This window comes from Lolium rigidum, chromosome 6, assembly GCF_022539505.1.
Source record: "Lolium rigidum isolate FL_2022 chromosome 6, APGP_CSIRO_Lrig_0.1, whole genome shotgun sequence".
In the NCBI taxonomy this organism is placed as follows: Eukaryota; Viridiplantae; Streptophyta; class Magnoliopsida; order Poales; family Poaceae; genus Lolium; species Lolium rigidum.
In genome coordinates this window covers 115,377,317-115,449,405 of record NC_061513.1, presented here as the reverse complement: position 1 = coordinate 115,449,405, position 72,089 = coordinate 115,377,317, and the positions used below count along the sequence as shown (strand labels likewise).

Genomic DNA, 72,089 nt, shown 5'->3' with positions numbered 1-72,089 from the left:
CGATACGAAAAACCACGATACGGAAAACCTTCCGGAGCCGCCGCCATCGCGAAGCCAAGATCTCGGGGACAGGAGTCTCTGTTCCGGCACCCTGCCGGAGCGGGGAAGTGCCCCCGGAAGGCTTCTCCATCGACACCGCTGCCATCTCCACCGCCATCTTCATCACCGCTGCTGCTCCCATGAGGAGGGAGTAGTTCTCCATCGAGGCTTGGGGCTGTACCGGTAGCTATGTGGTTCATCTCTCTCCTATGTGCTTCAATACAATAATCTCATGAGTTGCCTTACATGATTGAGATTCATATGATGATGCTTGTAATCTAGATGTCATTATGCTAGTCAAGTGAGTTTTACTTATGTGATCTCCGGAGACTCCTTGTCCCACGTGTGTAAAGGTGACGAGTGTGTGCACCGTGTGGGTCTCTTAGGCTATATTTCACGGAATACTTATTCACTTGTTGAATGGCATAGTGAGGTGCTTATTTATATGTCTTTATGATTGCAATGTGTTTGTATCACAATTTATCTATGTGCTACTCTAGCAATGTTATTAAAGTAGTTTTATTCCTCCTGCACGTGTGCAAAGGTGACGAGTGTGTGCACCGTGTTAGTACTTGGTTTATGCTATGATCATGATCTCTTGTAGATTGCGAAGTTAACTATTGCTATGATAATATTGATGTGATCTATTCCTCCTACATATGCATGAAGGTGACGAGTGTGCATGCTATGTTAGTACTTGGTTTAGTCTTTTGATCTATCTTACACTAAAGGTTACTAAAATATGAGCATTATTGTGGAGCTTGTTAACTCCGGCATTGAGGGTTCGTGTAATCCTACGCAATGTGTTCATCATCCAACAAGAGTGTAGAGTATGCATTTATACTGTTCTGTTATGTGATCAAAGTTGAGAGTGTCCACTAGTGAAAGTCTAATCCCTAGGCCTTGTTCCTAAATACGCTATCATCTGCTTGTTTACTTGTTTCTATTGCGTTACTACTGCTGCATTACTACCGCTTGTTTCATCGTCCTGGGCAAAGCACTTTTCCGGTGCCGTTGCTACTACTTATTCATACCACCTGTATTTCACTATCTCTTTGCCGAACTAGTGCACCTATTAGGTGTGTTGGGGACACAAGAGACTTCTTGCTTTGTGGTTGCGGGGTTGCATGAGAGGGATATCTTTGACCTCTTCCTCCCCGAGTTCGATAAACCTTGGGTAATCCACTTAAGGGAAACTTGCTGCTCGTTCTACAAACTTCTGCTCTTGGAGGCCCAACACTTGTCTACAAGAATAGAAGCTCCCATAGACATCAAGCACTTTTACTGGCGCCGTTGCCGGGGAGGAAAGGTAAAAGGCTCTCATACTCCGGTCCCGAGTAACAGTACTTTTCCGGCGCCATTGTGTTTGTGCTCGAAGCTATTTCCTTTAGATCCTGCAATTGCATCTTTTTGTTTCTTGTTTACACTAGTTTGGCATAATGGACAACAATGAGCTTCTTATTCTATTTCCTGATTTAAAACATGGATTGTTTGATGCGAAAATTAAAAAACCTATGAAATCTTATTTGCATGCTTGGTAGTAATATTAGTATGAACGCTTTGAACACCATTGTTGATAATAATATAGAAAGTTCTAAGCTTGGGGAAGCTGGTTTTCATGATCTTTTTAGTCCCCCAAGCATTGAGGAGAAAATTTTCTTTGATGATACTTTGCCTCCTATTTCTGATGATTATAATGATAGTGGTCTTTTGGTGCCACTTACTGCGGAGAGTAAATTTTGTTGTGATTATACTATGTCTCCTACACTTGATGAGAATAATAATGATAGCTACTTCGTTGAATTTGCTCCCACTATTACTAATAAAATTGACTATGCCTATGTGGAGAGTAATAATTTTATGCATGAGACTCACGATAAGAATGCTTTATGTGATAGTTATATTGTTGAGTTTGCTCATGTTGCTACTGAAAGTTATTATGAGAGAGGAAAATATGGTTGTAGAAATTTTCATGTTACTAAAATGCCTCTCTATGTGCTGAAATTTTTGAAGCTACACTTGTTTTATCTTCCTATGCTTGTCACTTTGCTCTTCATAAACTTGTTTATTTACAAGATTCCTATGTATAGGAAGCATGTTAGACTTAAATGTGTTTTGTATTTGCCTCTTGATGCTCTCTTTTGCTTCACATACTATCTTTTGCGAGTGCATCATTAAAACTGCTGAGCCCATCTTAATGGCTAAAAAGAAAGAACTTCTTGGGAGATAACCCATGTGTTATTTTGCTATAGTACTTTGTTTTATATTTGTGTCTTGGAAGTTGTTTACTACTGTAGCAACCTATCCTTATCTTAGTTTTGAGTTTTGTTGTGCCAAGTAAAGTCTTTGATAGTAAAGTAAATACTAGATTTGGATTACTGCGCAGTTCCAGATTTCTTTGCTGTCACGAATCTGGGTCTAATTCTCTGTAGGTAACTCATAAAATTATGCCAATTTACGTGAATGATCCTCAGATATGTACGCAACTTTCATTCAATTTGAGCATTTTCATTTGAGCAAGTCTGGTGGCCTAATAAAATCCATCTTTACGGACTGTTCTGTTTTGACAGATTCTGTCTTTTATTTCGCATTGCCTCTTTCGCTATGTTGGATGAATTTCTTTGATCCATTAATGTCCAAGTAGCTTTATGCAATGTCCAGAAGTGTTAAGAATGATTATGTCACCTCTGAACATGTTAATTTTTATTGTCCACTAACCCTCTAATGAGTTGTTTCGAGTTTGGTGTGGAGGAAGTTTTCAAGGGTCAAGAGAGGAGGATGATATACTATGATCAAGGAGAGTGAAAGCTCTAAGCTTGGGGATGCCCCGGTGGTTCACCCCTGCATATTCTAAGAAGACTCAAGCGTCTAATCTTGGGGATGCCCACGGCATCCCCTTCTTCATCGACAAATTATCAGGTTCCTTCTCTTGAAACTATATTTTTATTCGGCCACATCTTATGTACTTTACTTGGAGCGTCTGTGTGCTTTTGTTTTTGTTTTTGTTTGAATAAATGCTTGTGTGGGAGAGAGACACGCTCCGCCGGTTCATATGAACACATATGTTCTTCGTTTTATCTTTTAGTGTTCATGGCAAAGGTTAAAACTGCTTCGTTCATTTTTATATGGTTGGAAACGGAAAATGCTACATGTAGTAATTGGTAGAATGTCTTGAATAATTTGATACTTGGCAATTTTTGTGCTCATGTTTAAACTCTTGCATCATATACTTTGCACCTATTAATAAAGAAATACATAGAGCTTGCTAAAATTTGGTTTGCATAATTGGTCTCTCTAAAGTCTAGATAATTTCTAGTATTGAGTTTGAACAACAAGGAAGACGGTGTAGAGTCTTATAATGTTTACAATATGTCTTTTATGTGAGTTTTGTTGCACCGGTTCATCCTTGTGTTTGTTTCAAATAACCTTGCTAGCCTAAACCTTGTATCGAGAGGGAATACTTCTCATGCATCCAAAATCCTTGAGCCAACCACTATGCCATTTGTGTCCACCATACCTACCTACTACATGGTATTTTTCCGCCATTCCAAAGTAAATTGCTTGAGTGCTACCTTTAAATAATTCAAAATTTATCACCTCTTATTTGTGTCAATGTTTTATAGCTCATGAGGAAGTATGTGGTGTTTTATCTTTCGATCTTGTCATTTACTTTTGACCGACTTTCACAATGGACTAGTGGCACATCCGCTTATCCAATAATTTTGCAAAAAGAGCCGGCAATGGGGTTCCCAGCCCCAATTAATTAACTTTCATTGATAATTCTCTTCGCATGTTTTGCTCGATTCATCAGTAAGCAACTTAATTTTGCAAATAGACACTCCTCCATGGTATGTGAATGTTGGAAGGCACCCGAGGATTCGGTTAGCCATGGCTTGTGTAAGCAAAAGGTTGGGAGGAGTGTCATCCATAAATAAAGAAAAACTAAACTAAAGTACATGTGTAAACAAAAGAGAAGAGGGATGATCTACCTTGCTGGTAGAGATAACGTCCTTCATGGGAGCCGCTCTTGAAAGTCTGGTTGATAAGGTAGTTGGAGTGCCCACTACCATTCGTTGACAACAACAAACACCTCTCAAAATTTTACTTTTATGCTCTCTATATGTTTTCAAAACCAAAGCTCTAGCACAAATATAGCAATCGATGTTTTCCTCTTTGAAGGACCATTCTTTTTACTTTTATGTTGAGTCAGTTCACCTATTTCTCTCCACCTCAAGAAGCAAACACTTGTGTGAACTGTGCATTGATTCTTACATACTTGCATATTGCACTTGTTATATTACTCTATGTTGACAATTATCCATGAGATATACATGTTACAAGTTGAAAGCAACCGCTGAAACTTAATCTTCCTTTGTGTTGCTTCAATGCCTTTACTTTGATTTATTGCTTTATGAGTTAACTCTTATGCAAGACTTATTGATGCTTGTCTTGAAGTACTATTCATGAAAAGTCTTTGCTTTATGATTCACTTGTTTACTCATGACATTACCATTGTTTTGATCGCTGCATCCACTACATATGTTTACAAACAAGTATGATCAAAGTTATGATGGCATGTCACTTCGAAATTATCTTTTGTTATCGTTTTACCCGCTCGGGACGAGCGTAACTAAGCTTGGGGATGCTTGATACGTCTCCGACGTATCGATAATTTCTTATGTTCCATGCCATATTATTGATGATACCTACATGTTTTATGCACACTTTATGTCATATTCGTGCATTTTCTGGAACTAACCTATTAACAAAATGCCGAAGTGCCAGTTCCTGTTTTCTGCTGTTTTTGGTTTCAGAAATCCTAGTAACGAAATATTCTCGGAATCGGACGAAATCAAGACCCAGGTTCCTATTTTCACCGGAAGCATCCAGAACACCCGGGAAGGACCGTGAGGGGGGCACCGGGCCCCGCACCATAGGCCGGCGCGGCCTGGGCCCCGGCCGCGCCGCCATATGGTGTGGCCACCCCTTCGACCCTCTCGCGCCGCCTCTTCGCCTATATAAAGCCTCCGTCGCGAAAACCCCGATACGAAAAACCACGATACGGAAAACCTTCCGGAGCCGCCGCCATCGCGAAGCCAAGATCCGGGGACAGGAGTCTCCGTTCCGGCACCCCGCCGGAGCGGGGAAGTGCCCCCGAAGGCTTCTCCATCGACACCGCTGCCATCTCCACCGCCATCTTCATCACCGCTGCTGCTCCCATGAGGAGGGAGTAGTTCTCCATCGAGGCTCGGGGCCGTACCGGTAGCTATGTGGTTCATCTCTCTCCTATGTGCTTCAATACAATAATCTCATGAGCTGCCTTACATGATTGAGATTCATATGATGATGCTTGTAATCTAGATGTCATTATGCTAGTCAAGTGAGTTTTACTTATGTGATCTCCTGGAGACTCCTTGTCCCACGTGTGTAAAGGTGACAAGTGTGTGCACCGTGTGGGTCTCTTAGGCTATATTTCACATAATACTTATTCACTGTTGAATGGCATAGTGAGGTGCTTATTTATATGTCTTTATGATTGCAATGTGTTTGTATCACAATTTATCTATGTGCTACTCTAGCAATGTTATTAAAGTAGTTTTATTCCTCCTGCACGTGTGCAAAGGTGACAAGTGTGTGCACCGTGTTAGTACTTGGTTTATGCTATGATCATGATCTCTTGTAGATTGCGAAGTTAACTATTGCTATGATAATATTGATGTGATCTATTCCTCCTACATATGCATGAAGGTGACGAGTGTGCATGCTATGTTAGTACTTGGTTTAGTCTTTTGATCTATCTTACACTAAAGGTTACTAAAATATGAGCATTATTGTGGAGCTTGTTAACTCCGGCATTGAGGGTTCGTGTAATCCTACGCAATGTGTTCATCATCCAACAAGAGTGTAGAGTATGCATTTATCCGTTCCGTTATGTGATCAAAGTTGAGAGTGTCCACTAGTGAAAGTCTAATCCCTAGGCCTTGTTCCTAAATATCGCTATCGCTCGCTTGTTTACTCGTTTTACTCGCGTTACTACCGCTGCATTACTATCGCTTGTTTATCGTCCCGGGCAAAGCACTTTTCCGGTGCCGTTGCTACTACTTATTCATACCACCTCGTATTTCACTATCTCTTCGCCGAACTAGTGCACCTATTAGGTGTGTTGGGGACACAAGAGACTTCTTGCTTTGTGGTTGCGGGGTTGCATGAGAGGGATATCTTTGACCTCTTCCTCCCTGAGTTCGATAAACCTTGGGTAATCCACTTAAGGGAAACTTGCTGCTGTTCTACAAACCTCTGCTCTTGGAGGCCCAACACTGTCTACAAGAATAGAAGCTCCCGTAGACATCACTTATCAATTTGTATGAATTCATTTCAATTGCTTCTGTTGCTTGAGGATCTAGCTCCTCACCAAATACTGGTGGTTGCTGTTGCTTGTGAAAGCAATACTGGTGGTTGATTGAAGGATTTGATACTCTGGATGCATCTGTGTGTGTTGTTTTATTTATCTAAGCTTGTCAGTGAAGCTTGGCTTCCTATTTCTGACAACGTGACATGATCTACCTGATGCAAGTAGTGATTGGGTGCATCCTATGCACTATCCGGATGGAAACCAACATGTGTTGGCACCTCCCGTGATGCATGAACTCCTTGGAGTGATGATATGCTTCTCTTGTGGCTTTTCCGTGTGGCTAGGTAGTTGTTGTGACCCTAGCAATGCTTGGTGTGCTAGTAAAGGTTGCTCCTACCTCTTATGTATGTCGTTGAGCAATATTACTCGGTAGTCAATCATGGGCTTTCAAGTATAATTGATGTTGAAATGAAAATAGACATATAAATGTCTATATTCTGATGGTGTAGCTAGCTATAGGGTGCTAAGTGATTCTGTGTGGCTAGATAGGGATTAAATCCTTGTTGGATTTCTCTGGTTGTGTCACTGTGCTGACACATCCAGTGTTCCCTGGATAATTTCCTTCTGGCTATTCATCCTTTTTGCTTGCACCACATGGCTTGGTAGCCGGATGATGATACAAACAGGGTTTCTACCCTTTTCTTTTGCTCGTGATGTATGCATGTGCTTATGATATGAGAAAAACCGTGGCTTGCTCATGATTATCCGTGTATACCTCACTCCGGCTCCTAGAAAGGTTGTTAGTGTAGAGGGTTTGCTTCGTGATGATCTTATGCCCGCCCTGCTCCTCCCGACTTGCCTGGTGATGCTTGGTTGATTTCCGGTGATGGGGAATAGGTGAGACAGCTCCGGCTGTTCACCTGTTCTTGGTGTTCTTGAGCCGTTCTTGCTAGTTCTTACCCCGAAACTTGTGTCGATGCTAATGACTAGGGTTTTGGCCGTGAAAAGTCTTTATATGATCGGCCCTTGCTTCTCCGGTCGACAAGCACTCGCTCGGCATGTGTTGGTGACTCCTCACCGTGTTGTGTGTGTGTGTCGCATGCACACGGCCCTTGTGAGCAGTGCCGTGTGTGTGTGTGTAAACCAGATACTTTGCACTTGGGATCTGAGAGGATCAGCTCGGCAGATCTTGATAATATCCTCTCACTTCTCATTTTCTTGCTAACCTTCCAAGTGGCAATGCCACTTGGCATAACACTTGTATTTGGTCTTTATTTGTGTGAATGCAGGGAACAAGGTGATGATCCAAATGGTCATGAAGATCATCAAGTCCAAGATCAAATGAAGATTACTTTGTAGTATCTAGGATAGAATCTTACCTTGTACTTTTCTTTTATTTTCATTTTCTATTTTTCCAATTTGTGTAATGTATTGTAATATTTCATATTTCTATTCTCGAATATTGTAATTGACATTGTATTTTGTGTGAATATCAATAAAGCTCAAGTTTCTCTCTAATGAGCTTTGTCAAAGTGTTTTATTATTCAAATTCTTGACTTATGATAATTGTTGAATAAATCATCTCAAATTTGAATTATGTGATAAACATTTGATGTTTGAATTTGAAATTCAATTCAAAGTTGGTTTGAATTCAATCATACAACTTAACTTGTAATTCAATAATGCAACTTAAGATTTCAATGCAATATCACTTCTCTCTTCTCAAAACCCTAATTTAGATAAGTAAGAACAAGTTCATCGCACTCTCGAAACCCTAACCCTGTAAGGTGTCGAGAGAGAAACCTGTCCCCCTTCGATGCAGTTTTGTTTTAAAAGCGCGAAATTTCCCCGGAATTTACAATGCAATGCACATCCCTTTCTAAAATCTACCCCTCGATCGCCTCTAAACCTGGGACATTACACGCCTTGCGGAAACCCTGCGCAGCTGCAATACATCGATAGAAAGCTTGCAATCAGGAGCACATATTGTAGTTGAATTATGGATGATTGATTGATGGATGGATGACATGTAGGCCTCCATGAGGGAGTTGTAAGGTAGACGTCAGGGCATCTCCAGCGGCGCGAGCGACCGTTTGCGTCCGCCGTGACCGGAAATGCGTCTGGGCCTGTTCCAGCGGGGCGACGCAAAGTGACCGGGCCGTCCGCGGCGCTAGGTTTGCGTCTCCGCGGACGCTCGGCGGTCGCACGGAGCGTCCGCTCGCGTCCCCACGGGCCCTCATGGCAGCGGCACAACTTCGATCGGCCTCGAATTCACAACGCGCGCCGGTGTGGCAACCGCGGCGACCAACCGCAGCAATGGAGCGCCGAACCGCCGCGGAAGAGCAACCGCCGGCCTCTTCGTTTTACGCGCCGCCGCAATCCGCGCACATTATAACCCCGCGTCTACGGTAATTCAAGTTCAACCGCCTCCTTCTTCTTCCTTTTCTTCTTCTTCTCCAACACCGGCACGTCATGAGCGACTACACGCCGCCGTCCGACTCGGAGAGCGAGGGCAAGTCGCCCGGATTCTCGCATTGGTGGGAATCGCCGGCGACGCCAAGCGATCCGGGCTCCACGCCCAGCTACCCTACCTCCACACCGAGTGAGGACGAGGAGGACGGAGGCGGCAATGGCAGCGCAGCCGGGAGGAGGACGGAGGCGGCGCTGCCAGCGACGCTGACGACGAGGAGGAGGGCCAGGAGGAGGAGGAGGACTCCGACAGCTAGTTCGCCCGATTGGAGGCGCAGGAGGCGGCGGACGACAAGGCGACGGCAAGGAAGAAGTCCAGGGCGCTGGCGCGGGCGGCGCGTCGTCATCCGTTCACCGACGACGATGACGAAGACGCCATTTCTTCCAGTTTCAAGTCCTCGACGGGCGCGTCGTCCTCCGGGCTCCGACGACGAGGTGACAAGCAAGAGGCGGAGGAGTTTCCACGACGACGACGACGCAGGGCCTTCAAACAAGAAGGCCAAAAAATAGTTTTAGTTTATATGTTTTTAAATTTCTTCTTCTTTGTATGTTAAATATGTTTGAATCTAGTCGATTGACGTATCCGGTTAATTGTTTAGGCTATAATCTATTCGATTGGACCAACATGACATCATGAGTACATCTTTTTCGCGTTTAAAACTTGATCATTCAACTAAATTGAAAAGAAGTAGCAAAAAAAAAACAGTTGCATGTCCAAAATGCGTCGGACCGCTGGAGGAAGCCCCCGACGCAAACGGACATTTCGCCCCTCGCGGTCATTTTGGCGTCCGCGGAGCGACGCAAACGGACGCTCGCGAGCGTCCGAAATGCGTCGCGCCGTTGGTGATGCCCTCGGGCTAGTGCCGGCCTGCTGCATCTTCTCGAACCTTTCCTCTGCCTTCTCACATAGCCCTTCCCTCGTGAAGGCATTCACCAGGGGTCCAGGGCCGTGCGGTGCAGATGTGTCGGCCTTTAGGCCATCTCCAACAACCGCGACGCAAAAGGTCGTTGAGCGACCGTTTTCTTCCGCCGTGACCGGAAATACGTCTAACACCACCTCTAGCGGGGCGACGCAAAGTGATTGGGCCGTCCGCGGAGACGCAAACCTGGACCAAATATGCGCCTGGGATGCGTCTTCGCGGACGCAGAAAGTGTCTTCTCGCGTCTGGTGGACGTTTTGTCTGGCCCACCGTGCGGTGACGCAACGTCGATGCGTCTTCTCCGCCGCATGCGGCGCCGAGGCGTCGCTCGGCAGTCTGCGGCCGCGTAAATGGCGATGCCTCGCGTGGCGCGCGGCCGTCGCCTACATCTGCGCATGAAGTAATGGCGTTGCCACGCATGCCGCGGCCGTCGCTCTGCCTCTGATCCGTATAAACAGGGGCGCCATCATATCATCTCCTCCCCACAAAAACCCTAGCCGCCGCACACTTTCGCTGCCGCTCAAACTCCGCCACAACCACAATGAGCAACGCCGGCGACGGCCAGGCTGCCGCGCCTCCACCTCCACCTACACCTCCCACTCCACGTCCCCCGGCCTCGAGCTCCGACGAGGAGTTCGACTCCGACGACAGCATGGGCGACCTCCTCGACCCGGTCAGGGATGCTAAGGCCTTGGCACTCGCGGCGCAGGAAGCAGAGGAGGAGCTGGCGGGCCACGCGGCGTTGGACGCCGAGCTGGAGCAGTGCAGGCCGGCGGCCGCCGCGGCTGAAGAGGACTCCAACTCCGAGATATCTTGGTCTTCCGATGACCCTGGTGCTCCTACGCCGGAGGAGAGGGCGGCGGAGCAGAGGGCTATCGTCTAGTCTTTCGAGACGCTCAAGGACGACGCCGCGAGCGCGAGGCTGGAGCGCGTGCTCGCAACAGGACGCGGCGGCGCACCGAGCCATAGCAGCCGCACGGGAGGCGGCGGAGAAGCAGGCGATGGAGCGACGCAACGACGGTGCCGGCCTGTCCGGAAGCAAGTAGTCTAGTCTTCTAGATCTACATTGTATAGTTTTTATGCATTAAAATGTACTACTTTTTATATTTTTAAATGCGTTGCAAATCTAAAAATGGATCGCCCCGGTAGATGCACACCCAGACGCAAACGGACACTCAGACAAAATATATCCGCGGGGCAACGCAAACGCTCGCGACCATTTTTGGGCGTCCGAAATGCGTCGTCCCATTGGAGATGCCCTTACACCCGATATACTGCATCTCATTGAACATTTCCATTGCCCACATCGGTTGCTTGATATTCCCGTCACCATTAATCATCAGGGTGCACATCTCTGTGTTTGTCCGGAACCGGTTCCTCTTCATCCTATGGTACACCTGCACGGCCTTGTCGGTGCATCTCGCCTTCAGCAGCCCATTGAGGTACGTATTGTATATGTTTGCGCCTGGAAATAAGAAACCATTTCTTCGTGTGAGTGAATGTTCTAGTTAACCTGAAACTTTCTTCCCCATAACAGATTGTTCAGCACCAAACCGGAGCGCCTACTTGGACTAATTCCGTGCTCCCTCATCTCTGAGATCACGCCTTCGCCTCGGTGCACCGGCATTGCAAGTACGCAAGCAAGGGGGGGCTTAGGTGTCCTCCGTCAGCACACACCGCGCCTCCAGCAGAGCCATGTACATAGCCTATGCCTTGTCCAGCTAACGCTTCCTGCCATACGCTTCTATGAGCAGGTTGTAGCAGATGATGTCCGGACGGGAGGAGCTCCGGAGGACGATCCATTCGCAGACCTACAAACAGTTCTGAGAAATCACACATCAAAATGTTGATCAGAGCTTAGACGCAATGAATGATGTCAGTGGTGCTAGTTTGGGGTCCTATCGATATGATCAGATCCCACCGTGGGATCAGCCGGAGCCGGATGGCGATGTTGAGGATGTCGTCCAACAAAGTTGTGTGTGGACAGTGAAAGGGATGGTATACATCAATTACAAGATCTTGGCAACGTCTAGACAAGTTCTAGGATTTCATGTGCCCTCGGACCGATCATGGGGAAGATTTGATCCACTTCCAACCACGGCCTCTCATTGCACCTCCTACATGAGGCTTGAAGCTATTAAACACATTTCTATAACGAAATCTCAAAAAGCAAAGTCTCTTGGTTTCAGAACTTGACACGACCGTAAATCGAGAAAAGGATGGACAATTACCTCTTTTCCGGAATATGTTCTTTCCATCGAATGTCCTCCCTGAATTGTCTTCGTAAATGTAGGCGCATTCACACTTCTTCTTCCTTTCGCTGTATCCATATGAATTCACCCTCTTCGTTATGCAGGGAAGTTCCTTGTTGGATGTTTCGCTGCAACAGTATTCGCCATCTTGGTCCCGCGACCGGAGGATAATACAATGGAGCCTCTATCCTTAACCTCGCAATTTAGCAAGTGGAAAAATGAAAGTACAACTGCGAACAAAGTACGGTGGAGGAAAATAGTTTTTACAACGAACATAATTAGTGAATTAGACAAATCCCCGACAACTATTGCTAGTCACTCAAGGACACAATTGATTTTTTAAGAAAAGCAAATTCCCTCTCCTCTTCGCTACCCCTTCCGCTTCCAGCCTTCCGGTGCATTTTTTCACTTGTTGATAAAAATCTAATAAGTCAACAGAGACACAGTGAGCTGCAGCAAGAAATATATAAGCAATTTGATAACGGAACTTTGATAATTCAACAATTTTGCTTATGTTTGATGACCTGTGTGGGCGAACAAGAAAGGTCGATGTAGTTGAAGTGGTGAACTGCGGGCGAGCTGGTGCGTATAGGTCAAGGCGCGCGGATAACATTGCTGCTGCTACCGTCACCGCCACGTTGTTGATCTGTCTGACCGCGGAGGCGTGGTCCGCATGCCCGCCGCCGCGCTCTCGCCTCGCCGGTGGCACGGGCGGAGATGAGGGCCGACAGAAGTGTGGAGAGAAAGAGGTCGGGGGGGGGGGGGGGCATAGAAATATGGTTCGTATTTTCCGATCTCGGCGATATATGGGGCAATTGCCAATATATGGTATGTACTGATCTGATATTTGGTGTGTTGATGAAAATTGATTGATTAATTCGTGGTTTTAGGCAGGAAATCATAGCAATAGACAAGCAAAAGGAAAGGAGACATGAATGGAAACCATTCTCGTGGTTCTGGGCGTTCCTAAGTTGAAATGTTTTAGTTTTGGCCGGTGACCTCCAAACGTAGATTGTGCTGAAATCATGTAGTTATTGTATGCGTTCAATCAACTGAAATCATTGAGAATCGATGTATGTGTTTTTGTGGGAGGGTAAAATAGTCATATGAAAAATATGTAGGACGAAACCTTTTTATATCAAAAATGGTCATATGGGAGGGTAAAATGATCATGCGTTGAAAACTTGCGGGCTAAACTTGCGGAATTTTTGTTACGGGCTAAGGTGGAGACGTGTGATTGGATGTTTCCTTGGGCAGTTGCTCCGCCTAAATCCTCCAGGCCAATACGTGATTCACACGTCAGCCGTAGGATTATGTACGTAAGGATCTGCCCATAACTCTAGCATTATATAGTAGAGATAGAGAATAGTATAGATAGAGATATAGTAGAGAAATGTCCGAGGAAGGTAATTTGTGAGATTACCATAGCGTGATTTCTGGGCTGATGATTTCTAAAGCGGTCTAGGCTGATTAAATGCGCGAGTTGATATTCTGGGAAAGTTAGGATGACCAAAGTGCTGGATTACAGCGTAAGTGATATTGACTGATTGATTGCTGGATTGCAAGGGGCATTTGATGGATGTGATTGTAACATGTTCGTTTTTTTAAGTAGTAGAGAAAACGAAACTCGATACAGGGCCCACGGAGTCCAGACGAGCCAAGCGAAAACAGGGCAGCGAGCGAAACCACGCACCCCGCCATTATGACGGCCCGCCTCCCGCCGCCCCTCCGCCCGTCCTCGGCGACGCCGCCGCCTCCCGCCGCCACGCGCACGCTGCACGCGATCAACACCTGCACCTCCTCCGCCGCGCTCGCGCCCCTCCGCGACGCCATCCTCCGCGAGCCCGCCCTGCTGCGCTCCACCACCGTCGTCTCCGCCTTCTTCCTCGCCTGCGGCCGCCTCCGCCACCTCAGCCCCGCGCTCTCCCTCTTCGCCTCCTTCTCCCGCCCCCACGTCTTCCTGTTCAACTCCATCCTCCGCTCCCTCCAGCCCGGCCCCGACTGCTCCCCGCTCCCGCTTTTCCGCCGCTTCCTCGGCCTCGGCGTCCGCCCCAACCGCTACACCTTCCCGCCTCTGCTCACCTCCCTTTCCTCCCTCAGCGACCTGAGAGCCGTGCATTCTCAGGTGGCAAAATCCGGCTTCTCGCGCGACATCCACGTCCGCAACGCCCTCCTCGCGCGTTACGCCGCGTGCGACCCAGACTTGGCCCACGCAGAGCAGCTGTTCGACGAAATGACCCGGCCGGACGTCGTCGCCTGGACCACCATGATCACCTCATACAAGAATCGCGGCCGCACCTTTCAGGCCCTGGCCACGTTCCGGCGGATGCTGGCTGCTTCTGTCGCCCCCAACCGCGTCACCATGGTCGCTGCACTTGGCGCATGTGCGGCCCATGGAGCCGTCGAAACCGGCACTTGGATCCATGAGTACGTGCAGAAGCAGGGATGGGAGCTGGATGTTGTACTAGGCACTGCACTCGTAGACATGTATGGGAAATGTGGGCACGTCGTGGACGGGGTGCGTGTATTCTCAGAAATGGCCGAGAGGAATGTGTACACTTGGAACTCTATCATTGGAGCGCTTGCTCTTGCTCAGAATGGCACAATGGCTGTGCAGTGGTTCTACAGGATGGAGGCTGATGGCGTCCGGCCAGATGCAGTGACGCTCATTTGTGTTCTTTGTGCGTGTGCCCATGCTGGCTTTGTTGACATTGGGAGGAAAATATTTCACATGATCGTGCAAGGGGAGTATGGGTTTCAACCTGGGATCAAGCACTATGGATGCATGGTTGATCTTCTTAGTCGCTCTGGACACCTGGATGATGCCTTCAGTGTTGTTGAGACGATGCCATCACAGCCAAATGCAGTCATCTGGGGCCTACTGTTGCGGGGTTGCAAAGCTCATGGTGACTCACAGTTGAGTGAACATGTGATGCGAAGGTTGGTGGAGTTGGAGCCTGAGAATGCTTCACATTATGTGCTGTTATCAAATTTATATGCTGAGACAGGGAGATGGCAGGAGGCTGAGGAGATCTTGCAGTGGATGAAGAAGAATGGATTGAGGAAGGATGCAGGCTGGAGCCTCAGGATGTTAGGAGACAGGCTGTTGTCACCAAAGTTTGACAGCCCGAAGCTAATGTTGCCGATCCAAGGATCTTTTGTACAGTAACACAGGTAAAAAAATATATATTACTGATGGGTGGAATGTTTTTCGCGAGGAATGTTGGAAGGCGGATCACTGTGTACCATAGAGAAGTAGGACCTTGCTCTCACTCCGAGCTGGGAAGTCAAGGACTTAAGATCATGGACGTTGATTGGGAGCAAGAATTGTGGAAACATGTGGTTGGGATTCCTACATCATTGTGGGATAGGTGCCAAAGATATGGGCTTGCTTTGGACACACATGTCTGTTCGATGTGAAGAGGTGTGTTAAGGCTACATTATTGTTAGTTACTGCTGATAATGTGAATATAGACATGAATAATAAATGTTAATATTTTGGGAAGCAGATAAGCCTTTAACTCCTATTTCACTCAAATTTTGAAGGTTAAGGCCCTTTTTGACGAAAAGAAGAAGAATAATTGGATTATCAATCTGAATTATGCAACTGAGTTTTGTTGCTCAGTTGTAAAATTAATATAGTTGCATCCTTGGCTCCATGTAATATTTGGAAGTTGTAATCCTGAGGTTTGCAAGGCTGTTCACCACTCTTTAACAGAAGAACATTGTCACTACTGTTATTAGTTATAGAGTTTGCTTCTTTGAAGAAAGAATAAATTTCTAATTGACTACTAGTAAATTGTAGAGTTGGTGCAGAAGTAGACATAATTAATGTGTTCCTAATATTAGGGGCTTCTTCAATTTGTGACGGGATGCATCTTGAGATTATATTTGAATATTGCCATAAAAGCTAACTGCATGCTCAGTAGCATAAGTCATGCATGACGCAGCCTCTGGAAAATACAAATGAATAAGACAACCCAAGTAGTTGGTACTGCTTTGGATCAGAAATTATCTCACCTTCTTAGCTCTGGATGGCCTATAGAGATTTGAGGGACCAGCAGGAATATTCTTACTTGATGGTGACCCAGTTATGAATTAGTAATCACTTCTGAGTATTCACTATTATTGCTAGGTAAAGATGTGTCTAATTCTTGGAAGCACCACCGTTCATATGTCAATGTTCTTTCAAAGTGGGTCCTTTGATTTTTCTGTCTTTGCTTGTTTGGCTTCAGTGTGACACTTTATCGAAGTTGATATGTACCATGTTAAGATGAATGGAGCTTACAAAAGGGTGACGCTCTGAAGTTACATAACAAAGCATGGCTCCTCTGACTCCCAGACTTGTAGTGCCCATAGATGTGAAGAAGAAGCCTTGGGAGCAAAAGGTTCATCTCCATAACCGCTGGCATCCAGATATCCCTCCTGTTGCTGATGTAACTGAAGGGGAATTATTCCGTGTTGAGATGGTCGATTGGACTGGAGGACGGGTTAGAGATGATGACTCCGCAGATGATATCAAGTTTCTGGATCTCACAATTGTAAGTAGACATATTTCTTTACGGAAGATAATTTGTTTGATGTTTTCTTTATTGTAGTATTATCATTAATAACAAGATTAGTGCCAAACTGAATATAGATTTTCCACAGACTCATTATCTTAGTGGCCCCTTCAGAATAGTTGATGCTGAAGGGGTTCCAGCTTCACCTGGTGATCTTCTCGCGGTAGAGATCTGCAATCTCGGTCCGCTTCCTGGTGATGAGTGGGGTTATACTGGAATATTCGAAAGGGAGAATGGAGGTGGATTCTTAACTGACCACTTCCCAAGTGCAAGAAAAGCTATTTGGTATTTTGAAGGAATTTATGCATACTCCCCTCAGATACCTGGTAAGAGTTCTTGCTATTGCTTTGAATGAAGCGTTTCAACTTTAAATCATCCAATAGCTCCATTTTGTGTATACCAGGCGTTCGGTTTCCGGGTTTAACTCATCCGGGTATAGTGGGAACTGCACCATCAGTTGAACTTCTTAATATATGGAATGAAAGGGAAAGGAAATTGATTGAGACAAGTCACGAGTCTCTGAAACTGTGTGAAGTTCTACACCAGAGGCCCCTTGCTAACTTACCAACCTCTGAAAATTGCTTACTTGGAAAGGTATGATCTGCTGCCTGATTACTGGTTTCACTTTAACTTCAAGGATCAAATAAAAGATTATTCGTAGTATTATAAATTATGTCATTTGTTTCACGTGGCCCAGAATTCCAGTACAGCAATTTTACACGGATACATTAATCTAGGAGATCTAAAGTATTTTTGCTAGAAAAACAGGGTTGATGCTCTGTCTTCCTTGCATTAATGAAACCAGCATGAGTTTTACAATGTGAAGGATCTCAGGCACACAGGGATTTATCTGCGCTAGACTGAAGTTTAAGATGTATCCAGACACCACTGAAAAAACTGAAAGATAACATATTGTTTTCTACTGCTAAACGTTTTTGTCAGACAATGAACAGACACGTGTGCATCACATAGCTACATAATGGTTAATTTTGTTGCCTGGGACCCGGATCATCTTTAGCGCCCATTCAATCCTCTCAGGTGATCCTCATTAGTTGGCCTCGCTTCTTCTCCACCAGAAAAATACAGCGATCTATCAGCTTAGATTGTGTATCCTTGGTCCTTGCACAGAATATTCCATCACTACACCAAGTCCATCCGTGCAGTATGCTCCTCCAGCAGCACCCGTGATAATGCATATCATTCTTTAGCTTTTTGTGACATCCTGGGCCAGATCTTAATAGGATTGATAGGATACTCATACCAACAAGTTGTAACTTCTTTTCCGAAGCTCATCTCCAAAGAACCTCCAGGTTAAGCGTGCTTGCCCTATAAAACAGCCGAGCTACATGAGGCAATCACTATTAAACACCACATAAAGCCTTTAATCACCACACAGTCAAACAACAGTTGGGGAATAGTAAACAACTGAGGTCATCAACCTGACCCCCTTCCATTGACGTCTGTCGTTAGCGACGAGATAGAAGAAAATATTGATTTCTGGAACAACCCCATCAAAAATATCACAGCTGCATAAATAGACTGAACAGATCAACTGAATATCTTCCTGAAGATGCTAATTGCCAAACAGGAAAAATACGATATTTTGTCTAGAATGGGTATTGTTGACAATGCATGCAATGTGTGCAGATTCAAGAAGGGACAGCTGAATGGCAAATAATTGCAAATGAAGCAGCAAGAACTATTCCTGGAAGAGAGAATGGGGGGAACTGTGACATAAAGAATCTAAGCAGAGGTTCCAAAGTTTATCTACCAGTATTTGTTGATGGAGCAAATTTGAGTACTGGTGATATGCACTTCTCCCAAGGTGATGGTGAAGTCTCGTTTTGTGGAGCAATAGAAATGAGTGGATTCCTTGAGCTAAAGTAATTACCTTTGTTCTTCTCTACACTTTTCAATACTTCTGTTATTGCTTTTAAATGTGCCTGGTATCTAATAGTTGTCCACTGGACCTCTTGCTCAGAGGGTGGACCAAAACAGCCAGTCACAACAAACCAGATCCATTAATGCAAGATAACTTTTGATTATTAGGTTTTGTAGGATCATGCTCATGCACCAAACGAATTCACCCAAAAGCATAAGTAGATGGAGATCATCCAGACTCCGTCAGGCCTTACATGTGGGATGGATGAAGGCCACAAATAATTTTATTAAATACTTCCTCCCGCCCAAATTACTCAAGACCTCTTGGCTATGGTACCATATTAAATTCATGCACCAGCTGGTTCACCTAAGACTTCAAACCTAATGGAGATTGGTGGGCAATGTATATCAACACTTCGCGTCACATTGGACAACTATGAGATACCAGGCACATTTAAAAGCAATAACAGAAGTATTTAAATACTGAGTTGGCCGGGTCTTGAACTTGAGATCCCATTCCAATGTCTGAGATATCAGGGTAGAAGGGTGCATGCAATTCTACTTCAAACCTTAGACGATGGAATGGGATCGATGTAAGCCGTAAATATTTTTATTAAATACTGAGTTGGCCGGGTCTTGAACTTGAGATCTCTTGGCTCTGGTACCATGTAGAATTGCATGCACCAAACCAGTTCACCCAAAAGTCTAAGCTGATGGATAAAGGTGGACAATTAATACTTCAACAGGTTTACAATCCTTAACTGAGACTAGCAAAGTGCACACACCGAATCCAAAATAAACGAATTTGTGCTCACAAACCTGAAAAATAATTCCATTGGAGGAGAAAGCTGTCAGATGGAATACTCATGATGAAATGATTGCGAGGTACTTCAATGGATACCATTCGATCCTTTGCCATTATCCTGGTACATGTTAGATTGTAAGAAGCTAGAACCCTCTAGATAAGGTGCCGAGTTTGACTCTCTGCTGCCCCAGTATTTTATTTCTGCCTATTTTTGCATAAGGTCTCCATGTAAGAGTACAGGAGGGTGAGTGAACTAACCACTAACTCAAAACATTTAAAAGCAAGAAATAAATTAGGCCAGCACACTAGCAGGAAGCATCTCGATGGCTGTTTGCTTGTGACTTTTAGATGTTTAACACAGAGTAGCAGATATATTAAGTTTCATGCACCAACCATTGAACCAAAGGTCTGAACTGATGGAGAAAGCTGTGCAATCCACTTATGCTTCAACACCCTGTCTCATGTGTTTTTCGATAAGGCCTAAACATGAACAGAAAGAGGGCAAGCAAATTTTTAATCTAAATTGTGAAAACCGAGACACAAACCCAAATATACCGTATTAAGTTTCATGCACCAACTAGTAGAGCCAAACATCTGAACTGACCGAGAAGATTGTGCAATCCACATATACTATAACAAGATGGAGATAGAAATATAAATGATATCACTTCATTGGATCAAGCAGTACTACTCTAAGCCACAAGACCTACAATAGCCACCACAATGGTTTAATGTGTTATGTCTTCATAGAATTACTTTGCTGATGCTTCTGTCGCACAGGCAATTATTTGTTGGGATCCGACTTACCCCACTATTACATAAATTTATTTCTAACCACACTGCTAACTCATAGCTTACCTGACAAAACACAGTTGATTCACTTCGCAAGACTTACTAATTTGCTGGTTGGATTAAAAGAAATTCTCCTCATGCAGATTTGCTTCTCGCAGCATGCTTGTGAATTTCCACTAATATCACTGTCACGTTTTATATAGATGTGAAATTATAAGAGGTGGGATGAAGGAATACTTGACTCCTGTTGGTCCGACAGCACTTCATGTGAATCCTATCTTTGAGATAGGTCCAGTGGAGCCACGCTTCTCAGAATGGTTAGTCTTTGAGGGAATCAGTGTAGATGAATCTGGGAAACAGCATTTCCTTGATGCATCAGTTGCCTACAAACGTGCAGTTCTGAATGCCATTGAATACCTTTCCAGATTTGGGTACTCTAAGGAGCAGGTAGGCAGTAGGGTTATTAATTGTCATCCTGTAACAGTCATGCAAAAGGAACGCTATCTGAAGTACCTAACTTTGGGTTATATGCAGGTCTATCTTTTACTATCTTGCTGTCCATGTGAGGGTAGGATATCTGGAATAGTAGACGCCCCTAATGCAGTGGCCACACTTGCCATTCCTACAGCAATATTTGACCAGGTATCTTTCAATAGCTCAACAGAAGTCTTTGGACATTTTAAATGATGTGCATTATATCTGTTGTGGTGCCCTTTACATCTTTTTAGTAAGAACAGAACAACAGGCGTGATTCATGCCTTTGGTCTGATCTTGGATCCAATTCAAGTCTTCCGTGCTACATTGTTTGGAGAAACCAAAGAGTGGCATCCGCTGACAATTAGTAAAGAGATGCGTGTAGGTTTTATGTAGCACAGCAGATCAATATCGATACTGATAGGTTTAACCAAAAGCATTGTAGATATGTGCTGTTATGACCGGCCTTACGTACAGCTGGAGGAAGCCGGATAGTGGGCCTAATTAGGGGCTTAGCCCAAGTTATCTCTATTTCCTTAGCTTATATAAACATCTGTAATCACACGTTTGGATTTACGCAATAAACATATTTGTTGCCGACTCCCTCAGGAGTCGGAGTCCTAAACCCTAGCCGCCTCCCCCTGAGCCATCACCGCCTCCTCAACCGCGCGGCCACGGCGCCATCACGCCGCGTCCGCGCCAAGCTCCTCGCCCTCCTCCCTTCCACCCCTATAACCTAAGGCCGAGGCCTGGTAGGATCCTAGTTCCTATCATGTGCCCAGTTATGATGAGCGACAGTAGAGAAAATAAAATAAAAATAAAACAGAAGTAAGATCCGGTACTTGCTTTCACACACTTCTACTATATTTTAGGTAATATAGCGCTCTGTGATCAAGACTCCGAGTCCATAGCGCATCTCCTGTTGAGATGCTCCTTTTCGCAGCAAATCTGGTTCGACGTGTGTAGCAGGCTAAACCTACAGGCATGCATACCAGACTGCAACAGCGAGTTCAGCACCTGGTTTGAGACCGCCACGATAAATGCACAGAGCTCAGTTCGGAAGGGTGCCAAGTCGATTATCATCCTAATCATGTGGAGACTCTGGAAAACTCGGAATGATGCAGTCTTCAAAAACACTGCACCTAACAGGCAGGACCTGGTCATTTCGATACTGGAGGAAGCTAAGCTGTGGATGATAGCCGGCGCAAAAGCCCTGCGTCGGCTCCCCTTACACGCTAGACCTCCCGATGTAGAACCCCCCTAAAGTCCCTAGGACTAACAAAGTTAGCCCTGTACAGTTTTCTTTCTTTCTTTCTTGTTTTCCTTTGTAGCTCTGCTACTCCGTGTATGCTCCCGTCTTCTCGACGGTTTTCTTCTAATATATTATGACGCATGCTTTGGCATGTGTTCGAGAAAAAATATTTTAGGTAATATGATCCTTTAGTCACATGTGTTGTAGTAGTTTCTAGCATGTTCTAGCTATAAGTTGTAACTAGGATATTTGTATCTCTTTTCCTAGTTTATATAATGTTCGCTAGAACACTCTAGTTGTTATTAGAGCTAAGTAGTGAAGACTCATGCAGCCTATAAATAGAGGTCCAACCTCTACATATGTAATCGGACTATGTACCCACCACCTATCCAATAAATGAAACCTTGTGTTTTTATCTTAGATCTTGGACTAGATGTTGTGTGTTGACAGTTTTGGACTAAACTCTTGACAGCTCCGCCCATAGAGCGATATCTAGCTCAGCACGTTGGAGTGGTTCCTTCAACATTTGTGCTGTCCACATTGTAGCAGCAAGGCGGAGTTTGTTCCTCCACAATCTTGTGCTGCTTCATTTACTCCCTCAAATTGTTGGTCTAATCAGTAATCCGCTGGGCTGATGTAGTGTATATGTATACTCGTTGCTTTCTCCATTTGCTTAAGCTGTGTGGGTAAGCCTGACTTAACTTGGTGGGTGTGCATCATAAAATTATTTTCTTTTAACTCAAAACCTTATAGCATCCATTTGTTGCCTCTAAGGCGGAATCACTTGCAATTATTTCTCTCAGATAGTTACAGTTAAGGGCAAACTAGAGGTAGACCAACTTATAGTCTGTAAAAAATCCCTTCCTGATCACTCAAAAAAAAAAAAATCCCTTCCTGAAGTTTGAACGAGGAACTCGTGAATAGGGGGAAAAGTAGCGCACAGAGACATTTCAAATTTGCTGACTGATTATTCTTGGCCAGTTTCTAGTCATTTTCTCGGCGTTATTCATATTTTCGAAAATGCAAAGGGGCTCCTAGTTATAATGAAAAATCATGTTTCAGGAGAGTATCTCCTTCATTGGTAGGCAATTTCAAGATTATGAGTATTTTTTGCTATAAACTCCAGTGAATGATATTTCAATTGTTAACATAGGATATAAGGCCAAAACGCTTGGGGCATGGACCAAAATTGAGAAGAATTCCGGATGTACTGAGATGCACGTACGATGGGCACCTTCCTGCAACACAAGACCAAAGTGGAACAGTGGCACCACAGTGATAAATATCTAAAAGTTAATCCATGATGATCATGTTTACACTCGTAATAATAAATATAAATAATCATCTATGTACGTGCAACATGTAATGTGAATCAGTAGTTGCAGTATGTGATTTTTGTTGCTCATTTGTAAAAGTAATATATTTGCATGCTTGGTTCCATGTAATATTTTTAAGTGTTAACCCTGAGGTTCACGAGGCTGTTCATCACTTTAAAACAAAAGAGCGTTCTTGCTGCTTTATTAGTTATAGAGTTTGCTTCTTGGAATGAAGAATAAAATTTTAATTGACTACATGTAAATTGTATATTTGGTGCAGAATTAGACATAATTAATCTGTTCCTAATATTAGAGGCTTCTTCAATTTGTGATGTGATGCACCTTCAGATTATATTTGAATATTGCCATAAAAGCTAACTGCACGCTCAGTAGCATAAGTCATGCATGACACAAGCCTCTGAAAAATACAAATGAATAAGACAGCCCAAGTAGTTGGTACCGCTTTGGACAATTAATGATATCTCGCCGTCTTAGCTCTGGATAGCCTATTAATAAGCCTCTGAATAATACAAATGAATAAGACAACCCAAGTAGTTGGTACGGTACCGCTTTGGACAATTAATAATATCTCGCCGTCTTAGCTCTGGATGGCCTATTAATAATGTATGTGTGATTGTTGTCTAGATTACTAAAATGTTATGGCAGTTGGGTACATTTTTTTCATTCCATTTTCCATGTTTGTTTGAAGTTATAAGATGATGTGACAATTTTATATAATATTTTCTTTGCTTTTTATTAATTGTATGTCATGTAATCATTCAGATATTCAACATTTACACAAGAAATCATTTTCAAACATGTATCATGATCATACTCTCATACAAATGCAATACATCACTTTAACCATCGAAACAGGATTTGGTATTCAACTAGGATATCAATTCTATGTACCAAATATCTGAACACCCAAACAGAAATATTGGCATTGATCTCAATTGGAATATCCCAGGATATTAATATTTCACCGAATGGAATGCCAAGCCTGCCAATACAAACATCCAAATGCCAACATGAATATTCTTACTTGATGGTGACCAAGTTATGAATTATTAATCACTCCTGAGCATTCACTATTATTGCTAGGTAAAGATGCGTGTAACTCTTGGAAGCACCACCATTCATATGTTAATGTGCTTTCAAAGTGGATGTATATCTAATTGTCTTCCTTGGATTTTTCTGTCTTTGTTCGTTTGCCTTCAGTGTGCCTCGCCATGGAAGTTGATATGTAACATATTAAGATGCACCGAGCTTACAAAAGGATGAAGCTCTGAAGTTGAAGTAACATAACAAAGCATGGCTCCTCTGACTCCAAGACTTGTAGTGCCCATAGATGTGAAGAAGAAGCCTTGGGAGCAAAAGGTTCATCTCCATAACCGCTGGCATCCAAATATCCCACCTGTTGCTGATGTAATTGAAGGGGAATTATTCCGTGTTGAGATGGTCGATTGTACTGGAGGACGGGTTAGAGATGATGACTCCGCAGATGATATCAAGTTTCTGGATCTCACAATTGTAAGTAGACATTTTCTTTATGCAAGAGATTTTGTTTGATGTTCTATTTATTGTTGTATTGTCATTAAAAACAATACTGGTGCCAAACTGAATATAGATTTTCCACAGGCTCATTATCTTAGTGGCCCCTTTAGAATAGTTGATTCTGAAGGGGTTCCAGCTTCACCCGGTGATCTTCTTGCGGTAGAGATCTGCAACCTTGGTCCGCTTCCTGGTGATGAGTGGGGTTATACTGGAATATTTGAAAGGGATAATGGAGGTGGATTCTTAACGGACCACTTCCCAAGTGCAAGAAAAGCCATTTGGTATTTTGAAGGAATCTATGCATACTCCCCTCAGATTCCTGGTAAGAGTTCTTGCTATTGCTCTTAATGAAGCGTTTCAACTTTAGATTATTCAATAGCTCCATTTCGTGTATACCAGGTGTTCGGTTTCCGGGTTTAACTCATCCGGGTATAGTGGGAACTGCACCATCAGTCGAACTTCTTAATATATGGAACGAAAGGGAAAGGAAATTGACCGAGACAAGTCATGAGTCTCTGAAACTGTGTGAAGTTCTGCACCAGAGGCCCCTTGCTATCTTACCAACCTCCGAAAACTGCTTACTTGGAATGGTATGACCCACTGCCTGATTAATGGTTTCACTTTAACTCCAAGGTTTAAATCAAACATTATTTGTAGCATTTATAAATTAGGTTATATTTCTTACGTGGCCCAGAATTCCAGCACAATAATTTTACACGCATATGTTAATCTAGGAAATCTAAGATATTTGTGTTAAGAAACAGGGTTGATCCTCCGTCTTCTTTGCATTAATGAAACCAGCATGAGTTTTACAGTGTGATGGATCTCAGGCAGAGGGATTTATCTGCCCTAGACTGAAGTTAAAAGTGTATGCAGACATCACTGAAAAAACTAAAAGATAACATATTGTTTTCTACTGCTAAATGTTTTTGTCGGATAGTGAACAGCGACGTGTGCATCACACAGCTACATAAACAAATCATCTTCGGCGTTCCCCCAGGTGATCCTCATTACTTCACCTCCCTTTTCCACTAGAGAAATACAGTGTTCTATCAGCTGAGATTGTGTATCCTTGCATAGAATATCCCATCACTGCATCGGGTTCATCCATGTAGTATGCTCCTCCAGCAGCACCCCTGAAAACACACATCATTCTTTAGCTTCTGTAAACTCCATAAAACAGCCGAGCTACACGAGTCATTCACTATTAAACACCAGACCAAGTTCGTACTTCGTAGTTACCACACAATCAAAGAACAAGCGGGGAATAGTAAACAACTGACGTTATCAACATGACCTCTTCTACTGACGCCTATCGCTAGCCACGAGCCAGAAGAAATTATTGATTTGTGAGATACTGTAAGGTCCCATACTGCAGGGGTGTAGATAGGAAAAATCCCACCAAAACTATCACAACTGCATAGATATACTGACTAGATCAACTCAACATACTTCAGAAGATTGTAAATTTCCATACAGGAAAAAAAAGATTCACCGGCAGGCTTGGAACGCCACATGTTCATTGATAATCTGTTTAGAATTTGTATTATTAAAGAGCTATCCTTGACAATGCTTACAACACGTGCAGATTGAAAAAGGGACTGCTGAATGGCAAAAGATTGCAAACGAAGCAGCAAGAACTATTCCTGGAAGAGAGAACGGGGGGAACTGTGACATTAAGAATCTAAGCAGAGGTTCCAAAGTTTATCTACCAGTATTTGTTGAAGGAGCAAATTTGAGTACTGGTGATATGCACTTCTCCCAAGGTGACGGTGAAGTCTCATTTTGTGGAGCAATAGAAATGAGTGGGTTCCTTGAGCTAAAGTAATGGACTTTGTTCTTGTCTAAACTTTTCAATACTTATATATCTTTAAATGCGCCTGGTATCTCATAGTTGTCTATCGGACCTCTTGTTCCAGGGGTGGACCCAAACAACCAGTCACAACAAACCAGATCCATTAATGCAAGAGAACCTGACACCATGCGGATTTGCTTCTTGCATTGTGCTTGTAAAATTCCACTAATTCATTGTCGCATTTTGTGTAGGTGTGAGATTATAAGAGGTGGGATGAAGGAATACTTGACTCCTGTTGGTCCGACAGCACTTCATGTGAATCCTATCTTTGAGATAGGTCCAGTGGAGCCACATTTTTCAGAATGGTTAGTCTTTGAGGGCATCAGTGTAGATGAGACTGGGAAACAGCATTTCCTTGATGCATCAGTTGCCTTCAAGTGTGCAGTTCTGAATGCCATTGAATACCTTTCCAGATTTGGGTACTCCAAGGAGCAGGTAGGCAGTAGGGTTATTAATTGTCATCCTGTAAGAGTCATGTGAAAGTAACATTATCTGACCTTCTTAACTTTGGGTTATATGCAGGTCTATCTTTTACTATCATGCTGTCCATGTGAGGGTAGAATATCTGGAATAGTAGACGCTCCTAATGCAGTGGCGACACTTGCCATCCCTACAGCAATATTTGACCAGGTATCCTGCAATCGCTCAACAGAAATTCTTTTGGGCACTTTAAATGATGTGCATCGTATCTGTTGCACGATTATCTGTTCTTAATAAGGACAGAACTTCAAGGTTGCGATTTATGCTTTTGTCTGATCTTAGATCCAATTTAAGCTTTCATTGATATAACTTGTTTGGAGGAACCAAAGAGTGGCATCCGTTGCAATTAGTACATAGATGCATGTACGGTTTATGTATTACAGCAGGTCAATATCGATACTGGTATGTTTAACCAAAAGCACTTTAAGTATGTGCCCAGTTACTCCCTGAAATTGTGAGTCCAACCAGTAATCTGCTTAGCTGATGTGGTGGCATGCTGTATATATACATGTATCTAGACACTCGTTAGTTTCTCCATTTGCTTAAGTTGTCTGAGTAAGCCTGATTGCACTTGGTGGGTGATTTTGTTCATAAATTTATTCCTTTTAACTCAAAATCCTATAGCATCCAATTATTTTCTTTTTGGCGGAATCGCATGCAAATATCTCTCTTGACAGTTGCAGTTATGTTATAGCCTGTAAATATCATTTCCAGAAGTTTGCATGAAGTACTCACAAATATGGCGGCAAAGTAATGCGCAGAGACATCTCGAATTGCTGACTTTGTGATTAATCCTGGCCAGTTTCCAGTAATATTCAGAATAATTTGGCTGCCAGCATTATTCATATTCAAAAAGATGCAAAGGGGGCTGCTAGTTATAATGGCAAATCATGGATTCAATATTATGAGTATTTCTTTGTTATAAACTCCAGTGCATGACATTTCGATTGTTAATATAGGATATAAGGCCAAAACGCCTGGGGCATGGACCAAAATTGAGAAGAACTCCCGATGTTCTGAGGTGCACGTAGGATGGACACCTTCCTGCAACACAAGACCAAAATGGAACAGTGGCACCGTAGTGACAAACATCCAAAAATCAATCCACGATGAATATGTTTACACTGTATAATTACAAATATAAATAATCATCAACTGGCGTGCAACCTGTAGTGTGAACCAGTAGTTGCAATATGAGACTTGTGGACACTTGATAATTTATGTATCAGAGAATCCCCATATATGGAGACAGAGATATGCCATATAAGTTTCCTGTGTTTTTGGTTGTTGCAAATTTGTGCTATGTGGATCAGTCAATCATTTTGCTTGTTGTTACTACTTACTATTCTCCGGGCCTGATAATCTTGGGCTCCCTCTAGTCCTGTAGGAAAATGTGGAACACATAATCCGTTGGGTGTATGCATTATTAACTTGCAAGTGTGTATGGGGAAGAAAATCTCGGTCAGAATGTGAATTATGGGAGCTTGCTTTGGTTTGTCTCTTTTTTATATGCAAGCTATAGTTTTGAATCAACTTGTATATATCATTATCATTCGGAAATACTTTTGTACACTATTATTATCATTTCATAATTTAGAGCAACTATTAAGGGGGTTGGAAGGTCTGATTGAAGTCGGGAGTGAGATTTTAGCAGTAGTATAGTCTACTAAATCAATGGTGCGGTCACCATTTCTTTGAATCAAAGGTATCATATGTTGCAATAGTATAGTAGTATCAATCTGTATTGTAAAATTTAAGCTTGCCATACCAGAATGGTTTATGAGAGGAGTAGATGTTTTTCGTGCTCATGTTGAGATCACCACTGACGCTCCCTAACAAAACCAGAGAAAAGAAAATCATATATACAAGCACGTACGACAGTACATCAACAAACGTTAGATACCAGATAAGGCCGGTCTATCATGCATTTGGTCAAGAATGATGTTTCTGACTTAACATTGCATCCACACGCCACTTGATTCCACTTAAAAAATGACACCATAGATGCACATTGTAACTAACATAAGAGCATCTTCAGTCGCGTCCACAAACAATATTGGGGGAACCACGGACAAAAAATGCTCCCCACTCGCCGATCTAAAAAACTGAATGGTTGAAGAGCAATCAGCAGATCAATCAAGAGAGAATACTCGCCATGATAAACCCAGAAATCTGATACCATAGTTGTTGTTTTCCACTGCATATCTACTGGTTGAAGCTATTCTCGAAGTTTATTATTTCACACGGGCTGGTGGGCCGTTGTATATTTATCTCCTCACCGTGTGCCCCATCAGTTAGTACTTACTACCTCCATTCTGATGAATAAGGATTATAAATTTAGTCAAAAGTCAAATCTTACTAAGTTTGACCAAAGGCAAAAGAAATAATATAAACATCTACAACATAAAAAAATAGATTATATAGTGAATAAACTAATATTGATTTGGTATTGTAAATATTCATATTTTTACCTGTAAAATTGGTCAAACTTAGAGAATGTTGACTTGTAACTAAATTTATAAGCGTTATTCTTTTGAACAGAAGGAGTACAATTCTCTATGGCCGTTAATCTTGGGCTTCGTCTAGTCTTTTAGGAAGAATATGTAATCAGTAGGACCTATGCGTTATGAACTTGCAAGGTGTGTATGGGGAAGAATATCTCAGTCGGAATAGCTTGCTGTCGTTTATCTTTTATATGCAAACTGTAGTTTTGAATCAACTTGTACATATCATTACCATTTGATAGTTTAGAGCAACTATTAAGGGGTTAGAGGTCTGTTGGAAGTTGGGAGTTAGATTTTAGCAATACTATATAGTCATTCAATACTAAATCGATGGTGTCGCCACTATTTATTTTAATTAAAGGAATCATACTATAGGAGTATGTTTCAATAATATAGTACTACCAAAGTGTGGATTAACACCTAACTAAGCCTGCCATACAATAATGGGTTACAACGTCACACTATATCAAGTCAATGATAGATAGGCATGTAATCATCGAGGATGCCTGATATAAATATGGGTCGGGGCATGAGGATGTTTTTTCGTGATCTAGTAGCGATCAACACTGTCACCCCCTCTAACAAACCCAGAGAAAAAAAACATATGTTACGTCAGCAAAAGTCACGTAGTCAACAAGTCCGGTCTATTATGCACCAGACAAGAATCAACTTACCATTGCATACACACGCCACTTCATTTCACTTAAGAAATGACACCATAACATGATTATAGAGGATGATCGTGGGAAAGATGTGGATCATACCCACTACGAGTTGACGGGGGTTCCCGTGCAAGTGAGGAGGTCTGCACATAGGATTGCCCGATTCATTGTTGCGGTGACACAATATACCACTGCATGGTGTAGTACGCAAGTCGTTGACATATAACACAAGTGAAACACCGTTCCACTCGTATTACATCCCCAGAGTGGTACAACAAAAACATATGCGAGTCCAAGACATGTCTATAGAAGTATACACGAACTGTTTACAGAAGATCAACACAACCTCCTACTTTACAGTGAGGTAAAACTTCATATAAAACTCTAAAAGAATAACTGGTAGCCTAACTTATGGTTAACTCTAAATCTGGAGCTACTAGGCTTGATATAGAACTCTAACTACTAAGGTGCTAAGACTAGGGAAATTGCTCACTTATATTTCTAGTCTAGGTTTCCACTATAGCTGATGCAGAAGCTAACTCCATTGCATCTATTGATTAGGTTCTCCATCTTGTTGTATTTGACTCCTTTCTCTTCGAGTTCCACGATAGTTTCTCCTTCGGTGCCTCCATAACTAAGCAGGGGATTCAAAGAGGGATGAGTACGAGCGTGCTCAGCAAGTTCATTATAGGAAATATGTGTATCATGCACTAGCTACAACCATAGACCAGAAAGTCATAGGCGAATGCAAGTTTTCGTAATCATTTCTTGAAAAGGTTGATTTTATTCTGAAAACTATGCCCGCCAGTCTTCACAGATTGACCAGAACTTCACGGATTTCCTTTCCTGCCGCGTTCGTAGTTCCCTTCCCGGAACAGGAAGTGACAACCACAATTCAATACGCTTTGCAGAGGTGCGTTACATTTCCCATAAGAGAACTTATCCTTGTTGCCAACCGGGCGATCTTTCCCGCCCACACTTCCTTGGTGTGGGGCCCAATATAAGAACCAATCCAATCACTGCCTTCTCCGCGATCCTGCATACCCACCCTTTTGTCCATCCGCACATCCCCGATAGACTTCTCCTGATCATACGACTTTACGCACGATGTAATATGGACAATCCATCATAGACGGTAGAGCGCACTCATCCTTAAGGATGGGGATTTATAGGATTTCCCAACCGCTGCAGTGTTCTCGCAACACCCAGCCCGACCCTATCAAGTCCGTTGATATGCAGAAGGAAAAAGATATAACTGACTTCCCCAGAGCCATTATAGATCTTATGGTTAACACGATATGTACGGCGCTAGAATCACTAGATGACATTGGTGATTAGTCCTAGATGAGTAGAACCCTTGCAATGGAACCATTGCCCACCACAGTCATATTATAATTGTAAAGTAATGTTTTGATTTTTAATGCGGGAGTGATAAGTATAGTACTTTGCATATAATTTGATAAAAATAATCAAATGACATAACCAAGCGATGAACTTGCCTTTCTTGACTGCAAGATTATGCAGTCGAGTTTAGATATGATATAACTCCAAATTCTGAAATGACATCATCATCCGGTAAGAACAATGTTTAAAGAACTGGCAAAGATGCTATAATGCATAGTATGTAATGCAATCGTCCTAAGCGTAAACTAACCCCGATGATTTAGGATTGGTGAGTTATAAAGATTCTTTAGGGTGTGTTGCACTTTTAGAGTGGTTTCTCAAACACGGTTCTTATTAGGGTTTGGTTATATTAATATCATAAACAAGTGATATAATGCATCATACAATCATACACACAAATGAATAATGGTTGCATAACATATAAAGAGCAGTTGTCAGTTTTAAGTCTTGCAGTGCATGGTTGATGATTAATTCTTATATGCTTTAAAAGAATAACTTTTGAAGAACATGTTACATAAGAAATAATAAGTATTTCGAGTAAGAACTATTTGCTTGTATGAGTCGATTGATATTTACTTCAAAAGAATAACTTTTGAAGAACATGTTTAATAAAGAACAAGAATTACTACAAATAGGAGCTACGTGCTTCTAGTGTTTACTATTGGATTCATTTAATCCACTAATTAGGGACTAGTTGGTTACTAAGTAGGATGAGTCCATATGCAACAAGTATTGGCATGTTTTAGCTAAACATGGACAACAAATTAAATTACTATGCATGGTTACTACTGTGGTTGACCATAGGGTATCATATTAAAGGATGGTTATGAAGGTGTTGCTATGAGTTAATTATTAGGGTTTACTATATCTTCTCATTTGTTTCATCAAGTAATTAATAATGGGTTCCTAAACTAGGTGGTTCCTTAATTCCAAGTAGAGTTTAGTTGAATTCATAAGCATGAAGACTTGTATAAATTGATTAAGCATTAGCATATAAGGTAAAACATTACACATGGTTATTGCTTTAGTTGATCATGGTGGGGTTATGCTAAGGAATGATGATCAATGGTGTTAACATGGAAGTAACAAGTTAGGTTGTACACTTAGGTGATACTAGTTGTTCATACTAGGTATTAGTCAAGAATGAAAGCATGAAATGATAATTTCATTTGCATTTGAGAGTGGATAATAACTAAATGAAACATGAATATGTTTTTATTTAATTAGTATAGATTTATGACTCAAGTAAGGTTCATATGATCACATGTGATAAACCCCTAGGGTTTTAGAATTGAAAACAATTTTGGATTATCACATGAAATAATGAGATCAAGGTTCTTACTCATATTAGAACTAGTTTTTTAAATTGTGATAAAATTCTTCAAATAATAATTGGTAGTAGAGTTGAAGTGATTAATAACTTTGAAACAAAAATTAATAATGGACTTAAAATTTTATCATTTTAAAAGTTTTAATAATTGAGATAAATAGTACTTAGAGTTTTAATTCAGGATTTAGGATTCTATGGTTGTTATTAAATTTTAAAACAATAACTTGTTAACTAGATAGGTTGAAGTAAACAATTAACTTTTGACTATAAAAATAATATTAGTTTTTAACATTCTCTTACTTTATTTTATTTAAAGAAAATGGTAAATGGTAATTTGCAATTTAGGGTTTTTAAAATACCACTAATATTTAAGTTAATGAAAATATGACCAACAAAATTAATCTTAATATTTTGTTCACTTACTGAATCGCTATTATTCATTTTTGAAACTTAACTAATTATTGAATTTTAATTGTATTGAGGATAAAAGAAAAGGCTTAATTAATAAAGGTTAAATAATTGAATTTTTATTTTGACAAAAAATTCATATTATATTTTTATTCGATAGATTTTATTTTTGTGAGCATTTTGATATATTATTTGTATTTTTTTAGTTTAAATGAATTTTATAAATTTTGGCAAAATTTCAGTATTTTTCTGGATTTTAAATTAAGTGGAAATACTAAACATACCGGTTCATAATCTAGCTACTGTCACTGACTAGTGGGTCCATTTACTGGGTCAATTGCCACACGGCAACGACCAGTCAACAAGTGTCTGGGACCCCACCGCCACGTCGGCTGCATCGACGGCTTGACACCGGCGACCAGGAGATGACGGCGCCGCTGATTTACTGCTCCCGGGGACGCGAGGCTAGGCTTAAACGAACAAGGACAACGAGGCGATCCTACCGGTGGTGGTACTTTTCTCAGGGGATCACCGGAACATCACTGACGACCACGTGCTACGGCGGTTTACTCCGGCTAACTATCAATCGCGAGCTACAGATGGTTCTAGGAATCGAGGGTAGGAAAGATGCGCAAGCTTACCCTGAGAACGATGGTGTGGTTGCCAGAGTTGATTGTCGACGGAGATGAGCTCGATTTCGCCATTACCGGCGAGGTACTGCGGAAGGGAACGATTAATTCGCCCTCCATCTTGCTCCTCTTGATGATTGCTTGCGCCCAGATGCTCCTCTCGACGAGGCACGTCTCCTCGACCACTCGTCGGAGGCTGGGTGGCTCCTAGCGTCTGGTTCTTGATCGACGCCGGCGACACATAGTGGATGAACACAAGAGATAGGGAGGGTTAGAGTGGGATTGGAATGGTGGTGAAGATCAAGGAGATCACGACGATTCTCCTCTCCTATTTATAGCTCCCGACGAGGTCTATATCGACGGCGAGCATTGGCGACTGGAGGCCAGGATGCGACAGTCGGGCGGGCTAGGATTTCGGGCGCGAATCCTGACGTTTTTGGATAGACTCGGACCCGGAAATTATAGAGCATTGCTCTGAGATGTTTGGCGACGTCCGGGTCATCCTTATCACCGACGAGGACATGGCCGGAGCTCACCTCTGCGTTGTCGACCAGGGGAAAGACGAGGAAGACGTTTGGCTTCTATTTTTATCTCCGAAGGGGTACGTGGGCTGGGCTGGGCCATTGGGGTGGTGATGGTGCTGGGCTGCTTCTGGGTTGCTGCTGGGCTGCGGTGGCAAGGTAAGCCCCTCATCTCCTTTTCTATTTCTGTGTTATTTTATGTTTTAAATTCTATTTTATTTTTCTTATTGGAATTCAAATATTCTATGGAGGATTTGAATCTTGGAAAGTTTCACAAATTTATTGAAGATGTTCTGTAAGATGTTTACATGTATCAAGAATGATAATATAGTTGTATTTATATACAAATTCTAATGGGCACATATGTTAAAGTTGATTTTATTGCTCTCCCATTTTGAATTCAATTTTTGGTTTGGAGTAATTATGAATTCATATTTTATGTTAATAATTACCAAAGATGAGATTCAAAACATAACCTTGTATTAGAAGATTTATTTATATGTATTGGTGTTGTTGTATTAAATATCTAGAATAGAAGTGTTAAAGAAGATGGTGTTATGGTCATGATTTCATGTGCCAAACTATTTCTAAATTTTGGGATCTAGTTTGGTTTATTCTAGGGTTATAATATGGTTTACTTAACACATTGATTTCAAATTCCTAGACATATCATGTGATTCTTATAAATCATGCATTTTCTAAAATGGATACTTTAGTTATATGGTACTTAGCTAATTTGACCCCTAAAATAGAAAAGTTAGGGTTTCCTATTATTTTTACACTAATCCCTTAAATGGCATTTAGGCTTAGGTATATATAGCTTGGGTTTATACTTGTGATCCATGATACATAAGTTAGGGTTTAAGCATAGATTCTATGTGGGTATGATCTAGGGTTTCCCTTATACTTATCATTTGAGGCAATAAGGAAAATAGGAATGTGGTCTAGGGTTTTGGTTATGTTTCATTAATTGAAACATAAATGGAAATGATGTGTGGTAGGATTCTACTTAGGATTCCAATTGATTCTCAAATTAGGGTTGAGGTATAGGCATGAGCTACAGGTGTGAGTTGACACCATGTTAAATGACTAAGGTTGCTCTTCCTCACCTTTGATAGGATTCTTGGATCATGACAATACTAAGGTTGTCTCAAATATTTGGATAAGCAAGGTTTAAGTGTAATGCCATTACTCCTCTCTCAATATATGAGAAATGGTATAGGGTTAACTACTAGTGATATACCTATCATTTTATATGATAGATGAGATCTACTAATCACATAGGTTTAACTTATCATCTAAATCTAAAAGGTATGATCATGCATTAGACATGATCAACTTATTCCTCACTAGTATCTCTTTATTACCCTCTCATCACACTCTTCTAGATTCTTGGGGTTTATGATCATTACCAAGGAGTGATGATCACAACATTGGCCTCTCTTGGATCACTAGTGAAATAGGTTTTCTCTTCACATCAAGTGTTGGCTTGGTCAAGTAGGGTTTAGTACTTAACTTGTATTTCTTATAGCATTAGTTAGTATCAACGGCTTACCTCACTTGGATAGGGTTGGAATAATAACCTAGGTTCTACTCAAGAGATGATGTAAATACATATGGATAGTCCTCCCCTTTCTCTGAGGTTTAGTAGAAATAGGTTTGGGTAAACAAGATTGGAATAGTCAAAGTTTGATAAAGAACTAATGTGAATGTCCTTGACATGAGTTCAAATATTGTAGTTGCAAATATACCATGTGGATCATGGTTGGAATATTGATTTAGTAAAAAGACATGGAAAAGATAAGTAAAAAATAGTTTCTTAATTATTTCTGTTCTTTGGTTTATAGTTGAAGAAAAATTCATGTGTTGTTGTAAGGAATACCATGTTGAGATCTTTTATAAGATTTGGTATTTGATCCTCACTTAAGGTGTTGTTATAGTAAAGCTAATCCCATTTGATCTAGCCCATAGATCAAATCATCTCTACCCAAAACAAGGTTTTAGCAAAGATCACAGTATACCCGGCTCGGCCCAATATGGAGAAGACTCAATATGGAGAAGGCCCAACAAGGCAACCCGAAGAAGTAGTCGACTAGGACTCTTGTAAAACCCTAGGCTGGTTGCATATATAAAGCTAGCCAGGGCACCCGAAATAGAGAGGACAACAGATAGACATAAAGATAGACAGCATAGCTACGCCGATGGCGGCACCCTGTAAAGATACTTGTGTTCATATAGTGGATTGCTAGCAGCACGTAGGGATCCTCCACCGAGGGGACCCGAAGCTGGGTATATCGTGTGCCTAATCTCGACCCCGGAATCTCCATCGTCGCTCTTCCCGAAAACCATAGTCTACAATACGTAGGCATTGCCGAGGTGATCCCTCGTCACACAGTGAAGTTTATAGCGCTTGACTTGATGATCTAATTCAATTCCACCAACTTAAATGAAACTTCAGTTACTGTGACAAGTTTTATTTGAAAGCGCGAAAATTCCCTGGATTTTCTATGCATGAATTTATACACACATCTCTATTCTCTCTTTTTGTAGACTCTAAACCTGGGATATTACAATTGCCTCGTACCATATCATCGCTCCAACAACACACATGATGAGCTCCAAAAAGATCTCATGGAAGAATGGTGGAATTTGCATGGACAACAATAATTGCATACTTGTTGTATTTGTTTGAAACCTATATGTTGTATTGTCTCAAAACTATGTTGTATTGTTGTATGTTGATCCGTAAACTTGTTGTATTTAGTGTCAACAATTTGATGTACTTGTTGTATTTATTGTGAACAATTTGTTGTATTTCTATGGTATATTTTATTTGTGAATTTATGAAGCTTGTTTGATCTTCTTTGATGCATATTTGTGTGTGATTGTTCTTTCCGCCGCATTGCACGCTGCATAATGACGCGCTCGACGAAGGTACTTTTTTAGCGTTCGAACACACGCTGCATAATAGAGTATCCGGCGGGAGAAAATTCAGCGCAGCACGCGGTAAACGTTTACATAGCGGTCGCATCCACAAATAGCGAGTCAAAATTAGTGCGCCTTTTAGAGATGCTATAATGGAGAAGGTAGATATTTTACATCTCCCTTGTCCACACTCCACACTCTGGACTGGGCATCGCTGGTTACTGAGAGCAGCCGGGGCGTTTCTTCCCCAACCCGGCGCGACCTAGCGAGCTTCACCGCCCCAAGCAAATCGAGCGGCGGCGCAGGTAAAATCCGTCGGCGTTCCTTTGCCCCGCCTCGCCCTCCCGCGCCCATTCCCGCCTCCTCCTCTCACTATCTGCCTCTGCAGGTCGGGCGAGCTCCACCACCGAGCAGGACCGGGGCGAGCTCCAGCTCTACCTTCCGGCGTCGAGCGCAGGTATGCGTGCACCCTTCCCGCCCCTCCGGCTGCCAAGGCTCGCCGGCGTCCGCCCTCCCTCTCCCCTGTCCCCCATAACCCTGCCATGATTTCTGCATTCCCGTGTTGGTTGTTGCAATTGCGCATGGAGGAGCACCGGGAGGACGAGGCAGCGAGCTGCTTTCGGGATTCACGCAGGCGGCGATGGGCTGCTGCTGGACGGAGCTCCCTCGCCTCGCCGGAGCTGAGCGAGCTGCTGCTAGGGACCCGATTGTTTTTTTTCTGTTTAGAGGGACCCGATTGCTTTTTATTTTGTATACAGGGATCCGGCTGTGTTTCATTTTTGTAGGAAGGGGTCGTTGTGCAAAATTTATACCTTCTTACCTATTCTCACTACATACAACCCACCAAACAACAGATCCACTCAGCATGTCTCTGTTCGCCCAAGCTACCAAACACACGAAAAAATCTGAGTAGAACTAAGCTAGGGTCAGCTTGTATGAGTATAGATAGCTATTCTCTATTAACCCGGGCTACCAAACACACCCATAGAAAGACACCGAAAGAAAATAGATCAGCCATCTTATCCATGTAGCCTTCTATGCAGATTTCCAGTAGAGTATACAAGATTGCATACAAAGAGATGATGTAATACAAAATGAAAGATATGTACTGACTAATCAACCACATGCACCTAGCAGTTGAATGAGAAGAGTGGAGTTTTATTCATATCACATATGCTTGTGGTTATGTCATTATGTGATTGTTAGGAGGATCTTGTTGTTTTCAGAACTTTCATTTATGCTAGCTATCCTAAGAACTTATATGTTGTAATACTGCTTATGAGACTACAATGTGTTGTGAACCTTTTCACTCCATTTGCTTGCACGTATGAGAATATTATTGCGGGGAAGACTTAGGTAGGATCAGGTTTTAGATAGGATCTATGAGAATAATTTTTTTGCAAAGACAAAACATGTTCAAAAATTCTAAAAATAAATCACAACACACATCTATGTTATATATGCAACGCCAAAAATTTGCAACTTCAATTTCGACATACATTTAGAGAGACAAAAAAGATAAATCTGAATGTGAATAGTGTGAAATACTAGTCAATCAGATCTGACACTATTCACAACAGAATTTGTCTTTTTTTGTTTCTCCAAGTGTAGATCAGATTTTAAGCTGAAATTTCTTGGAGTTGTAGATACAACCTATATGCCTGTTGTTTATTATTTTCAGATTTTTTCGCATGTTTAAAGTATGTTTTTTTTAGGTTGATCCTATGATCCTACCTAATGTAGAGATCCTATACAAGTCTCTTCTATATTATTGCTCCTATGAAGTGTCCTCCATATATGTATGATTGGTACCTAGATTACTACAATGTTGTGGCAGCTGGGTACATTTTTTCACTCCATTTTCCATGTTTGTTTGAAGTTATAAGAAAATGTGACAAATTTATATAATATTTTCTTTGCCTTTTATTAATTGTTATACATATAGTAATTCAAATATATTCAAAAGTTACAAAAGAAACCGTTTTCAAAGATGTATCATGATCATACTCTCATACAAATGCACTACATCACTTTGACCATCCAATCAGGATTTGGCATTCAACTAGAATATCTATTGTAGGTAGGCTACCAAATATCTACACATCCAAATAGAAATATTAGCATTGATCTCAATGCAAATATCCCAGGATATTAATATTTGACCGAATGCAATGCCAAGCCTGCCAATACAAACATCCAAACGGAGCCAAACGGATAAGACAACCCAAGTAGTTGGTACTGCTTTGGCCCAGAAAATATCTCACTTAGTTCTGGATGGCCTATAAGGGATTTGAGGGACCAACAGGAATATTCTTACATTCTTACTTGATGGTGGCCCAGTTATGAATTATTAATCACTCCTGAGCATTCACTACTATTGCTAGGTAAAGATGTGTCTAACTTTTGGAAGCACCACTATTCATATGTCAATGTGCTTTCAAAGTGGATGTATATCTGATTGTCTTCCTTGGATTTTTTCTGTTTTTGCTCATTTGCCTTCAGTGTGACTCATCATCGAAGTTGATATGTACCATATTAAGATGCAGGGAACTTACAAAAGGGTCAAGCTCTGAAGTTATATAACAAAGCATGGCTCCTCTGACTCCCAGACTTGTAGTGCCCATAGATGTGAAAAGGAAGCCTTGGGAGCAGAAGGTTCATCTCCATAACCGCTGGCATCCGGATATCCCACCTGTTGCTGATGTAACTGAAGGGGAATTATTCCGAGTTGAGATGGTGGATTGTACTGGAGGACGGGTTAGAGATGATGACTCCGCAGATGATATCAAGTTTCTGGACCTCACAATTGTAAGTTCACATTTTTCTTTATGCAAGAGATTTTGTTTGATGTTTTCTTTATTGTTGTATTGTCATTAAAGCAAGACTGGTGCCAAACTGAATATAGATTTTCCACAGGTTCATTATCTTAGTGGCCCCTTTAGAATAGTTGATGCTGAAGGGGTTCCAGCTTCACCCGGTGATCTTCTTGCGGTAGAGATCTGCAACCTTGGTCCGCTTCCTGGCGATGAGTGGGGTTATACTGGAATATTCGAAAGGGATAATGGAGGTGGATTCTTAACTGACCACTTTCCAAGTGCAAGAAAAGCCATTTGGTATTTTGAAGGAATTTATGCATACTCCCCTCAGATACCTGGTAAGAGTTCTTGCTATTGCTCTGAATGAAGCGTTACAACTTTAGATCATTCAATAGCTCCATTTCATGTATACCAGGCGTTCGGTTTCCGGGTTTAACTCATCCTGGTATAGTTGGAACTGCACCATCAGTCGAACTTCTTAATATATGGAACGAAAGGGAAAGGAAATTGACCGAGACAAGTCACGAGTCTCTGAGCCTGTGTGAAGTTCTACACCAGAGGCCCCTCGCTATCTTACCAACCTCCGAAAGCTGCTTACTTGGAAATGTATGACCCACTACCTGATCAATGGTTTCACTTTAACTCCAAGGTTTAAATGAAACATTATTTGCAGTATTTATGAATTAGGTTATATTTCTTATGTGGCCCAGAATTCCAGTACAACAATTTTACACGCATATGTAATCTATGAGATCTAAGGTATCTGTGTTAGAAAAACAGGGTTGATCCGCTGTCTTCTTTGTATTAATGAAACCAGCATGAGTTTTACAATGTGATGGATCTCATGCAGAGGGATTTATCTGCCGTAGACTGAAGTTTAAGGTGTATGCTAACACCCGCTGAAAAACTAAAAGATAACATTTTTTTACTGATTAATGTTTTTGGCGGATAGTGAACAAGACATGTGCATCACACAGCTGCATAACGTTTAACTTTGTCGTTTGGGATCCAAATCATCTCCGCTTGACCCCCCATGGGATTGCGTATTCTTGCGTAGAATATCCATCCCTGCATCCGGTTCATCCGTGCAGTATGCTCCTCAAGCAGCACCACTGAAAACACACATCATTCTTTAGTTTCTGTAAACCCCATAAAACAGTGGAGCTACATGAGTCAATCACTATTAAACACCACACCAAGTTTGTAGTCACCACACAGTCAAACAAGTGGGGAATAGGAAACTACTGATGTCGTCCACCTGACCCCTTCTACTGACGCCTATCGTTAGCCACGCGCCAGAAGAAAATATTGATTTGTGAGATACGGTAAACTCCCATACTGCAGGAGTGTAGATTGGAAATATGCCAGCAAAATTATCACAACTGCATAGATAGACTGACCTGATCAACTGAATATACTCCAGAAGATGTAAATTTCCAGACAGGAAAAATAAGATTCACCGGCAGGCTCTGAACAACCTCAAGCCACATATTCATACTCTGTTTAGAATTTGTATTGTTAAAGCGCTATTGTTGACAATGCATACAACATGTGCAGATTGAAGAAGGGACTGCTGAATGGCAAAAGATTGCAACTGAAGCAGCAAGAACTATTCCTGGAAGAGAGAACGGGGGGAACTGTGACATTAAGAATCTAAGCAGGGGTTCCAAAGTTTATCTACCAGTATTTGTTGAAGGAGCAAATTTGAGTACTGGTGATATGCACTTTTCCCAAGGTGACGGTGAAGTCTCATTTTGTGGAGCAATAGAAATGAGTGGATTCCTTGAGCTAAAGTAATGGCCTTTGTTCTTCTCTAGACTTTTCAATACTTGTATTATATCTTTAAATGAGCCTGGTATCTCATAGTTGTCTACCAGACCTCTTGTTCCAGGGGTGGACCCAACTAACCAGTCACAACAAACCAGATCCATTAATGCAAGAGAACCTGACACCATGCGGATTTGCTTCTTGCACTGTGCTTGTAAAATTCCACTAATTCATTGTCGCGTTTTGTGTAGGTGTGAGATTATAAGAGGTGGGATGAAGGAATACTTGACTCCTGTTGGTCCGACAGCACTTCATGTGAATCCTATCTTTGAGATAGGTCCAGTGGAGCCACGCTTCTCAGAATGGTTAGTATTTGAGGGAATCAGTGTAGATGAATCTGGGAAACAGCATTTCCTTGAGGGCATCTCCAACCGGGCGACCCATCCCGCGCCCGCGCGTCCGGATGGGTCCAGCCGGACAAAAACCCGGCCCAGCGCGCGGACCCATCCCTAAAACGGATGCCCGCGGCGTCCGGGACGACGCAAACCCGGCCCAAATCTTGGCCGGGTTTGCGTGGCCGCGGACGCGAAAGGCTGGTCGCTCGCGTCCGCCCGCTGTCCGCCCACGGCCCGCGTGTCATAGGCATAAGTAATATATTTCATTAAATAGAGAACTCATTACATTTTTTTTTAGCTACTACTTCTATCCTATACGTACGGGGCCGGCGGCCTCGCCGCGCGACTCCTCGCCGGCTCGCCGTCGGGGCCGTGGATTTCACTCGACGCGGGCGGCTCGTGCGCGTGAGGATTCCACTCCGGCTTTCTACGGGCTGGGTGGCGCGTCGGCGGCGGCGCGGCGTCGGCGGCGGCGCGGGCGGCTTCGCGGGCCTCGGCAGCTTGGACGGAGGGCATCATCCTCCTCCTTTCCGCCGGCGCGGCTCGGGCGCGCTCGCGCTCCGCCTCACGAGGCGGAACCATCCGCTTCCCGCATAGCTCAAGCTCTGCCGCGGGCGGCGCGTTCCACGGCGGTGCGCGCCTCCGGGCGGACGCGGCCGGCTTTACGGGCCTCGTGGTTGCCCTGCCGCCGGCGCATGCGCTCTTGCCGGCCGCGCTCCGCCGACGCGAGCATCCTCCCGGGCGCGCCGCTCGGGCGGCCGGCATCCGGATGAGGTCACGGGCTGCTCGCATAGCGAGCAGCTCGTTCTTCTTGCCGAGGAGGTCGCCTAGCGGCGGCGGCCGGCCCGCCAGATGCCCTCGTGCTCCTTCGTCACGCGCGTGAGGTCGGCGAGACGCTCCTCGATGGCGGCGTTGATGTTCGCCAGCGCGAGGTCCTCCGCGGCGACGGGCTCCTCCGCGGCGTCCGCCCCCTCCTCCACGGCCGCGTACCAGCCGTCCGGGGTCTCGTGCCGGCCCTCCGCGGCCGCCGCTTCCCCCATCTCCGCGTCACCGGCCTTCTTTGCCGCCGCCTCGGCGGCCGACGCGGAGCGCCTCGTCGTCGGCGACCCACCGCGAGTCCGCGCGCTCCTCCTCGTCCGTCCGCGGGAACCCGGCCCGGGCGGCGAGGAGAGCTTGGCCCATGTGGACCGAAGGGTGCGCGGCATGGCGCCGGAGAAGGTGGAGGGGAAGAGAACGGTGATGCGGTCTGGGTGAGACCGCCGCCGTCTTTTATAGCCGGCGGTCTGGCGGGAAACTTGGGCGCGAGCGCGCGCCAATGGCGTTTTCGCGCGCGCGGGAACCTTGGTGCGCGCGGGATCTTTCCCGCGCGTTCCACCTCCCGCCATGGCTGTCCCGTCGAGGCCTGCCATGGCGCAGCGCCGCGCAGCGAGACGAACCACGTGGCGTCTCTTTGGGTCGCCGCGTTGGGCGCCGCGTGCGACCCAAACGGACACGCGGACGCGGGGCGCTGTCCGCGTGTCCGGGCGGGCACGCAAACGGCCCAAAACGGACGGCCCAGCGCGTCCGTTTGGGTCGCCCGGTTGGAGATGCCCTGATGCATCAGTTGCCTACAAGCGTGCAGTTCTGAATGCCATTGAATACCTGTCCAGATTTGGGTACTCTAAGGAGCAGGTAGGCTGTAAGGGTTATTAATTGTCATCTTATAAGAGTCATTTAAAAGGAACGTTATCTGGGGAGAGGCGTTTCTGGTCCCGAGCTCAGATGGGCTCGTTTTCTTGACCATTCATCTTGTATTGAGATTTGCGTCCTGGCAACTTATTCTGTGTGGTACTGAATGCAGAAAATAGATGTACCCGACGTGCTACACCACTGTGGTAGGCCACAGTGTGATGGACGGTTGCACGCCGTTTGGGGCAGACTGACACAGCATGTGGGTTTCACGGGTCGATGCATGTGGATTGCGATGAGCCGCTGACTAGTCAAAAACCGTTCGAGGAAAAATTACAGTGCTTAGAAGCATAGGACAAACAAACGTATTAGTACTCCGAAGTGGTGCTGATGCTTAATTAAATATAAACACTAGCTATAGCACCAACTCACGTCCCAAACAATACTGTCGAGGTCTCACACCAGATTAGTGAGAGAAAAAGAGACTATCGCGTGATGTCGCTGATGCTTAATTAAACACTAGCTAGTGCTAGGATGTGGCGGGCGAAGAATTAGTCCCGGTGGCATTCTGTTTCTGGCCAGGCAGTTGCACTGTTGAAACTATCGCCATGGCTGAGGCTTGGTCGGGCATGGACCTGGCGGTTTAGGGGCGAGCCGAGACGGGGAAGAAGGCGTCGGAGGTGCGCCTCGGCGCGGCGAACGAGAGGGTGGAGGAGCTTGGAGCGCAGGACCACCGAAATGACACCGACGACGAGCACCTGCGACGGTGAGCAGCGGTCACAGCCGACAGAACACGATAGAGGTAGAAAGAATCGGAGGAGATGTTCTGGAGTGCGAGTAGCTCACAGTGAAGCTGATGGATGTGTCGGGGAAGCTGGAGGAGGGCCAGAGCGTCCGGAATCGACAAAAACCTCCGGCTGCCGGAGAAGAGAACTCGCAAATTTGGCGTTGATTGAGAGAGCCTCGGCTCGATTCCGTTGGCGAAAAGGATGAGGATGCAAAGCATGTGCGGCACGAGGGGCGACCTGGATCAAATGGCAGTTCTAGTGCTAGATACTGGTGAATAAGAAGGGGAATCAAGATTGTGGAAGTGTCTGAGAGTAATGCGAGTACGGTGAAAAGCCTATCGGTCCACTCCGTCCAACGAAACGGTACTGATAACGTTTGGTGGCCGACCAGGGTGCTTTTCGATAGTTGCATATGCTGCAGAATACCGGCAAGAAGCCAATCAGAAAACGGGTGTATCTGTGCCCGAGATCAGAATGACATTTTCGCGTTATCTGAAGTTCTTAACTTTGGGTTCTATTCAGGTCTATCTTTTACTATCATGTTGTCCATGTGAGGGTAGGATATCCGGAATAGTAGATGCTCCTAATGCAGTGGTGACACTTGCCATCCCTACATCAATATTTGACCAGGTATACTGCAATCGCTCAACAGAAAGTCTTTTGGGCACTTTAAATGATCCTCATCGTATCTGTTTGCTCCTTTTTATCCGTTCTTAGTAAGCACATAATAACAAGGTTGTGATTTATGCCTTTTGTCTGATCTCGGATCAAATTTAAGCTTTTCCTTGTTATATCTGTTTGGAGAAACCAACGAGTGGCACCCATTGACAATCAGTAGAGAGATGCTTGTAGGGTTTATGTATCACAGCAGGTCAATATCGATACTGAATCCAAAATCACTTTAAGTATTTGCCCAGTTACTCCTGAAAGTAACCAGTAATTCACTGGGCTGATGTAGTGGTATGTAGTATATATACGTGTATATAGACACTCGTTACTTTCTCCATTTGCTTAAGTTATCTGAATAAGTCTGGTTGTACTTGTCGGTCATTTGGTTTATAAATTTATTCTTTTTAACTCAATCTCTTATAGCATCCAATTATTTTCTTTTTGGCGCAATCACTTGCAAATATTTCTCTCAACGGTTACAGTTATGGTCAAACTAGAGGTAGACCAACTTATAGTCTGTAAATATCACTTCTAGAAGTTTGCATGAACTCACAAAGTCACAAATATGATGCCAAAATAATGCAGACATCTCGGATTTGCTGACTTTGTGATTAATCTTGGCGAGTTTCCAGTAATTTTCTAAGTAATCTGGCTGCCAGCATTATTCATATTAAAAAAATGCAAAGTCCGCTCCTAATTATAATGGAAAATCATGGATCATGAGAGTATCCTTCATTGGTAAGAATTTTAATATTATGATTATTTTTTGTTATAAAAGTGCATGACATTTCATCAATTGTTAATATAGGATATAAGGCCAAAACGTCTGGGGCATGGACCAATATTGAGGAGAACTCCGGATGTTCTGAGGTGCACCTAGAAATAGGATGGACACCTTCCTGCAACACAAGACCAAAGTGGAACAGGGGCACCATAGTGACTAACATCTAAAAATTAATCCATGATGGACATGTTTGCACTGTATAGTTATATAAATATAAATAATCATCTACGTACATGCAACCTCTAATGTGGACCAGATGACCAGTAGTTGCAGTATTTGACTTGTTGACACTTGATAATCTATGTATCAGAGAATCAACATATATGGAGACAGTTATGCCATATAAATTTTCTGTGTTGGCTTGTTGCAAAGTTGTGTTAGGTGCCTCATGCAAGCATTTTGCTCGTTCTTACTATTTACTATCCGTGGGGCCAAATTTTTTGGGCTCCTCTAGTAGGCCTATAGGAAAACGTGGAACACATAATCAACAGGGCCTATCCGTTGTGAACTTGTAATATGCAAAATGTCAAGTGTGTACGGGAGAGGTATCTTGTTCAGAATGTGGAAAATCACTGCACGATCACGATAGCTTGCTTTCTTTTGTTTTTTATATGCAAACTGTAGTTTTGAATCAACTTGCACATATCATTATCATTTCGTAATTTAGAGCAACTATTAAGGGGTTAGAACTTAGAAGGTATGCGGAAATTCAATTCGGCTCCCGGGTGCACATGCTCCCTCTACCAACAAAACATATTTCAATGTATGGAAAATTTTTGAAAAAAAATTCTACATGTACATTTCCATAATATATGTGTGTGCGTCAAGTTTCACGAAAAAATAATATTTTTTGTGACCTATGTAAAAAAGAGAAAACTTATCATGCGAAAAGCATTGTTTTAAGCACTGAATTTTGTCTTTTTTACACACGTCACATGATAAGTTCATTTTTTATGAAACAACTTTGTGAGCGCGTAGCACATGAATATGTACGTGCGGATTTTTTGTTTTAATTTTTTTTGAAATTTAAAATATGTATAAGATGCATTTTAAAATATAGGGAGCATATGCTCCCATGTTCTAAAACACCATTCCCGAAGGTATGTTGCAAGTTGGAAGTGAGATTTTAGCAGTACTATATAGTCATTCGATATTAAATTGATGGTGTCTGCCACTGTTTGTTTTAATCAATAGGAGTATGTTGCAATAATATACTAGTACCAAAGCGCAATTTAACATCTAGCTAAGCCTGCCATGCCATACCAGAATGGGTTACGGTGTCGCACTATATCAAGTCAATTATAGATAGACATGCAATCATCGAGGATGCCTGATAAAAGAATGGGTCGGGGGTATGAGGATGTTTTTAGCGATCTAGTAGAGATCAACATTGTCGCCCCCTGTGACAAAACCAGAAGAAAAAAACATGTGTACCGGTAGTTACGTCAACAAAAGTTAATAGCCGACAAGGCGACAAGGCCGGTCTATCATGCGTTTGGATAAGAATGATGAATTTTCAACTTACCATTACATAGTACATACACATGCCACTTGATTCCACTTAAGAAATGACACCATAGATGCACATTGTAACTAGCTTAATCTAATATTAACGAAGACCTGTTGGAAGTTGGGAGTGAGATTTTAGCAGTACTATATAGTCATTCAATACTAAATCGATGGTGGCCGCCACCGTTTGTTTTAATCAATAGGAGTATGTTGCAATAATATAGTAGTACCAAAGTGCGGTTTAACATCTAGCTAAGCCTGCCATACCAGAATGGGTTACGGTGTCGCACTATATCAAGTCAATGATAGATAGTAGTGGCGTAGCTATGTACAAGTCAGGGGGGCCACCGGCCCCCAGCTTTTAGAAAATTAGTGAAGAATTTTTTTTTGCTTATAGTACATTTTTTTTTAAGTTTTTTGCCCCCCCCCCCCCCCCGCCCCCAGATCATAGTTTTTTCTGGTTTGCCCCCCCAGATTTCCTGGCAAGCTCCGCCACTGATAGATAGGCATGTAATCATCGAGTATGCCTGATAAAAGAATGGGTCGGGGATATGAGGATGTTTTTTGTGATCCAGTAGCGATCAACATTGTCGTTCCGTGTGACAACCAGAGCAAAGAAAATATGTGTACCAGTAGTTACGTCAACAAAAGTTAGATAGCCAGCCAGACCCATCTATCATGCATTCAGTTAAAAATGATGAATTCCCAACTTACCATTACATACACATGCCACTTGATTCCACTTAAGAAATGAGACCACAGATGCACATTGTAACTAGCAGAATCTAATATCGACGAAATGAAAGCAGCTAGGATTGTCACACGGAAATGGACAGAACACATTATTATAGTAGACTAGTAGATCACTAGCTAGCATAGCGGCATGTTTAAGCTAGCACAATGCCATATGAGATGGATGTGTTGATAGAGAGGAAGATGGAATCCAGTAGGGGGATTGGTTTCACTTCTTGTAAGGGCCGTACTTGGGGCAGGCCGGGCTGAAGTGCTTGGAGAGCACCCTGGAGTTGAGCAGCTCGATGATGGGCCCGAAGGAGACGCACCTGGGCGCCTTGTACTGGTTGATGGATGCGCCGCGGGAGATGGCGTAGTCCATGACCTCCTCAAAGGTGCCGCCGCGCACCACCCTGATCTCCAGCGGTCCGATGGCGTCCCCGTTGCGCCCCTGCCGGTACACGGAGTTGAGCGCCTCCTCCATCTCCAGGCAGCATTTCTCGAACACCGCCGCCTCCGGCCACAGCCCGTCGCGGCGGTCCTTGAGCATCAGTTCCCAGTACACCACGTAGTGGCCCGGGATGGTGGTCGCGTCCGCCTCGCTCGTGTACTCCACGATGGTCGCGCCGTACGGCTCCAGCAGCTTCGCCGCCCTCTCCACCGCCGCCTGCAGCTCCGCCTCGTCGGTCTTGTCGGAGTCGATGCTGAGGAGCACGTTCTTGCGGCGCACGAACCTGAACTCCGGCGCCGCGTTGTGGAAGCCGGCAACGTGGAGGATGTCGCCGACACGGTAGCGGCAGAGCCCCGCGTAGGTGGTGATCACCAGCTCGTACTCCTTGCCTACCTCGGCGTCGGCCAGGTCCACGAGCCGCGGCGGTGGGTCGTTCTTGGACAGCGGTGGTGCCTCTGGGTCGTGCGGCATCAGCTCGAAGTACCCCATGTTGGGCATGATGGTGTATGTCACCTCCGACGGGTCGCACATGGGGCGGAGGTTGAGCCCGAAGTAGCACTCGGATGAGGCGTACATGGTGCACGCCATGGGGAGCCCCCCGCTGTAGAACTTGAGCGTGGGGATGTACTGCGCCATGGCCCCCGTGACGATCACGTCCAGGTACTTTGTGTTGGGCCACATCCTAGTGATGATCCCCTCCCAGTCGTCCTTGGCGCACTCGGCGGCCACGAACGCGGCCAGCTCAGGGTTCGGCTTGAGGACCTCGGCCACAGCGTCGCGGATGGACGGCTCGACAATCTTGGCGCTGAGGGTGCCGGTCTCGATGTCCCGGGCCAGCTCCTTCCAGTGGAGCTGCAGGAAGCGGATGGCGCGGAGCAGGCCAGAGGCGAAGACGGCGCCTACGCGGAGGACCTCAGTGCGGGCCAGGAGGCCGCACACCATCTGCGAGTACATGGACTGGAAGGAGTCGGTGCAGAGGATGGCGGCGGTGGGGCTGGTGTACACCAGGTACGGCTCGTAGGGGCGGTGCTTGAATTGGTCGCTCTTGTAGTAGCTCGTCAGCACCGGCCTCGCCGGGAGGCCGCCGGGCGTCTTCGTCTCCGATTTGATGAAGAGGAAGTAGAGACCCTTGCCCTTGTCCAGCCCTGGCACGTACCTGCATGCCGAAGTTTCTGATTTAGTTTCACCCAATCAATCATGCATGCTCTCGATCCCCATTAGAACGAATTAAGTTATTTTAACCCCGCCACTAATCTACTTCACTCGTTGTTTTTTACATGATCATGGAAGCCCCACTAGTTAACTTTGATGCATAGCTAGTACTCAATAAGGCTATCTAGAAAGCTAAATTAGCCTAAATACTATAGTAATCATTAAGCCTGGAAGGTTCAATCATGCAAGCGTGCGTCATGGTAACTGATCGACGTTGCGCCGGGATGAATTAGATACTTATATCAAGTGAAGACGACTGATACGAGCAACTGAGCGTTTGACTAACGGATCGATATAGCAGTTGTTGTGCCATTGTTTTCGCCATGGATATACAATGCTGGATTGGGACGGTGCACACGAAAGCAAGCTAATTTATATTAGCGCACGCAGTCAGCACTCTGCAGTAGTGTACTATATCTCTCTGTATCTGTGTACATAAAAATGCAGCAAGTTGGTTGGAGCTCGATCAGAGATATTGCATTTGTCGCCTTGTTTCCAAGGTTTGCACTCCAACGTCCCGGTTACGTACGTGTGCGATAGACTTTTTGGAGCTGCCAACAATCTTATTTTAGGAAGCTAGCTAGGGCCGTTAGAGATGTTTACAAATAGGGCTAGGGAGAGGAATCTTGGCGCCTAAAAAGTAGAGGATCGGCCAAGGCATCCATGGCGTCTAAGATACAAACACATTATTTTAGGCCCGGTGTGAATGATTAGTTAGCTAGCCACCTCAACCTTTGCGGTTGCCGGGTTTCGTAGCCAAACCCCCAGCTGAGCTGAGGCTACAAACGCATGACTCCCATCCCCGCCGCCCATCATTTCTTTCATTTTAATTAGCATGTGTAACTTAACATTTCATGATTGATTGTGAAGTCTAGAGACATATGTAGAAACACACAACCCCGGCCCAACAAGATTCAGGATTACATAAGACACACCCTTTTAACGCGCCAATCCAGCTTAATTTGGGACAAATATGAAAATATGGAAGTTTTTGGGGATGGGGGCAAACGACTATTTTTCCTAAGTAGTCGTTTCCCCAACCCCCGGCGTATGCCACTCAATTGAATGAACTAAAAAGGAATGGAGAAAGAAAACAAAAACAAGTAGGAGTATGACTAAATGACAATATAGAGTAATAGGGAGATGACAAATCACCACTCACAGGTTCATGACGGGTATGAGAAGGCTGTAGAGCATCTGCCTCCTGTCCAGCTCATCTTCCACGGTGGGCATTAGCTTCCTCTCCCCGGCTGACGTCCCCGAGCTGCATTAGTTAAGCAAAACGTCAATTTACCGGCCAGCTAGCTGACTTAAACAACCACTCGTTTCACTCGCAAGGATACAAAGAAAATGGTTTGAATTGGAAGATAGCTAGCTAGAGCACGCAAAGGAGACCAGGGCAGGACGGGGGATGGGGAAGAGATCGAGGGAGAATCATGCGTGGAGCTATGGACTGGCCTGGTCAGGAACTCGGTGATGGGGTGGGAGGAGATGATGTTGGAGCGGTCGCCGTTGGCGATGCGCTCGATCTCCGGGCGGAGGTCCTCGTAGGTGACGACGGGGACGCGGGCCTTGAAGGCGTCGCGGTCCGTGCGCCCCTCCATGCCGTGCCGGCGGAGGTACTCGGCGCCGTTGTTGCGCGCCAGGATGGTCGCCAGCACCTTCTCCTGCACGGCGTCGAAGCCCTTGGTCAGCTCCTCGATCAGCTCCAGCTTCTCGGCGTCGCGCTCGCACGCCGCCACTCCCAGCGCCGTCTTCACCCTCCCCGCCGCCGCCACCGCCACCGCCACCGTTTCCGCCGTCGCCGGAGCCATGGCACGCCAAACGACCAAGGAACCCGAGCTTAACGGCCTGTGTTGGGGCAAATGGATGGATCGGTGGGTGTTTCTTGCTGGGTTGTTCTTCTCTGGCTGCAACGAACGTTTGTTCTGAAAGTGTGTATGGCAGAGAGGTGAGGAGGCGGTTGGTTGCAGGGCGGGGTATATATAGCGCGCCGGAGCAAAGGAAGATAGCCATGCACGTTGGGAGGCAGGCGTGTCCCACGCCGGGCGTCACTGCCCGGACAAGGCGGGGTACGTGGGCCCGCGCGGTCGGCCACGTCGGACGGCGGCGGGCCCCTCGACGCGACTCCCAGCCGGCGCTCCCGGCAGCGCCATTGCCACTGACGACGCTCGCGTGGACGCTGCTGGAACGGCCCAAAAGTTGGCTTGGATCGTTCCCCGTGTCCATCGCCTTGCTCACCTGAGCTTATTACTTTTGTCTTTTGGGATTACTTACCCGACCGGGAGGATTAAACTAACGGGACCTCAGCTGCGCGACAATGGGAGTAGAAAATAAGGTAGGGTTTTGCTGCCTGGGTATGTGTCGACACGCCGTGGATCGATCGGATCACAGCGAATTGGGGCCGGTCCTGGCAGGATGACTGAAAGGAGAAACCGGAGTTTTTGTGTTTGGGTCGAGCTAGCCAAGCCATCTGGAAATGCCATGGACGCTACGTCTTTACTTGTTTCCACGGGCATATTGACATTTTCCAGCATCTGATCTCTCGCGTTCGCGTAATTATATGCGAGACATAGACAGAGGAAAGCACTTCTCAGAGTTCCTTCTCAGAGATTAATTACATCAAGCTGTAGAAGTCTAAGAGCATCTCAGCCGCGTCCCCCAAAGCGTTTCCAAACCGCGCCGGATTGAGCGTTTGTGGGACGTGTTTTGTTCGTGCCGCGTTTGGGGGACGTCGCTCCCCAGTCGCATCCCCCAAACAAAATTTCGGAAATTTAAAACTTAACGAGATTCGATTAGATTCGTCCAAACTTACATAGATTCGAACGAAATTTGACTAAATTTAAACTAAACCTAATCTAGAACCACTTGCGCCGGCTGGAGGCGTCGTAGTACTGCTGGAAGTTGTACATGTTGTCGGTGACGACCTCCTGCTTGACGCGCTCGTCGACGGGCTCGTCCTTCACCAAGCCTCTTGGTCCTGCCTCGCCGTCGTCGGTGAGGTCCACCAGCGGCTTGCCGGAGTTGCGGATGGACATGGCGATCGCCGCGTCGAGGTCGCCCCTCCAGGCGTCCTTGTCGTTCATGGACGCCAAGAACGCCGCCCGCAGACCTGGGCAGTCCTCGGGGTCGTCGCTGCTGGCGATGAGCCGCTGCTGCCGCCAGGCGTCGTTGAAGTACGTCGTCCACCAGGCGTCGTTGTTGTTGGCCGCCCACGTCGGATCCAACCGCTCCTCGGCGGTGAGTTGAGCCTGACGGGCCTTGATGGCGTCCCTCAATTGATCCGTGCGCGGCTTCGGCGGCGGCGGGACGCCAATGCCGTTCACGGCCATCTTCCAGCCCGCCGCCGCTTGGCGGCCGCATGTCCGGCGGGACTGGATACCGGGCGTGGTACAGCGCCCACGCCTCCGGCACGGTGAGGCTGCCGCGGCCGAAGCCGTTCGCCGCGGCGATCTTGCGGGAGGACGAGCTCGACATTTTTGGAGCGGTGAGGAGAAGATCTGGGAGGGGGGAGGCGGTGGCGACGAGAAGGTTTGTTAGCGGTGAGAACTGCAGGGCGTCTTTAAACAGCGGCGGCAGCGGGTGGTTGCACGCAATAACGCCGGCGCGGACGGCCACGCGGCCATGCACGACGAGACGCGTCCGTACGTCGCCTGGGAAAACAGGGACACCATTAACGTCGCTTGACCAAAGGTAGGCGATGGGGTTTTAGGCTTCCGAGCCGCTGACGCGTCGGGCCCGCGTCGGTTCGTCTCGCTTTTCATGGTGTCCGGCGTGCCCGGAGCGTCCCCTGTGGGACGGCGATGGGCTCGGGGCGCCGGACACCGTATCGGGGGGCGTCGGACAAAATTCGGGTTTTGGAGACGCGACTGAAACGGTTTTTTGGTCCGACACGCCCCAAATTGCTTTGGGGACGCTTTGAGGAACGCGGCTGGAGATGCTCTAAGGTGCAGCCAAAATGCAAGCTTTTCAAGTGTTTATGGCTTCGCCGGCGCATTCTCACGGATCTGCTTCAGCTACGGGGATCGATCATGGGGAATGTTGTACCCTTTGTGAACGAGCAGGAACGAGAGACGGCTATCCATTTGATTATGGAATGCTTGTACTCTCGTGTGTTTTGGCACCGGCTGGTTCAGTCTTCAGTGGGCACGTGTTACCGCCTTGGAAATTCAGAGGCACCAATTCTGGCCCCAGTTCTTTTACCGGCTTTTCGGAGAAGCTGCCCTCCCCCAATTTCCTGGAAAAGTCGGTTCTAAAATTTTCTGAGGCTTCTAGAATAGCTAAGACTAAATTAATTTGGAAGCCTCACACAATTTTATCATCGGCTTCCTCAGGAAGTTGGGGGGAGGGCAGCTTCTCAGAGAAGCCGCCAAAAGAGCTGTTCCAAGCCAGCTGAGTGGTGGCGGTTCATGACTGATCACCTCGCCAAGGAGGAGGAAGGTCAGCGATGCCCAAACTACAGCCCCACTGAAGATTTGCTAAATCTTCTTCTTCAAAACTCACTTACTCGCATTTTTCGCAAAGAAAAAAACACTTTCTCACTGCACTTACTTTTAATATTTGGTTTCTGCAAGTCACACCACACTAGCCAATTCGGCCAAAAGCCCGAACTGATGGAAAGAGACTAGGCAGTGTATTTATGTTCAACACTCCTCCTAACGTCTAGGCTATTTTAGTTTTTAGCGTAGGTTCGGTGTAGGCCGTAAAATATTTTTTCTTTTGTATGTAAAACTGCATGAGCAGGGTCTTTTTTTTTTGCGGAAACAAGAAGACGAATTACACCGGAGATATTACAGAAAGAAACCCAACAAACACAAAATTACAGCTTCGTCCTTCTGCAAGTTGACCACGTCGTCGACACGCCGTTGCCGTCGGTGGCGCGCCGCCGCCGCTGCCTCCCTCGATGCCTTGGATCGGAGGCAGTCCCCAGGCGAGCGGGAAGTCGCCGAGCGCCGGCCCCAAAGGACCTACACCGTCGAGCGCCGCCGCAATCGGTTCGATGCGCCTCATCTTCTTCTTCAAGATCTTGACCTGCAAACTCCGCCGCCCTCGGAGCTTAACACGGGGAAGACGCCCACGGCACCTCCACAGAGGAGCGAGGACGAGGTTGACGACGGATCGGCGTCGAAGCTCCACGAACGTCGACTCCGGAGAGGAGATCCGCCACCTGCAAACCAAACACCAGCCCGACGACATCTCCGCCTCCAAGACGCCACCGGCCAGCTCCAAACCTACCCCTACACTATGTACAGGCCTAGATCCGTGGATTCCCCTACCTCCCGCCGCCGGAGCGGCCGCCGGAGGCGGAGGAATCCACGGATCGACGGCGAGCGAGGTGGGGAGACTCGGGTCGCCCAAAAGTCCGCCTTTCCTGTGGACGGGAGAAAGGGGAACGGCCAAGGTCCGTATTGCATGAGCAGGGTCTTAAACATGAAATTATTTGGCTTTGGTACTATGAAAGATTGCTGCACTAGCCAATTTAACCAAAATTTTAAACTGATAGAAAAAGACTAGATAGTGTATTTATATTCAACATTGAGTACTATACCGCTCTCTCTGTCTGCGAATAATTGGACATTCTCTCTTTTTGAAAGTCAAGCATCTTTAAATTTGACCAAACTTTTACATAAAAATAGTAACATATGTGACACCAAATTACTATGGCAAAATAATTATAGAAATATTAATCTAGCGTCATTAGTGTTGGTACTTTTTTCTAAATAATTAATCAAAGTTAATAAATATTGACTTAAGATATGTCCAAAGTACACTTATTTGAAGGATGGAGTATACTCTACCGTAGAGAACTAATTAGCCTTATTTTAAGCATGCCGTGGCTACATATTAAACATGTCAAATATAATGTACTGTACTAAATTCTACCTGCAGCCATTAATAGCATACGTGTGGTTTAACGAATATTGCGTGCCCGGCTGGATGTAACCGCGCGCGGTAGCTATTTTCGTTGAGCCACTGTAATCTACAGTCTGCCAGATTGATGAGCCCTGTCAAAAGACACGTTAAGAAACCCTTTCAAAACTCCTCTACATTTCCACCACAAAAAACATCCTTTATAAATTAACCAAATTTCGACGTAAAGTGTGTGCGCGTGTCCATTCCGTGCACGATTAGGGTTGAATAGGCAGGTACGTATCTCGGACACACTTAACGGCGTTGTTCGATCTCTGTGTGTGATAATCGCAAAAAAAAAAAAAAAAAATCTCTGTGTGTGATTGGAAATGGCAAAACGTGTTCGATCAATCTCTATTTGTGATTGGAAATGACAAAACGTGTTCGGTCGTCGTCTAAGGGAATTGGGGCACTGCGTCGCCCTTGCGGGTTCAATAATATGCATATATATCCAAGTAATTTGTCTTTGTTGGAGTATACGGCCGACGCATTATACTCCAATAGTCATTTTCAGATAAAAGGCATCATTGTCCTACTTTAGATATGAACTTGCTGGGGATGGGTAAAGCTTTTTATTTTTTTCGAAAAGACCGCCGATCTGTTAATCATCATCAACAGCAGTACACAGAACACCATAGGTAAAAAAATTTACAAATAGGTCTTTGGACCACCTAGCGAAGACTACGAGCACTGGAGCAAGCCGAAAGGGCGCCGCGGCCCTCGTCCCTCCATCACCGGAGCTGGGTAAAGCTTGTCGAACTAGAGCTTATTATAGTAGACGGACATGAAGCCGTCGTGATTAGCCCTAAAGGACCAATGGAACGGAGCAGCAACCAACACCAAAGTTGAGGACCGTAGATTGGAAGAGCCAAACCTATAACCACACCGACGAACACGTAGACGGACCAAATCCTACAAGATCTGCCGGACACAAACTCCATGCGTCCTCTGTCGGTACTAGGTGCACCACCAAAGCGAGGATATGACAGAAAGGACCTTATCCTGCCATCAGGATGTAGCCGCCCCGTGACCATCCCGAAGAAAACACTGAAAACGGGAACCCTCCCGCCGGTGAGAGACCGAGGTTCGCCACTGACATGAGTATGCCATATCGGGTCCTAAGCATCATTACCCCTGGTGAAAAGCCCAGCAAGGAATAGACAAAAGCCCATGAAGAAGTCCGGAAGAATCCGAAGGAATCCTATTAGGAAAGCTAAGCCCATATCGGGTGAACCGACATGTATTGTAACTCGACTTCGAGGTGAACTCTGAGACCCAGCCCGCGCGCTATATAAAGGGTTGGGAGGAGCCACCAAGGGGACATATCGAATTATAGCAAATACCCCTGTAACCCTAGTTCCACATATTGTAATCTCGGCGATTCGCCCTTCTTAGTAATATTCGTCGGTTGCTTAAGTTTGGCTGACCGGTCTTTTGATTCGCCGACGTCCTCCTTCCTGGAACCCAAGTTCATTATGATTGGCATTGACGAAGTTAACCCTTTGTCAGCCACACCTCCAAGGCCTAAAAGGCCATCAGAAGCGGGGCTGACCGGCGGCTCTGCTGGCGGAGGGCACAGAAATCGTAGCCGCCTCCTGAGACTTTTATTTTAGATTTTTTTTGCGTGGCGGAAGGGTAAAGTTAACTAACAACACTTGCCACACTTAGCTGACAACAAACACTAAGTTACGCCATATTAGATGTTGGGGGAGAGGAGTTGTAGGTGTCGCGATAAAGCTTCTGAAGCATCTCCATGATCATGTTCATGCCTTTTGCATCCTTACTTCTGAAAAGGTGCCACCACTGCTAAAGAAGCAGAAGATTGATCACAGTCAACACGTTGTCTAGGTATTTTGGTTTCTATTGAAAATTTGTTACAAATATTCCACGTTGTATAGGGATTTTGGTTTCTATTAAAAATTTGCTAAAGAAGCACAAGATCGACCATCATTGACAAGTGGACCCCCCCCCCCCCCACACACACACACAGAGGAGGGCGAGATAAGAGAGGGGAACTCTTAGGCCGTGACATTGAGATTCGATGGCCCATGATGGTCGACCATTTTCAAAAATAGAAAGTGGACGAGTTTGGTTGCTCACAAGCCCGTTTCCCACATCTAGTGGGCCAAATACTGTGCATTTGGTTGCTGGGTGTTGTTGTCTACGCATAGATTTCCTAGATAGCACAAGTTCTAAAGAAGTTCAAAAGTTGACCTCGGAGGCACACTCTTGCTCATGTGTAGTGTGGTAGCTTCTACTTTGTGCAGCTCTTGGTGGTGATGTAGTTCTTCTTGTCCGTTACAATGTTGTAGTTCTAAGTGATCCTAACACAAGTATATACCCACGACGCCTTCATCCAGGCCCTACTTGATAACCAGGACTTCCCCTCCTTTGTTCCCGAGACTCAGGACAACTTAGTGCTGATGATCACGTATCTGCAGGGTGCAGAGACCATGTCGGTGCAGGGCATGCGTTCTATTGTGGTGGACTAGGACGAGAAGCTTAATGATGCCATGCTTTCTATTAGGAAGGCGATCAAGGTAGGTAAATCCCACATCACAGGGGACTTGAAGGGGTGAAGGACACTATCAAGCGGCCTCCATCCCTACCCACGTTCGTTCTCAACATGATGTGTGACATCATCAAGAGCGGCGTGAAGATATACAAAGGATTCAAGGAGGTGCACTTGAACAATGTTGCCAAAGAGGTGTTCAAGTACTATGGCTCAAAGGTTTCCTCACATGAGGCATTACAATACCGTGGCTCGTAGGTTTCCTCGCATGAGGTGTACAACCACCTGCGTAAGTGGAGAGCGAGGTGGAACCATGTCTGCGGTGACCCAACATACCACTGCATGGTGTAGTACGCAAGTCATTGACATAACACAAGTGAAACACCGTTCCACCCGTGTTACATCTCACAGAGTGGTACAACAGAAACATATGCGAGTCCAAGGCATGTCTATAGAAGGATACACGAACTGTTTACAGAAGATCAACATAGCCTCCTACTTTACAGTGAGCTAGGTAAAACTTCAAATAAAGCTCCAAAAGAACGACTCGTAGTCTAACTCATTTCTAACTCTAGCTCTAGAGCTACTTGGCTTGCTATAGAACTCTAGCTACTTAGGTACTAGTATTAGGGAAATGGTTCCCTTCTACTCCCGATCTAGGTTTCCACTCTAGCTGATGCAGAAGTTGACTCCATTGACTTTATTGATTGGATTCTTCATTGTTGTATTTTACTCCTTCGTCTTCGAGTTCCACGGTAGGTTCTCCTTCGGTGACTCCATAACTAAGCAGGGGATTCAAAGAGGGATGAGTACGAGCGTACTCAACAAGTTCATTATAGGAAATAGGTGTATCATGCACTAGCTACAGCACAGACCAGAAAGTCATAGGCGAATGCAAGTTTTCATAAACATTTCTTCAAAAGATTTATTTTATTCTAAAAACTATGCCCGTTAGTCTTCACAGGTTGACCAGAACTTCATGAAGTTCCTTTTCTACCGCGTTCGTAGTTCCCTTCCCGGAATAGGGTGTGACAACCACAATTCAATACACTCTGTAGAGGTGCATTACTTTTCTCATAAGAGAACTTATCCTTGTTGCCAACCGGGCGTTAACTTTCCTGTCCACACTTTCTTGGTGTGAGGCCCAGTATAAGAACCATGCCAATCACTGCCTTCTCCGCGACCCCGCATACCCATCCTTTTGTAAGTTCGTCCTGTCCTATATCTATAGGTAGACTGACCCCGGCATTTGTTCTCACCTTTACCATTAAGGTAGATTGTTCCAAACAATTTACATGCCCTGTCCTTTACACTATAGATATACTAACCCGGACAACCCTTACAATCCATCATAGACCTTTAACAAGTCTGTCCTCTCCTATATCTATTGGTAGACTGTTACAGACCGAAGTCCTCACCTTTACCAAATAGATAGACTGATACATGCAACCCTTATTACTGATCTATTGATATGCGAGAGGAGAAAGATACAACTGACTTCCCCAAAGCCATTATAGATCTCATTGTTAACGCGATATGTACAACGCTAGAATCACTAGACAACATTGGTAATTAGTCCTAGATGAATAGAACCCTTGCAATGGAACCTCTGCCATCAACACATATCATGGTTCCATTGCCCACCACATAGTCATATTCATAATTGTAAAATAATATTTTGCGTTTCAATGCAAGAGTGATAAGTATAGTACTTTGCATATAGTTTGATAAAAATAATCAAATGATATGAGCAAGCGGTGAACTTGCCTTTCTTGACTGCAAGATTATGCAGACAAGGACTTCGATATGATAACTCCAAATTCCGAAATATCATCATCGTTCGCTAATGACAATGTTTAAAGAACTGACAAAGATGCTATAATGCATAGTATGAGATGCAATCGCCCTGAGCGTAACCTAACCCCGATGATCTAGGATTGGTGAGTTGTGAAGATTTATTTTAGGGTGTGTTACACTTTTAGATTGGTTTCTCAAACAAGGTTTTGATTAGGGTTTGGTTATCTTAGTATCCTAAACAAGTGATATAAAGCATCATAACAATCATACACACAAAGGAATAATGGTTGCATAGCATGTAAAGAGTGGTTGTCAGTTTTAAGTCTTATAGTGCATGATTGATGATTACTTATTATGTACTTCAAAAGAATAACTTTTGAAGAACAAGTTACATAAGAAATAAGAAGTATTTCAAATAAGACTATTTATTTATATGATTTGCTTGTTTATTTATGATACGTCTCAAACGTATCTATAATTTCTTATGTTCCATGCTACTTTTATGATGATACTCACATGTTTTATACACATTATATGTCATTATTATGCGTTTTCCGGAACTAACCTATTGACAAGATGCTGAAGTGCCAGCTCCGTTTTCTGCTGTTTTTGGTTTCGTAAATCCTAGTAAGGAAATATTCTCGGAATTGGACGAAATCAACGCCCAGCATCTTATAATTCCACGAAGCTTCCAGAACACCCGAGAGGCACCAGAGGGGAGCCCTGGTGGCCCCACACATGTGGGCGGCGCGGCCAAGGAGCCAGGCGCGCCCCCCTACTGTGTGGGTCCCCCGTGGCCCTTCCGACTCCGCCTCTTCGCCTATAAGAAGCCCCCTGACCTAAATCTTCGATACGAAAAAGCCACGGTACGAGAAACCTTCCAGAGCCGCCGCCATCGCGAAGCTAAGATCTGGGGGACAGGAGTCCCTGTTCCGGCACGCCGCCGGGACGGGGAAGTGCCCCCGGAAGGCATCTCCATCGACACCACCGCCATCTTCATCAACGCTGCTGTCTCCCATGAGGAGGGAGTAGTTCTCCCCCGAGGCTAAGGCTTGTACCGGTAACTATGTGGTTAATCTCTCTCTCCTATGTACTTCAATACAATGATCTCATGAGCTGCCTTACATGATTGAGATCCATATGATGAGCTTTGTAATCTAGATGTCGTTATGCTATTCAAGTGGATTTTACTTATGTGATCTCCGGAAACTCCTTGTCCCACGTGTGTAAAGGTGACAGTGTGTGCACCGTGTGGGTCTCTTAGGATATATTTCACAGAATACTTATTCACTGAGTTATGATTTGATGAGTTGGATGTCTCTATGAAATTATGGTGTGTTAGTACCTCCTATGAATGCTCACAGTGACAGCGTGGGGTGTTTATTAGTACTTGGGAATACATCTTTAAGGTTTGCCTACATGATGAATTAGTGTTCGTTATCTTGCCAAAGAGTAATTGAGAATAGCATAGTGAAGTGCTTATTTATATTCCTTTATGATTGCAATGTGCTTTATATCACTATTAATCTATGTGCTACTCTAGTGATGTTATTAAAATAGTCTATTCCTCCTCCATGATGTAATGGTGACGAGGTGTGCATCATGTAGTACTTGGCGTAGTTTATGATTGTGATCTCTTGTAGATTATGAAGTTAACTATTACTATGGTAGTATTGATGTGATCTATTCAGCCTTTCATAGCTTGATGGTGACAGTGTGCATGCTATGTTAGTACTCAGTATAATTGCGTTGGTCTATCATGCACTCTAAGGTTATTTAAATACGAACATCGAATGTTGTGGAGCTTGTTAACTCCAGCATTGAGGTGCTCTTGTAGCCCTACACAATTAATGGTGTTTGTCATCCAACAAGAGAGTGTAGAGTGGTTTTATTATGTGATCAATGTTGAGAGTGTCCACTAGTGAAAGGATAATCCCTAGGCCTTGTTTCCAAATACCGCAATCATCGCTTATTTACTCGTTTTATCGCATCTTTACTTCCCGCAATATTACTACCATCAACTGCACGCCAGCAAGCTATTTTATGGCGCCGTTACTACTGCTCATATTCATTCATACCACTTGTATTTCACTATCTCTTCGCCGAACTAGTGCACCTATACATCTGACAAGTGTATTGGGTGTGTTGGGGACACAAGAGACTTCTTGTATCGTGATTGCAGGGTTGCTTGAGAGGGATATCTTTGACCTCTTCCTCCCTGAGTTCGATAAACCTTGGGTGATCCACTTAAGGGAAACTTACTGCTGTTCTACAAACCTCTGCTCTTGGAGGCCCAACACTATCTATAGGAATAGAAGCGTGCGTAGACATCAAGCTATTTTCTGGCGCCGTTGCCGGGGAGGTAAGGTAAAAGGTATTCACATCCTCCGACTACTAAGCTATTTCCTAGCATTGTTGCCGGTGTGTGAGTGCTCGAAGCTATTTCCTTTAGATCCCGCAATTGCATCTTTTTGTTTCTTGTTTACACTAGTTAGGCTTAATGGAAAACAACAAAAATATTAGAGATCTTTATAGTATCTATCTTGAGTTAGGACATGAGGTGTTTGAAGAGAAAATTAAAAAACCTATGGAACTTTATATGCATGATAATTCCAATGTTATTAGTATGAATGCTTTGAACACCATTGTTGCTAATGCTATGGAAGAATTTAAGATTGGAAGCTGGTTGTGACATTTTTAGTCCCCCAAGTTTTGAGGAGAAAATTTTCTTTGATGATACTTTGCCTCCCATTTATGATGATTATAATGATAGTGGTCTTTTGGTGCCACCTACTATGGAGGATAAATTTTATTATGATTATACTATGCCTCCTACACTTGATGAGAATAATAATGATAGCTACTTTGTTGAATTTGCTCCCACTACAATTAATACGAATGACTATGCTTATGTTGGGAGTAGTAATAATTTTATGCATATAGCTCATGATAAGAATGTTTCATTTGATAGTTATATTTTTGAGTTTGTTCATGATGCTACTGAAAATCATTATGAGAGAGAAAAATATGGTTGTAGAAGTTCTCATGTTACTAAAACACCTCTCTATATGCTGAATTTTTTGAAGTTACACTTGTTTTATCTTTCTATGCTTGTTGCATTATGCTTCATGAATTTGTTTATTTACAAGATTCCTTTTCATAGGAAGTGGGTTAGGCTTAAATTTGTTTTGAATTTGCTTCTTGATGCTCTCTTTTGCTTCAACTCTTATTTCTTGGGAGTGCATCATTAAAACCGCTGAGCCCATCTTAATGGCTATAAAGAAAGCACTTCTTGGGAGATAACCCATGTTTTTATTTTACTACAGCAATTTTTGTTTTATATTTGAGTCTTGGAAGTTGTTACTACTGTAGCAACCTCTCCTTATATTTATTTTATTGCATTGTTGTGCCAAGTAAAGTCTTTGATAGTAAGGTTTATACTAGATTTGGATTACTGCGCAGAAACAGATTTCTTGCTGTCACGAATTTGGGCAGGGTTCTCTGTAGGTAACTCAGAAAAATCTGCCAATTTACGTGCCTGATCCTCAGATATGTACGCAACTTTCATTCAATTTGGGCATTTTCATCTGAGCAAGTCTGGTGCCACTTTAAAATTCGTCTTTACGGACTGTTCTGTTTTGATAGATTCTGCCTTTTATTTCGCATTGCCGATTTTGTTGTGTTGGATGGATTTCTTTGTTCCATTAACTTCCAGTAGCTTTGAGCAATATCCAGAAGTGTTAAGAATGATTGTGTTACCTATGAACATGTGAATTTTTGATTATGCACTAACCCTCTAATGAGTTTGTTTTGAGTTTGGTGTGGAGGAAGTTTTCAAGGATCAAGAGAGGAGGATGATATAATGTGATCAAGAAGAGTGAAAAGTATAAGCTTGGGGATGCCCCCGTGGTTCATCCCTGCATATTTCAAGAAGACACAAGCATCTAAGCTTGGGGATGCCCAAGGCATCCCCTTCTTCATCGACAACTTATCAGGTCACCTCTAGTGAAACTATATTTTTATTACGTCACATCTTATGTACTTTACTTGGAGCGTCTGTGTGCTTTTATTTTCGTTTTATTATTTTCATTCTCTGAATAAATTCATGCTTGTGTGGGAGAGAGACACGCTCCGCTCGTTCATATGAACACATGTGTTCTTAGTTTTATTCTTAATGTTCATGGCGAAGGTTGAAACTGCTTCGTTCATTGTTATATGGTTGGAAACAGAAAATGCTGCATGTGGTAATTGGTATAATGTCTTGAATAATTTGATACTTGGCAATTGTTGTGCTCATATAGATCATGTTTAAGATCTTGCATCATGTACTTTGCACCTATTAATGAAGAACTACATAGAGATTGTTAAAATTTGGTTTGCATGATTGGTTTCTCTAGAGTCTAGATATTTTTTTGGTTAAGGTGTTTGAACAACAAGGAGACGATGTAAAGTCTTATAATGCTTACAATATGTTCATATGTGAGTCTTGCTGCACCGTTTTATACTTGAGTTTGCTTCAAACAACCTTGCTAGCCTAGCCTTGTATTGAGAGGAATTCTTCTCATGCATCCAAATCCTTGAGCCAAAAACTATGCCATTTGTGTCCACCATACCTACCTACCACATGATATTTCTCTGCCATTCCAAAGTACATTACTTGAGTGCTACCTTTAAAAATTCTATCATTTGTCTTTGGAATATATAGCTCATGGGAAAAATAGCCTAAAAACTATTGTGGTGAAGAATATGTACTTATGTGTCTTATTTCTTAATAAGTTGCTTGTTGAGCGATAACAATGTTTCTGGGGACGCCATCAACTTTTACCTTTGTTGAATATCATGTGAGTTGCTATGCATGTTCGTCTTGTCTGAAGTAAGGGCGATTTTCATGATCATATGGTTTGAGTATGCATATTGTTAGAGAAGAACATTGGGCCGCTAACTAAAGCCATGATCCATGGTGGAAGTTTCAGCTTTGGACAATTAATCCTCAATCTCTTATGAGAATTTTAACTCGTTGTTGAATGCTTATGCATTAAAAGAGGAGTCCATTATCTCGTTGTCTATGTTGTCCCGGTATGGATGTCTAAGTTGAGAATAATCAAAAGCGAGAAATCCAATGCGAGCTTTCTCCTTAGACCTTTGTACATGCGGCATAGAGGTACCCCTTTGTGACACTTGGTTGAAACATATGCTATGCAATGATAATCCATGTTAATCCAAGCTAATTAGGACAAGGTGCGAGCACTATTGGTATACTATGCATGAGGCTTGCAACTTATAGGATATCTTATACATAACACATATGATTTATTACTACCGTTGACAAAATTGTTTCTTGTTTTCAAAATAAAAGCTCTAGCACAAAAATAGTAATCCATGCTTCCCTCTGCGAAGGGCCATTCTTCTACTTTATTGTTGAGTCAGTTTACCCATTCTTTCTATCTTAGAAGCAAACACTTGTGTCGACTGTGTGCATTGATTCTTACATGTTTACCTATTGCACTTGTTATATTACTTTGTGTTGACAATTATCCATGAGATATATATGTTGAAGTTGAAAGCAACCGCTGAAACTTATATCTTCCTTTGTGTTGCTTCAATGCCTTTACTTTGAATCTAGTGCTTTATGAGTAACTCTTATGCAAGTCTTATTGATGCTTGTCTTGAAATTACTATTCATGAAAAGTTTTGTTATATGGTTCAGTTGTTTACTCACTGTCTTTACCATTGCTTCGAATCGCTGCATTCATCTCATATGCTTTATAATAGTATTGATCAAGATTATGATAGCATGTCACTTCAGAAATTATCCTTGTTATCGTTTACCTACTCGAGGGCGAGTAGGAACTAAGCTTGGGGATGCTTGATACGTCTCAAACGTATCTATAATTTCTTATGTTCCATGCTACTTTTATGATGATACTCACATGTTTTATACACATTATATGTCATTATTATGCGTTTTCCGGAACTAACCTATTGACAAGATGCCGAAGTGCCGCTCTCGTTTTCTGCTGTTTTTGGTTTCAGTAAATCCTAGTATGGAAATATTCTCGGAATTGGACCAAATCAACGCCCAGCATCTTATAATTCCACGAAGCTTCCAGAACACCCGAGAGGCACCAGAGGGGAGCCCTGGTGGCCCCACACGTGTGGGCGGCGCGGCCAAGGAGCCAGGCGCGCCCCCTACTGTGTGGGTCCCCCGTGACCCTTCCGACTCCGCCTCTTCGCCTATAAGAAGCCCCCTGACCTAAATCTTCGATACGGAAAAGCCACGGTACGAGAAACCTTCCAGAGCCGCCGCTATCGCGAAGCCAAGATCTGGGGGACAGGAGTCTCTGTTCCGGCACGCTGCCGGGACGGGGAAGTGCCCCCGGAAGGCATCTCCATGGACACCACCGCCATCTTCATCAACGCTGCTGTCTCCCATGAGGAGGGAGTAGTTCTCCCCCGAGGCTAAGGGCTGTACCGGTAACTATGTGGTTAATCTCTCTCTCCTATGTACTTCAATACAATGATCTCATGAGCTGCCTTACATGATTGAGATCCATATGATGAGCTTTGTAATCTAGATGTCGTTATGCTATTCAAGTGGATTTTACTTATGTGATCTCCGGAGACTCCTTGTCCCACGTGTGTAAAGGTGACAAGTGTGTGCACCGTGTGGGTCTCTTAGGCTATATTTCACAGAATACTTATTCACCGAGTTATGATTTGAGTTGGATGTCTCTATGAAATTATGGTGTGTTAGTACCTCCTATGAATGCTCACAGATGACAGCGTGGGGTGTTTATTAGTACTTGGGAATACATCTTTAAGGTTTGCCTACATGATGAATTAGTGTTCGTTATCTTGCCAAAGAGTAATTCAGTAATAGCATAGTGAAGTGCTTATTTATATTCCTTTATGATTGCAATGTGCTTTATATCACTATTAATCTATGTGCTACTCTAGTGATGTTATTAAAGTAGTCTATTCCTCCTCCATGATGTAATGGTGACAAGTGTGTGCATCATGTAGTACTTGGCGTAGTTTATGATTGTGATCTCTTGTAGATTATGAAGTTAACTATTACTATGATAGTATTGATGTGATCTATTCAGCCTTTCATAGCTTGATGGTGACAGTGTGCATGCTATGTTAGTACTCGGTATAATTGCGTTGGTCTATCATGCACTCTAAGGTTATTTAAATACGAACATCGAATGTTGTGGAGCTTGTTAACTCCGGCATTGAGGTGCTCTTGTAGCCCTACACAATTAATGGTGTTTGTCATCCAACAAGAGAGTGTAGAGTGGTTTTATTATGTGATCAATGTTGAGAGTGTCCACTAGTGAAAGTATGATCCCTAGGCCTTGTTTCCAAATACCGCAATCATCGCTTATTTACTCGTTTTACTCGCATCTTTACTTCCCGCAATATTACTACCATCAATCGCACGCCAGACAAGCTATTTTCCGGCGCTCGTTACTACTCGCTCATATTCATTCATACCAATTGTATTTCACTATCTCTTCGCCGAACTAGTGCACCTATACATCCGACAAGTGTATTGGGTGTGTTGGGGACACAAGAGATTTCTTGTATCGTGATTGCGGTGGTTGCTTGAGAGGGATATCTTTGACCTCTTCCTCCCTGAGTTCGATAAACCTTGGCTGATCCACTTAAGGGAAACTTGCTGCTGTTCTACAAACCTCTGCTCTTGGAGGCCCAACACTGTCTACAGGAATAGAAGCGTGCGTAGACATCAATTTACTTCAAAAGAATAACTTTTGAAGAATAGGTTTAATAAAGAAGAAGAACTACTGCAAATAGGAGCTATGTGCTTCTAGGGTTTACTATTGGATTTACTATTAGATTCATTTAATTCACTAATTAGGGACTAGTTGGTTCTTAAGTAGAATGGATCCATATGCAGCAAGTATTGGCATGTTTTATTACTATGGTTGATGATAGGTATCATATCAAAGGATGGTTATCAAGGTGGTGCCATGAGTTAAACATTAGGGTTTACTATGACTTCTCATTTGCTTCACTAAGTAATCAATAATGGGTTCCTAAACTAGGTGGTTTATTATCCTCAAGTAAGATTTAGTTGAGTAGGAGCATGTGAGGTGAATTACTATCCAAGGTTGGTATTATGGTTGATTCCAATGGTGTGGTATTTAGGAATGGTGATAAATGGTGCTAATATGAGAGTAACAAGTTAGGGTTTTCACCTAGGTGGCACTAGTTGGGTACATAAAATATTAGTCAAAGATGAAAACATGAAGTGATACTTCATTTGCATTTGAGCTGATAATGTCTTAATAAAATAAAATATGAGCATGTTTTTATTTTCTTGGTTTAGTACTATGACTAAGGTTTAATTTTCATATGATCACATGTTATAACTAACTAGGATTTTAGAGTTGAAAACAATTTAGGATTATCACATGGAATAAGGAGATCAAAGTTCTTACTCATATTAAAACTAGGTTTCTAAATTGTGATATTATTTTTTAGAAATAAAAATTGTTAATGCATTTAAAGTGATTAATTATTTTGAAACAAAATTAATAATGAACTTAACATTTTATTAATTTTAGAAGATTTAAGAATTAATATAAATACTATTTAGGTTTTAATTCAGGAATTGGTATTTTATGGTTGTTATTGAACTTTTAAAACAATAACTTATTAACTAAAAAGAGGTTGAAGTGAATGAATAACTTTTTGAAGATGATATTAGTTTTTAACATTGTCTTACTTTATTATTATTTAAATAAAATGGTAAATAGTAATTTGCAAATTAGAGTTTTTAAAATATCACTAATATTTAAGTTAGTGAAGATATGTTAAAGAAAATTAATCTTAATATTTTCTTTACTTACTGATTAGTTATTATTTATTTTTGAAAATAAACTAGTTAATAAATTTTATTTGAATTAGGGATAAAAGAAAAGGCATAATTAATACTCCCTCTGTTCCATTCTATAGTGCCTATAGTTTTTTTGCACGGAAATTAGCGCAAGAGTATTTTTTACACAAGATCCCCTAGCTGAACGATTTGAGATCAACGTAAAATTTGGGAAATCCATATCTTCCTAACTTACCATAAAAAATGCCTCAAATCTCTCTTGTTGATTCTCCGTATATGTGCAGCCAAGTTTAATTAAGGAAAGTAAATGAACGATCGAGATGTCGCCTAGAGGGGGGGTGAATAGGCAATTAAAAACTCTTACGGATTTGTCTTGTAAGAATGCGGAATTAAACAAACGTTTAGTTTACAAGCACAAACCCTAAATATGCTAAGCTCAACTAAGTGTAACAATGGCAACTAGAGCTAAGCAAGATAGGCACAAGATATATGTAGCACAAGTGATAGCAAGATATATGTACTTCAAGCATGATGGCTATCACAAGGAAAGAGAGCTCGGGTATAGAAATAACCGAGGCACGCGGAGACGAGGATGTATTCCCGTGTTCCCTTCCTTTGCAAGAAGGTACGTCACGTTTGGAGGAGTGGAGGTCCCACGAAGGATTCCCCGCACCACGAAGGCTCACCCTATTCTCCGAACCACACCCACGAAGGATAATGGCCCTTTTCTTATGGTTAGCTTTTCCTCCGCTCCGGAGATGGCAAGCTCCACAACCACTTCACAAGCTCCACGAAGGAGAAGCCCGGGCCTCTTCACAATCTTCTTGAAGAGATCACCGGAGCACCAACCGCCAAGCCAACTAGGAGGTCTCCCTCCAAGAGTAACAAGCTCACGGTCTCTCACTCGAACTAATCATGGTGGAGAGCTCAACACTATGCAATGATGCAAAGCAAGAACACTAGAGGTGTTCAAGTCCTTCACTCTCAAATCCCACCCAAGCAACAAATGCTAAGATGAGATTGGAGAGGAAGAACAATGGGGAAAGTCAACAAAAGACTCCAAGATCTAGATCCCAAGAGTTTCCCTCACTTAGAGGAGAAAAGGATTGGTGGAAGTGTAGATCTAGATCTCCTCTCTTAGATCCCTCAAGAAATAGTAAGAATCATGGGAGGAATCAAAGGGGAGAGCAAGTTCTTCAAATGCAACAATGGAGGAGAGAGAATGGGAAGAACTGACTCAGCCCAAGGTGGAAGAAGGGCTATTTATAGCCCAAGAGCAAATATAACCGTTGGGGAAAAGTTGGGCTGAGTAAACCGTCGAGGAGGCCGATCAACCGGGCCTGGAGCCGGGCCGTTCGGTCTAGGGCCCGGTCAGACCGGTCCACAGACCGGACCAGCCGGTCCAAACCGGGCGGAAGGCCGGACCCCGACCGGGGGTCACTTTGCGTCTTCCAGGAGCTCATCCGGTTGGCGCCCGGTTGGCGACCGGTCGACCGGACGACACGCCGAGCCCGCCGGTCAGTAGGCCGGCTGACCGGGCAGCAGACCGGATCAGTTCCGCGCACGGTTGGCGACCGGTTGACCGGTCGGCACGCCGGCTAGGCCGGTTGGTAGGCCGGCTGACCGGGCGGCAGGCCGGAGCCAGTCCGACGCACGGGCCGGCCCGACCGGGTCCCTGACCGGGAGAGCAGGAAAACATGTTATACAAAAACTGTGATAACTTTTGTGTCCGGACCCCGATTGACATGAAACCAATTTTTTTGGAAAGCTAACGACAAATATGGAGACTCCTCACAGAACATTTTAGATGATTTTAGAGAGGGAGTCTCCCACCGTCAAGAAACGGTGAAGACGTCCAAACCCGAAAACGCAATAGAAGATGCATGCGGATTCCGTTTTCGATGAACTTGGGCTTGTTGTAAAGCTAGCAACAAGCTCAAGAACCTCACACAGAGAAACACCAAGAAGCAATAAGGATATGCAAAGTATGCAAAGGATTGAGCTCCCTAGGATGATGTGATCAAGTTACCCAACCGAAAGCCCCTCTTGATAGTGCGGCAATCTATCCTATAATCCGGTCTCCCAACAACCACCTTGAGACCGGTAAAAGGAAAACCTAGCAAGGCCATACCTTTGCCTTGCGCATCCCGCTTGATCTTGATGATAGCTCTTCAAGCTCCACTCAAGCCGGAATGCCTCACTTGATCATCGTCGCTTCGTGAAGACTCACAAATGCTCCCCCATACACCATGATGGGAAAGCTCTATTGATGCACATCTTCACATGTCCATTATCACCAAATGGACGGCAAGCTTCAAGCATGTGATCCACTTGAGATGCTCATCTTGAACTTGCCCGACTTAACCTTGTACCTTCTCATACTCTCATAAGATAGAGCATGGCTAATATTGAGTTCCACATAAGAACTCCATCTTCATTTCTTCTTCTTGATCATATCACATATGTATCTTCAAATCGATGATCTTGATGCCAGCACACAAGATGTATCTTTATTTACATGGCATCCATACTTGAATCCAACACATGGAATACAAGTAGAACCTATGGAATATTCCTACATATAAACTCAATGAAAACATTAGTCCATAGGGGTTGTCATTAATTACCAAAACCACACATAGGGGCAATATACCCTTACAGTAAAACATTGTTGCCTAATTTTAAGGAATCGTTGGGCCATGCATTAGGAATCTCAATTAATTGTTTCCAATTTTGTATGGATTTTTTTCTCACGCATGTTGTGTGGGAGCTGAACGGGGAGGGGGTAATTGAAAAAAGCCAAGCTAAAACCTTATATTCTGAAACA

General features: G+C 43.8%; 3 protein-coding genes across 9 annotated transcripts; 2 read left to right on the top strand and 1 right to left on the bottom strand.

Moving 5' to 3' along the window:
• The first annotated feature begins 14,036 nt into the window (after positions 1–14,036).
• On the top strand, positions 14,037–15,895 carry LOC124665928 (pentatricopeptide repeat-containing protein At5g56310-like). Its single transcript, XM_047203284.1, has 2 exons — positions 14,037–15,456; positions 15,579–15,895. The coding sequence occupies exon 1, from the start codon at positions 14,266–14,268 to the stop codon at positions 15,199–15,201; it is 936 nt and encodes a 311-aa protein (XP_047059240.1). The 5' UTR covers positions 14,037–14,265; the 3' UTR covers positions 15,202–15,456; positions 15,579–15,895.
• A 303-nt stretch (positions 15,896–16,198) lies between these two features.
• Positions 16,199–46,647, top strand: LOC124665927 (formamidase-like). 7 transcript variants are annotated; one of them, XM_047203281.1, is made up of 9 exons: positions 23,085–24,218; positions 24,336–24,647; positions 24,756–24,993; positions 25,071–25,261; positions 26,260–26,495; positions 26,718–26,893; positions 43,971–44,038; positions 45,346–45,453; positions 46,301–46,647. In XM_047203281.1, the coding sequence occupies exons 2-9, from the start codon at positions 24,429–24,431 to the stop codon at positions 46,370–46,372; spliced, it is 1,308 nt and encodes a 435-aa protein (XP_047059237.1). In that variant the 5' UTR covers positions 23,085–24,218; positions 24,336–24,428; the 3' UTR covers positions 46,373–46,647. The 7 variants fall into 7 exon arrangements, with proteins under 7 accessions (XP_047059234.1, XP_047059238.1, XP_047059239.1 ...); XM_047203280.1 differs by lacking the exons at positions 43,971–44,038; positions 45,346–45,453 and adding an exon at positions 27,049–27,156 and having other exon boundaries at positions 26,718–26,961; XM_047203279.1 differs by lacking the exons at positions 43,971–44,038; positions 45,346–45,453; positions 46,301–46,647 and adding exons at positions 27,049–27,156; positions 27,966–28,323 and having other exon boundaries at positions 26,718–26,961.
• Positions 46,648–48,746: 2,099 nt separating this feature from the next.
• LOC124666950 (probable indole-3-acetic acid-amido synthetase GH3.2) lies at positions 48,747–51,994 on the bottom strand. The gene is made up of 3 exons (XM_047204287.1): positions 51,639–51,994; positions 51,343–51,444; positions 48,747–50,124 (listed from the first exon to the last, which is right to left on the bottom strand). The coding sequence occupies exons 1-3, from the start codon at positions 51,992–51,994 to the stop codon at positions 48,747–48,749; spliced, it is 1,836 nt and encodes a 611-aa protein (XP_047060243.1).
• Positions 51,995–72,089: the final 20,095 nt, after the last annotated feature.

Bases quoted from the DNA above. Each gene is read 5' to 3' on its own strand.
- LOC124666950 (XM_047204287.1), bottom strand. From the start codon at position 51,994: ATGGCTCCGGCGACGGCGGAAACGGTGGCGGTGGCGGTGGCGGCGGCG. The intron at 51,445-51,638 runs GCCAGTCCATAG...TAACTAATGCAG, and splicing joins ATCACCGAGTTCCTGACCAG to CTCGGGGACGTCAGCCGGGG. The intron at 50,125-51,342 runs GTGAGTGGTGAT...TTCGGCATGCAG, and splicing joins CTCATACCCGTCATGAACCT to GTACGTGCCAGGGCTGGACA.
- LOC124665927 (XM_047203276.1), top strand. From the start codon at position 16,355: ATGGCTCCTCTGACTCCCAGACTTGTAGTGCCCATAGATGTGAAGAAG. The intron at 18,478-20,275 runs GTAATTACCTTT...CGTTTTATATAG, and splicing joins AGTGGATTCCTTGAGCTAAA to ATGTGAAATTATAAGAGGTG. The intron at 20,520-20,606 runs GTAGGCAGTAGG...GGTTATATGCAG, and splicing joins TTGGGTACTCTAAGGAGCAG to GTCTATCTTTTACTATCTTG.
- LOC124665928 (XM_047203284.1), top strand. From the start codon at position 14,266: ATGACCCGGCCGGACGTCGTCGCCTGGACCACCATGATCACCTCATAC.